Below are 72,089 nucleotides of genomic sequence, written 5' to 3'. Positions count from 1 at the left end.
AAACACTATTAAAATATTTACTAAAGAATCAAAATAGATGTGGATCTTGGAATTCAAACCTTGAGTGCAATCCTCTGTTTCCAAGTCCTCCATATGATGAGAAATATCAAAGGACTTTTGGCTTTCAACATCAATCCTTTGTTTCTCAACATGCTTCTCTTTTTGTTTATCTACACAAAATTAGAATAAAGAACAAAACATTATTGAATACCAACAAACCATATTTACATTTAAAAAAAACAAGGCAAATTACAAGACATAATACATGATTCAATACATCACTTATACAAAATTTCAAATTATCATACTCTTTCTTTGGTCCACTTCTTTTGGAACCATGGTTAATATTTGTGAATAGAGCTCCTTCTCTCTATTCAATATATGACCTCCTTCAAGATCTATCCACCATGGACAATTGTCAAGCTCCCATCGTGTACATTGATGCATAGCACGTGGGTACATACAAGTCTCTTCATTTAGGGTCAAAAGCCATTGCTTTTCCCTTACTGGAATACTTGGCACATGACCTTTTTCTTGCAAGCAAACAAAGTACCTACCATGGACAATGAAACAATTATCAAAAACATGATTTTATCTTTGTTATGAAATTAAAGTAACTATCAAGTAAATTCATTCACACATCTTCACCTAAAAAGTAGCCTCATGGAGGCTTTCAATATCATATCCTCTTTCTTGACAGGTTTATCATTGCTCTTTTTCTCCTTTGGCTCTCCTCGAACCTCAAGAGGAAACAAATGTGTCCTCATCTCTATCTTCACCTCTTCATAGTAGTCAAATAGAGAGAGATCAAGAGGCACAATCACCCCTCCCGGTACATCCATAAAATCGACCAGCACCTCCTTAGCTTTATGGTATATCTTCTCAAGCACAGCTTCTCTTCTAAGCCAACTTTAAGAAGAAAACATAATTTCATGTATTTTTTTTGTCAGCCTATAAACCATGCAATGTATACGATCATAAAAAATTGTTAGGAACTCACTGTCTATAAAGATGATCCCCTCGTGCAAGACCATACATAGATCTTGTGGCTTTGTTTTCCTCCAACAAAGTCAACCAAAAGATTTTTGACTCCATTTGAACATCACATAAAGCCAATAAATTCAATTTCTCAAGCGTTGCAAAGCTTTCGGGCCCCCATTTGAGAGACCATACCTTTGACCGCCAAGTATCTCCATGCTTGGGATCGACAATATTAAGGATCTAAAATTAACTTATTGAATTCAATAATTTATCTAAACAAAGTAAATGCACACACAGTCGTTCATTGAGAAAGACTCACCTTTCCAATCCTATCACCATATCTTGAAGCCAACTCCTCATTCTCCTTCTCTTCAAACAATCGAAGCTCTTCATCTGACATTTTCAGTCTTGCATCTTCAACCTTCTTGTTTAATGCTTTACTTATTTGCACCTAGAAAAATAAGGGAAGGATTCAAATCCATTGTGACAAGCTTACATTAAGGAATACTAAATTCATGTTAGAAATATATACTACATAAAACTTACATTAAAAACTAGCTTCCCGAGATATCTACGTGTGAGAGGATACCACGGCTCAGCACCTTTGGTACTCTTCTTTCTGATACGTGCAATCAACATTCTATCTCTCTCAGGTAGTTCTTTGAGGTACTCCCCATGATCAGCAGAACAAATATTTGCACAATTTACTAGTTCATCCCTCAAGGTTGTGGTCACCAAGGCATGTGTATTTAGACTACATGTTCATAAGCAAGATAAATTCACATAAACATAAATAAACTTGAGAACTATAATAACTAAAAAGAGGAAGAAGGGGACTCACTAGTTCATCCTCTGTAAACTGGTAAGAAGGGCAATCTCACTAACCCTGGTAGGGTCAATAATAGTACAAAGCACACGACAATGCTTCACTTTTGTTTCTTTGAAGCATTCTTTAATAGCAGTTGTCCATGCCACTGTACGGTGGTTGCCTTCCCAAACATAGAACATGTGACCCATTAGTTCCTGAAGTTCCGGTTTAAGAATGAGGTCATCTTCAAACTCTTTGTTAACCTCATGCCAAATAGGATCCCAATCTCTCTGTATTGCTTCCTCCACAATTGAAACTTCTTTGTCCCTTGTCCAAATTGACACAATAAATGCTCCTTTCTCTGCCACATAACCCTCTCTAGCAAATGCTATTTTCAAGCCCGAAAGATCATCACGAAGACCCCTAACCCTTGCATAAGGAATGAGTCTACAAAGAGGAATGGGTGGACAACGGTGACAGCTGAACATCCTTGTTTTTTGAAGAATGTCCTCTCCCATGTCCATGTAAATCTTGTTCTCTTCATTGGATTGCTCTACAGATTTTACCTCTGGCCTAACAACATAAGGGACAATCATCATACTTGCCTCTTGTTGAGCAATCCCTTCATCAAGTGGAACAACCCCTGAAGCATCCAAATTTTGGCTCTCAATCTCTTCCTCAACATCATTTTGCAATGAAGTGTCATCTTGACTCTCCTGTTGCATTGAGTCTACATTAAGTTGAGATGAACCTCTCGTTTTCCTCAATCGCTTACGACCCCCAGCAACAGCCGAAGGACTGCAAAGAGACACAAGTAAAAAAGTCTTTGTTAAAAAAAGCATCTCAAATTGAAAAAAACACCCTAAAAGTAGGCCGTGCCGACGCGCCCTGCTTTTGGGGTGTTTTTTTGCAATTTGCAGGCCATTTATACTGGCATTTATACATGCAGTTAACAAGCTATTGCATTTCAAACAGACAGAAATTATATGACATGATCACCAATATAATCTAATATATTATAGATTTTATTATACTTTTATTATTATAGAAATGAACATCTGCATGCAACACTTGGCTTTCAATTGAATGCCGCTGAGATGCTAAAACTTTAGGATGCTAAATACACCAGCAGCTGGAAAGCATTTCATTGTCCATTAGATTCTGCATAATTAAGCAAAGGTAGATGAAAGTAACTCTGCTATGTGAAATAATTCAAGATATCATGAGCAAGCAACCGGAAGCCAACTTAAATCTTGAAGCCAGTCAACTAAAATCTTGAGGCCAGTCAACTAAAATCTGAGCCATCAATAAAAACATGGACGAGAAGCCACTAAAATCTTGCAGTCAGCTAAAATCTTGAGGCCAGTCAGCTAAAATCTGATACAGATGATACGGAAACCGCTAACTAGCAGCAATGTTTTGAACACTGCAATGTACATGACGAGGAGATCATGGACGAGAGGGAGAGTCAAAACGAGGTCGAACAAGGGAGCGGTTCTGAGTCAAAACGAGGTCGAACAGGGGAGCGGTTGGAGGATGATTCTGTAAAGGGTCCCTCCAATGCTAGGAGTGTATTTTCAAGATGAGCAAGTCATGGGAGCTGCAGGTGCCACATCTTTTGCAACCCATCGTTAGACAGGGCGATTGGCTCTTCTATCAGACAACATCCTTTATGAAGAGAGCGATTGGCTCCTTGATAAGACAGCCTCGATCTTTGGAGTGGGGCTCATAGCAAGCAGGTTTTCCAGTTGCAGAACACGGGCAGAACACGGGCATCACGAGGCTGGATCTATGGCCTCAACTTCGAGATCTGACGGTTATTGAACCCCACCTGGAAGCGTTCAATTTGGGTTGCCTTCCCAACTCGAACAATTCCTTTTCAGGGATGTTTCAGAGAAAGCATCGTTATCTCATAGGGGTGTATACAGGTCAAAAATATTTTTAGCCAGACACATCATGTGAAATATGGAGACGCAAGGAAAGGAATGGGAGGTATTTATTGGAAGGGAAAGACTTCATGGTTGGATGGAGTCCTCCTTTTTCAAGCAAGGACAATTGGGCTTTTTGTCTGCCAGCGTTGTAAGTTTGCGGCTACATTACTTGCACACTGCTACAGAGCTTCCAGATCTTTCCTCATTGGCGCGCACGCTACAACACCTTGATGTCCTATTGTGTGAGAGGCTAGAGAGAGTGAATCTGAAAACTAGGTTTGGAAGCCTGACAACCCTCAATCTGTGTCTCTGCCACAATATGGTGGAAATAATTGGGCCAGGGTCTCTTCCTACCCTCCGTGTCTTGCATGTTGTTGACTGCAGGAAGGTGCAGAGCTTGAAAGGCTTTGAGAATTCAGAAAGCTTGAAAGGCTTTGAGAATTCAGAGAGCTTGAAAGGCTTTGAGAATTCAGAAGGCTTTGAGAGCTTGAAAGGCTTTGAGGAACTCACACTTTCTGGGTTGAGAGAGTTGAGTGAATTTACTTTGGTAGGCTGTCGCAAATTGAGGACCTCAGTAGGCATGATGTGATATGGGGAAGCTCAGATAAGGATCTCTCAAAATGTAAGGATCTTGGCGAACTTGTCGTGTATTGTGAGAATGGGGTGAATGGCACAGATACCATCAAACTTGCTCAGCTTGAAAATTCTGCACCCACTCTTTGATAGTATTTTGGGGGCAGTCCTCCAAAATTCAAACCCAACACATGATGCTTTATGGAAAGGCCTTGGGAGGAGGAATTCAAGGCCGATTGTCCAGAATGCAATCGTGAGAGCAACAGTCTTTCCTAGCAAGTGCCTGACAATCTGTGCGGAGGAAATTCCACTAAGAAAATGCACCTGCTTTTGAGGTGTTTTTTTTGCATTTTGCAGGCTAATACACATTATGCAGGCCAAGACATTATGCAGGCCAAAACACTCATATGAGGCAACATTATGTAGGCCAAAACACTCACATGAGGCTAATACACATTATGCAGGCCAAAACACTCACATGAATGGAGCTACCATTTCAATTAGGCTGTCTTGTAGTAGACCCACCCTTATAGATTAATGTTTGTATTAACAATCTGTGCGGATGTGCTAAAGAGAGTACATGGAAATAAGTGCGTATTTGCTCCCCATCGAGTATCCCGAAAGATCACTCCACTGGTCGCCCACAATGAAATAGCCCAGGTCTTCAAGGGCCTTCCTCTTACCCGATTCCTCTTACACCTGCATCCTCACTTTGCCTAATAAAAGCAGAAACAACAACAATCTCAGGAATTACTCATATGCCTAATCTGGGTTTTCAACAATTGTTTACCTTTATCCAACATCAGGTCGCCTTACAATGCAAAGTTCGAACAGACAATCCAAAATCTAAAATTTGCCCCCCATTCTTGATCACACCAACTTCCCACCTAAAACCCTCCCAATCCAGAAAAACATCGTCAACAGACAATAAAAAACAATTATATTTTGTCCAGTTTGATATGACCTTCCCTGATTTTCCATTTTCAAAATCTTCTCACCCATACACCAAGTCCCTGCTTAGGTATTGAACAAAAAGGTCTTCTCATTCATGGAACTCATTGTCACTATGGAAGATGTCCTCTACCACGGCTTCTGCCTGTATTGCTTACCTAGGCTCCCCCCTCATCCGTAGCCCACATTCACTCTTAAATAAAAGCATAACGAGCCAAGTCTCACCATTCCTGAGCAAATAAGTGATCAACGTACAATAAACGATCTGCAAACGATCTACAAACAAACGATCTTCCAAGCCCGGGGTTACTAACCGTGCATCTCTCTCTCTCTCTCTCTCTCTCTCTCTCTCTCTCTCTCTCTCTCTCTCTCTCTCTCTCTCTCTCTCTCTCTCTCTCTCTCTCTCTCTCTCTCTCTCTTAGAGTATAGCTTCAGGCCAAATTTCTGCAATACAAATTTGAAAAATCTGAACCAAACGCTGTCTCTTGAATCAACTGAAAACTGAACTTGCATCGACTGAAAATTTCTGCAATACAAACTGAAAATCTGAAGCTTGAATCGACTGAAAACTGAACTTGCAGATGCGCAACCCAAAAGGAAAACAAAATGTCAAAAAACACCCCAAAAGAAGGGCACGCCTGCGTAGCCTGCTTTTGAGGTGTTTTTTTGAGCATGGAGTGGAGAAGAGATATGTACCTCTGAGGCTTTGCCGTTTTTTTCGATTTGTTCATCTTCGCTCTGTTCTTGAGAGAGGGCCTCGCAATGAGAATGTTCTAAGCAGGCGTACCACATTTAGATTGTTATTTTTTGAGTGTTTTTCAAGGCTCTAATTTATATAAGGTATTCAAATTAATATTAGTCCCTCTATAATTTCATTATGTGAAGATTTCCCACTCTCTTTTCTCTCTCCTCCCTTTGTTGGGAATAGTCCACCTTTATGGGCAGGCCTTTTCTAGAGTGAGAGATGGAGAACTAGAGAGAGAGAGAGAGAGAGAGAGAGAGAGAGAGAGAGAGAGAGAGAGAGAGAGAGAGAGAGAGAGAGAGAGAGAGAGAGAGAGAGAGAGAGAGAGAGAGAGAGAGAGAGAGAGAGATCTAGTCCGTAGCCTTCTTTTGTTTAGCATTATTTTTATGATGACAAGATTTAGTGCATCAAAATTTTAAAATTATGTGATCATTCATAAAATAGAGGTGCATTCATGACTGTTTCACTAGAATTCCCCTTCAGTTGGTTCAACGCACTGTTTTTACTGTCGTCCCATTTTTGCAATCACCTACCTGTTTCTGCAATCACCAGCCTGTTTCTGCAATCACCTACCTGTTTCTGCAATCACCTACCTGTTTCTGCAATCACCTTCCTGTATCTGCAATAACCTATAACCTACCGGTTTTTGCCTGTTTCTGCCCATATCAACCAGGAGTAGATTCATCACCATCTATGGTCCTTCTCTAAGACAGAAATTAAGTGTTGATTTTCAGAGCAGGTTTGTGGAAATCAAGCTAAATCTTCTTGAGGAGTATTTTGACTTAGAAGGGGTGCCTTTGTCACTTAGCCATGAACAATTAAAGTTTGAGACTCTTCTACTCTCCACTGGTGAAGAAGGATTTCTTCTTGATGCAGAAATACATCAATTCTATAAGATTTTTATTGATATTGAGACTCCTACTTCTGTTGAGTTCATTCCTACTGAAACACCAAAAACTCACAGTGTCATTGATATGATTAAACAACTGCCCTTAAATAGTAGCTTGCATGTCGCTATGAAAAGTGCTACAAAGATTGTTAAAGTTGAAGAACTGCCCAAAGTTTACGATGGGTACATTGCATTTGAGCTCCCGCCTTGTGAAGAGAAGTCAACAATGCATGGAATGGAGCAGAAGTATGACGGTCACTCTTGGATGGAGTACGTCACATGCAGCTCAGATTGTTTTGATGGTGTTGTGCGCTTGAGTCGTTGTCCTGGACACCTTCGGTGCATCAATATTGATTGTCCTCACTACTTGAGACTACATTATCAAAATGAAACACACTGGAAAGGAAGAATGAAAAAAAGTTGTCCTGTTGGTCTTGTAGGGCTTCAACATGGTAATATAGTTTGCAAGCACTGCTCACAAATGCCTAAGTGTGTGGATTTGTGTCATGCAATAATTTACTATTGTGTGCCTAGAGATCATTTCAACACTACAAGATGTGCGATTCATCTGGGTAATCATAAGCACCCTTATGAAGAGGGTGTGAGCAGAGCCATTGAAAAACAAATAGAGGAGAAGGTTGCAGCACGTGCAAAGCTAAATCCTTTCACTACTCCAAAACAACTGGAGGGTGCAGTTACTCAAGATCTTATTTTGGACATGCTAATGAAAGACAACCAAGAGGGGAACTCAGAGATTGGAGAGGATGAACTTGCAGACATTCTTGAGTATGCCACTCCTCTCTCAAATAAAAGGAGGATAGGAAGATGTTTAGAGTATGCCAAAAGAGAGAAGAATATCACTTCAACGGGACTTGAAGCTGTGTTAAACTTGAAGAATCGTTGCCGCTACCCTTTCATACACAATGTGTTGTTCCCAGGGCAGTTAAGTGACAAACATCAACCACATGTTTTTAAAATGTCAATTAGGGGACCTGGTAGTGGACTTGATTTGATTAATAGAATGAGACTTGGTGGAAACTTGCAAGAAATGTGGGTTCATTTTGATCACATACATAGAGTTTCTGGCTGGCCCACAATGTCTGCACATGTATATGACCCTTATGTGCGTTCTCTTTTGACTATTGCCACATCTGAGTTCAAGGTCGAGGATCGCTTTGCTCAGACTGAGTTTTGGAAAATGTTGAATTCTGTGGTTCATGAAAATGGTTTTGAAAAACCAGAGTTTCGTGGATTCATGGCAGATGAGGCAAATGCAAATTGGCTTGCAGTGCGTGCAGTTTACTTTGGTGGGGCAAAAAAAAAGGTACCTGAAAAAGAGAGGAGTTGTACTTTCCATTGGGAGCAGAGCATGGTTCACCACACACGTAAGTGTATCCGTCCTTCATTTCAGGAGGAGCATAAATCCTTGTGTCGAAATTGGCAAATGCACCATCTGATGTGGCTGCAGATAACTGTAAGAATGAAATTAGAAAATTTTGGCATGTAGGTCATGCAATCAAGGATGAGATACCATCATTGGAAACTTGGCTTGCTTGGTGGGATGTGAGAGCATTCCACTGGGGATCTTGGTTTGTGAGTCAAGATGAGTCAGGTGTTTTTGTGCCCACTACTAATCTAGCAGAGGTTAAACATGCAAGTATGCGTGCTGGAGTTGGTTTTAAAAGCCAGATATCCCTTTATGAGGCCACAGGATTTGACATGTCGATGGGTATTTTGCAAAGTGTGAAGTGTAATGCATACTTGAAAGGTATTCATGCTGGAACATGCCTTGGAATACAAGATATGGCAGAGAGATTCAGTAGTCAAAATGCAAGCCGGACATTGAATAGAAAACTAGCAGACCTTGCTCATTCATCTATGGTTGAAATGGGGATTCAGTCTCCAGAGATGCAACATTCTGCAATGGGTAAGCGGAGTGTGCGTGCAAAGCGACCGCTTCAGGTTGATCCAAGAGAGATCCTTGAAGAGGATAGTCATAGGCCAGAATTTGTAACTGTTATTGAGGGTCATAGTTACAAAAATAAACCAGAAGGTGAGAGAAAAGGACAATATGTGGAGAGGAGGATTCCAAAGACAGTGTGGGCTATTAGAAGAACCGAACCAGGAAAAAAAATGACTTGTTTTGAACGATTACCAGGGCAAAGTGGAAGATGCGGAGCATACATTAATGTAGGGATTGATAATAGCAAAGATGGAGTACCTGCACCTTGCCTTTGGGGTCGAAGGAAGTGTACTGGAGGTCTTGTGGGTGGGTTTATTTGGTTTTGTAACTCATCCCCAACACTTGGGAGGTTGATGAGGACCATGTTGTTGGCTTGATTGGACCTGCTCCAGGAGTGTGGCCAGTGGATGAGGGAACTTTGTTGCAACCACAAGAGATACAAATCCTTGAGGAAAATGGATTTTCACTTGAATCGGGTAAAAGCGCAATCAGATCAACTACAGCAAATGCAACATCGAGCTCTTTGCAAGCGCTTAGTTCTTTTCGGCCAAAATTTAGAGACGGTAAGCTTGTTAAGTGGAGAGCAAATTTGACCAAAGAGTTCCAGGTCAGCATTCAGAAAGGAAGAACCTTGTCTGCGCAATTGGTTCGTGAGGCCATTGTTTTATGCAATGAGTCTCATATTTTCTACATAAGTACTGAAGGCTCGCGAGCATTAGGTGTCAACTACTTAGTGACTCTGAGTGAGTTTCCTCGTTGCACGTGTGAGGGATTTTTGAAAAGAGAAAGCAAACACTTGACATACATGCCATGTAAACACTTGTACTACGTGTATTTGCAAATATTGGGATTGGATTCATCATCTCACGAGTTCATTCACCAGGCAGCTCTCACAAAAGTCGAATTATTTCAGGCTCTTAGTGGCAGACGCAACAATGTCAAAAATTGACAATCACGTGTGAGCATTAAAGTCAGATGAGTCTTTTTTACTACACTTAGGTCCTTTTGAGATGAAAATCACGACCAAGCAACAGTTAGAAACTTTTTGGTGTATATTGTACATCTTGTACGGAGATGCCTATTTCGCTACTATCTAATGGATCGAAACTATAGCAATATGAAATCAAACAACATACATTTTGCTATGAAGTTTGGAGTATATTGCCAACAATGTTTTTACTTTTTGTTTTGACACTGTGAAGGAAACAAATTTATTGTAATATTGTTCTAGCAGCTCATAAAGTAGAATTACTGTGATAGATATATATATAGTAGTTATTGGAGGTTGTATATATGTATGTATGCCTATACGTATGTATGTATTGTATGTAGTTTTTTAACCCATTGTCTATTATGTTCATGGATCTTGGCAGATCACATAGAAGGAATGGTACTTTTGTAGTTGTGAGTGATATTAGTAAGTGAATAGGTTTGCCTTGTCTCATGTTTCTGTCTCCTTGATATTTTGCAAATAGTGTATCCTCAAAGAGTGAGATATGGTCTTCTACCGTGACTAGGTGCCTGTTCATGGGAGCCTCGTAAACCTTCACACTATAGATTTTATCCCCATAATAGACATTTTGGTCTTTGAATCTCATTCCAGTACTATGAATGTATAGACAAGAAGAGTCAAAAACCATATTGGTGTCTAAGGATATTTCCCAGTTTTAGTTCGTCCACCAAGTATCCACTGCCAAGACCTTCTCGGAAACTAGGATCGCTCAGGAAACCTCGCTCGGAGATCGGTGTTGACCAGTATAGGTAATTGCCTAAGGACGGAGTTTGCATGGGTCCACAAACATCACTATGCACAAGCTGCAACCTGCATGTGGCCCAAACTGAACCATCCTTTGGAAACTTAGAACAGTGTATCTTACCCAAAATACAGCCTTCACAAACATGTTTGACAGGTGCTTCAAGAGGCGGCAAAGAAGCAACCATATCAAATTTCTGCAAACACAGCAAACTGGTAAAATTCAGATGACCAAAACGTGCATGCCAAAGTTTTGCATTTGAAATAGGCCTTGAATCTGCAATAGAATTTGCAAAATTCTGTCCACACTTGTCATACAAAGTAAGCTTATACAGCCCAAGACACAAAAGTCCAGATGCAACAATTTCATCACCAAAATTGAGATCATGAAATGTACATCTGTCATCCACAAAGTTGACTACAAGTCCAAGTCTAGCAAGTGCGGATACAGACAAGAGATTCTTCTTGATCCCAGGTACATAAAGTGCAGCAACATGTGTAAAAGAACTGCCATTTGCAGCAGTAAGCACAATCTTTCCAACTCCTTGAACTGGATAAGAGGCATTGTTGGCACAAGTGATAGAATTCCCATGAGGGACAGACTCGAGAGAGGTAAACAATTCATGATGTGAGGTAATGTGCTTTGTAACACCACTGTCAAAATACCACACATGTGAATCTGCAGCAACTCACAGGCATGCATCATGGATAGCAGAATTGTAAGTGCACTCTGCGCTAAAAGCCCATTCTGCATCAACATGAGCATCATAGTCTCCTTTCACAGAAGACTCAACAATGGCTACATTGTAGTGGAACCAGCATTTGCAGTGGAACCACCCTCTTTCTTCTTAGCCTCTTTGTCCTTCAACTTAGGACACGACTTGATCAAGTGATCATTAGATTTACAATAATGGCAACGCATCTTCTTTTTGCCCTTATCACCAGAATTTCTAGACAAATTGCTGCCAACAGAAGCATTAGGAACAGAATTTTTGCCACTCGCAGCAGAACCATAAGAAGTGGCTGCATTGCTGTTACCACCCTTTCTTTGAGAAGTAATAAAAGCCTGTTCAACTGCACGCTGCCTAGTGCTGTTTTTTTTGGAAAGTGACTCTTGCAACAGCAGTGTGCATAATGCATCAAACTTGCCAACTTCAGGATTTCCTTGGGTCATAAGTCTCCAACTACTAGCAAACGTCTGGTAAGAATCTGGTAAGGCATCAAGAACATGAATTGTCTGAAATGACTTCACCTATAGAAATAAGTTGCTCATTGATATCCTTGACACTAGCAAGGAAAGTGTCCATATCATCTTCCTCATGCATAATCTTTGACTCCAGCTCTTTACGCAGCAAAGCAATTTTAGCCTCATTGCGACTTGCATAAAGACCAGCCAAAATATCCCAAGCCTGTTTTGCAGATTTTGCTGAACGGATGTGGGGAACAATGGTGCGCTTCACAGATAAACTCAATCAATGCATGAGCCTATGCATCCTTAACATCCCAACGAGCTTGTTCTACCGTAGGCAAAACAACTCTAACAGCTGCAATCCTTGCAGCAAGACCTGCAACATCCTCAACATCGTCTACATCCTCAGAAACAGGACGTACATCAATGCCCTGCACAATATTCCAGACGCCCTTTGACACAAGAACGTGTTGCATCATATAAGCCCACATAGGGTAATTTTCCCCATCCAACCTATCCTCAGCAGCAAACATCTTGAGTACATCTGTGTTGTTGTTGTCAGCCATGGTAAATGCTGCACCTGATGTGAAAACTGCTCAAAAATAGGAGAAACGGAGCGGGAACAACACGTGCTATATAGCACAAACCGTAGAAGACTATAAGACACCTGTTATGCAGAAAACGACACTAACGGAAACTCTGCACAAAATGACAAAATAGCTTGTGCAGCACTGCCTGTAGTGGAAACGGAGGCTGAAATGAGCCCGAATCAGAAATCTCAGTAGACTAAGCTCTACGAGCTTATCCGAAATATTTGTCGACCTGCAAAAGCTCGCCAAAACTCACTGAAATCGGAGAAAGTGAGCAGGCGTGTGCTGGAGCAGTTGGCGACTAAGCCCGGGAGGACGCAACCTGCTCTGATACCAATTGTTGGAATTAGGGTTGCAGAGAAACGTACACAGCTTGGAGAAGACGAAGGAAGCTCAAGGCACACAATAGAGAGTGTATTACTTAGTGTGCAATGGAAAGATAGATAGCCCTAGAGTGATGGGTGTATACAATGCTCGGGGTAAAAAACCTCCTAAAGAGGGAAAAAATGCCCCGGCGGTCCTAGTGTGTTCACACACATCACTACCACATGTATATGGTAACAATTTTCACTCTATTTTGGACATTTTTTGTTGATGTTTTAGCTATGTCCTTGGGTTTTCCTTTACTTCTTTTCTTTGGATTTGTGCTTACAGAAGCTGGTTTCAATGGTTTCTGTGTGATCTTATACCTAACACAGTCATCTGCTTCCACGAGTATAAGATACAAATTTTTCTCAATAATCAAGGCATTGGTTTCTCTTGTCTATTTTGTTGTTTTCTCGCTTGTTTTGTTTGATATCTTCGTTGTCTTCGTGATTTTTCATTTGGAAAATCATAGAAGAGCTCCCCGTGTTGTTTTGGTTTATCTTAATTTTTTGAGCTACTCGATAGATCATCCTCAAATTCATTTTCTAACTTGTAATCCCTCGAATCGTGGAATTCCTCATCGCTTTTGTCACTAATATCTTGAATGAAAATCTCGTCCAGTATTTGTTTGTATTTGTCTTTGGAGTGTTCGTTGTCTCCGTTTCTACTTTTGGTTCCATGATAGAATTTACAGTTTGGAAGGGAATTATTTTAAAATCTTCCTTGTAGCAAAATTTAGTGGGTATTAGCTCATTCACATACACATCTAGAGTTGCCAATATTTGATCCCACCTAAAGGGGTCAAACTAGTCTTCAACGAATGGCTCTAAAATGTAGCTTTTATCCCCTATTGCCCTCTCTCAGGATCCCATATTTAGATGCTCTGTACATCCAAACATCTATTTGGTTTGATAGCCATGCATGTAGTTGTGTTTGTTAAAAATTTTAGTTCCATCAAAATCTTCCATTGGGAGTCGATTCATATCTTTGTAACTATGGTCCTTCGTGCTGACCCTTGTTGTTACATGCTTATGCCTCAAGAAGAGGTATTCGTAGCCCCAATCTTGCACCATCTTGAGTTGATGCATAAATGGTCGTCCCAAAATAACGTCAAAGTTGTTGCTCTTACCAAAGTCTACTAGTGAAAAATTATGCTCATGTTTGATCCCATCAGAGGATACAATTTTTTGTTCAAGCATACCCAAAGGTCTTTCTACAAATCGTCTGCTAGTTGCAATTTCATTCATGTCTTCCTGAGAGCTGCTCCACTCCACCATTTTCCCAGATCTCTTTGCTGGCTATGGATACTCCAGCTCTGTTGTCAAGTATGGCTATCGTTTTTACTGCCTCGTGCTCTAGTGGTAAGGTAGTGTTCCCTTCACAATAATCACCCGCCTTGTTCATTGACATTGGTTTTGTTTTGGTTTCTTTGGTTGAGTTTTATCCATGTTTTCATTTACATGAACATCTTGAGCAGGGATTTTCAACCCCATCCTTTTCAACTTTTTGCTCCTTTGACTCCATAAATGTGGTCTAATCTTCAAAAGTTCTGAGAGAGTAATGGTGCATCTTATATGAGATGACATCAATTTATGGAGGCTTTTTGTATCCATCATCTCTGGAACTGGATTTCATTGAGATGATACGACATTAACTTTGATTTTGTTTTGTGTTCCCCTATAAATGAAGGTAAATTCTTCCATGTCCCATGTTTATTCTCTGCAGACACTTCAGTCCATGCATCTTTGTATAATGATCATATTTCCCCAGGATAAATCTCATGGTCCATGTTGACTTCTAGGATTGGTGCTGACTATAAAGTAGCACTAAAACATTTTTGGTTCTTGATTGTTTCCCACAAGAATTGTGGCACTAGCTCGTCCACTTCTGGAATAGGCTATATCTCTTGAGCCTTGGCCTCATTTGTTGTGTTGGCTACTACCCTTGTATCCAATGGTGTTTTGTTTTTAGGTTTCATTGGTTCACTCATTTTGTTTTCATTATGGGCTCTTTTGTCCTCCTTTTTCAGGTATTGGCACTACTTTCTTAGGAATATTCAATTTTTCTGGTTTCCTATGAATCGTTTGCACATTTCCAATCTCTTTATCTCAACTTCGGGATGCAGATATGTCAACCATGTTTCTTTTGATGTCTGGTTGTTTTTCGATCTTGCCATGGAGCTAGATAAACAATCATTATATAGAGATTGGGGATCTAACCAGTCAGGCTTTTTGAAAGCTGGAACTCTGCGGATGCTACATCATACTTAGAAAGGCCAAGACAAAACTTGGATGTGGCTAATATAAAATCCATTATGGCAACACCAGTTTAGTGCACAATCACTTTGGGAGAACTATTGAGATTAAAACCACATTTGTGGGGAGATGTACAAACCACCATGGAGAAGATGGGGCTAAAAGAAGCATCTCAAATGGACTTGGAAAAACTGCAAAGCAAAGACATACAAACTAAACTTGTCAGGTCATTACATATAAACAAAGTAGGGGACTACTGCGAAGGGAATGAGGGAAACACTACCCTTCCAGTATAGTACATTGATATAATTACCATGGCTATTTTAGACAGTGGCGCAACCATTGCCATAGCAACCAAAGCTATCTAGAAAGCTTGAGAAAAATTGGCAATCAAAAACACCAAAATGAAATTGTGATTGGCAGATGGACACATAGAGAAACCAATGGGCTTACTTGAGAATGTGATAGCCACTTCATGTGGAATTGACTACCAACACACTTTTGCTATTGTAGATTTTGGAAAGAAACTCAACTAGGAAATCATCTTGGGAAGACCATTTATAAGACAAATACAACTATTTCAAGACTGGGGCAACAATTATCTCTACATGAAACAAGTAGGGGCAATCACCTGAGTAAACTTGAAAGATCATTACTACAGTGATGTCTTGAGGACACCAATACAAGAATTAGACTCTGAGACCTCTGCAGAGACTAAACTACCATCAAGGATTCATAAAGACACTCCAATTTGGATGTGTGGGGCTTCTCAATCAGGGAGTTTGCAAAGAGAAGACTACGATTTAGACAAAGAAGTGAATAACACAGAATATGCCTACACAATTTTGTGATGCAGAAGGCTATGACATAGTCCCTATCCAAATGGTATTCATCAAGATGATTGAGGAGCAATAGGTCTTTTCGGATCACTACTATGATGCCACGGACAAGTTCGAAGAAGAGACAATTACAACAGAAGAGTAAGACTAAAAAAAAGAGCATGTTAGGGCCAAATTTCTAATTTGAGGAGGGGAAGAAATATTTCTTGAGTTTCCAAATCAACATCGGAGACGTCAACAAAGATACCGCAGAAAGCGAGAACAAAACTTGAGAAAGAAACTCACAAAAGAGCCGTCAAATATAAAAACTCAACTCTTAATGAAAGTAAACGTTGTGGATTGCATTAAAGACGAAATAACTGGAAGGTATCCCGAATCAGCACTTAAAGAGCAACAAACCCAGAAGAAACCAAAAATTTACAAGCCTGAAACAACCAAGGGGAAAGAGCCTCCAATGACAAAAATAGAGTGTAAGGCTAAATACAAAGAGTTGAAAAGGACCTTGATGGAGATCTAGACGATGGAAATGGAATTAAATAGTGACAAACATGGAGAAATCAATGTTCCATCCCACTATAAAAATACACTTTGCAATATCGCAAGACTGTTGTCGAGTAACCGTTATGACAGTCAATAGAACCAGGGAAATGTCCAAAAAATGTGAAACAAATCGACCTAGGAGAGCCTCGAGAAGAGCGGAGACCTCCATACATAGCTATGGATTTGTTGCAAGAAGAAGAAGAGATTCTCATAAGGACATTGAAGGAATATAGATATTTTTTCGCATGGTCATATAGAGATCTCAAAGGAGTGGATCCTACAATATGCCATCATACCATCCCTATGAGAGATCATGCCAAGCCAAGTCAACAAGGACCATATACGTATAATGAGACCTTTGCCAAAAAAAATCAAAGAAGAGATAGAAAAACTCAAGGAAGCAAAGTTTATGTATGAGATAGAACTCACAGATTGGGTATCACCAATTGTTGTGGTGCCTAAGAAAAATGGCAAACTCAGAGTGTGTGTAAATCTCAAAAAGAGTGAACTCTGCCGCTATACAAGATAGCTATCCTCTTCCCATCACTGATCACATGCTAGAATGAGTAGTGGGCAAGGAATCTTATAGCGTTTTAGACGGCTTCTCTGGGTACAACCAGTTGACAATAGATCCCAAGGACCAACATAAAATAGCCTTTGCTATAGAATGGGAAATTTTTGCCTATAGACTCATGCCCTTTGGCTTGACCAATGCGCCGACAACATTTCAAAGGCTGATGAGCCATGCCTTCAAGGAATTTTTGCAAAATTTCTTAGAATTTTACATGGATGACCTCTGTGGACACTCCACCAAACAAGAAAGTCATTTTGAGCATTTACGACGTGTCTTTAAGAAATGTCTCTTATATAGGATTTGGCTAAATCCTAAAAAATGCGTTTTTATGGTTAGACAATGCAAAATTCTAGGACATATTGTGTCTAAAAATGGCATAGCCACAGACATGGAAAAAGTAGCAGTTATTGTTGAGATGTCTAGACCAACAACAGTCAGAGGGGTTCAGGCATTTATGGGACATTGTGGTTACTATCGTAGATTTATCTACATGTATGCCGTGATTTCCAAGCCCATTTATAGCCTTATCACTCATTTCAAATGGACCAATGAGTGTGAAGAGTCATTTCAAAAGCTTAAGCAAGCTTTGACCTCAACACCGATACTGAAAGCTCCTGACTGGGGCAAGGTATTTCATGTACATGTTGATGCTTCAAATTTTGCTATAGGCTATATTCTAGCTCAGTCAGAGGGGTCCATGGATTTTCCTATCTCCTATGCTAACCGACAAGTAGACCTGACAAAAAATAATTATATAGCCACCGAGAGAGAAAGCCTTGGTATGGTGTATTTGGGCAAGAAATTCCGACACTACTTGTTAGCCAGCAAGTTTGACTTTTTTGTAGACCATCAAGCCTTACTCTATCTGTGGTAAAGAAACCCTGCAATACTAGAAGGATAGTAAGATGGTTCATCATCTTACTTGAAATTGAATTCAAAGTGGTGGTTAAAAAAGGCACCATGCACCAAAGAGCGGATCATCTGCCGAGATTCACAACAAGTGAAGTACCTAAAGGGGTAGACGATGATTTTCCAGATGCATATCTGTTCTCTAGAGAAATGGTTCCTAGATGGTCAAAAGACCTTGTGACCCTAATGACCATCATGCAAGTAGATTCTCAAATACCAATTCCCATTACACCACAACTGATTGAGCAAGCCGCATTGTATCAGTTGATGACGGGACATTTGTATCGAGAAAACAAAGATAGAATTTTGCTCTGTGCATCAATCCTGAGGAGCAAGAAGCCTACTTGAGTCAAGCACATACCACAATAGTAGGACTACAATTTGCACAAGACCAAACCTCACAACCATTAGCTTGGTTGGGGGTTTATTGGCCTACTATGAAGAAGGACGTTCATCAATATGTGAATGAGTGCTCTCACTCTAGAAAGTAAAAACCGCCATAACCCATGCCATGTTATTCCATATTGTAGCCACACCATAGTGGAGCGGATACTTGCTAGAATATCTAACCAAAAGAATCTTTCTAAAAAACATGAGTAAAAGACGAAGGAGGGCAATATAAATAAGAGCCGCCAACTATATTGTGATTGGAAACAAGCTCTTCGATGAGGGAAAGACCACCATCTTAGACTATGTGCAAATGAGGAGGAATATCTTCCTATTTAAGAACAAGCACATGCAGGTTTAGCAGGAGTTCACTTCTCTCATAAAATCACAGCCAAAGCTATATTGATGGGTGGCAGGCATCTGGTGGCCAAATTTATCTGCTGACGCAAAAGAGTTTGTTCAACAGTGGGATGCATGCCAAAGAGAAAAAATGCCGAGAAGGGTCGACAATATGCCATTGCGACCTATGATGGGAGCATGAGACTTTGCTAAGTGGGGTGTAGAATTTGTGATCCAGCCACCAACTTATAAGACCCAAGCACTATATATTATTGTGGCCACAAATTACCTAATCAAGTGGGCTGAGGCAGGGGCCACCAGGAAGAACGATGCTAGAAACATTGCTGCATTCTTGTATGAATGTGTATTCACTAGGTATGGACTTCCTACTGATCTTGTGAGTGATCGTAGATTGCATTTCCTTAATGAGATGATAGAATATCTATTAGAAAATTTCATGGTAATCCATAACAAATCTGCTCCCTATCATCCTCAAGAAAATGGTCAAGCAGAACATACGAACAAAATTCTGAGCTCTGTACTAGATAAAATTGTTAGTTTAGGCAAAACAGATTGGAAAATGCATGCTCATTCTGCCTTATGGGCTTATTGAGCTTCCTTCAAAACAGCTTTGTACACGACTCATTTTTATCTGGTCTATGAACTGGATGCGATCTTGCCAATGGAATCCTTATTACCCGCCCTTAGAGTGTTGGGGTATAAAGCCCAATGTGGTCGCCCAAGTAAGTGGAAGGGCCACCAGGTATGTACACATATTCTTTTGTAAAACCTAATAAGAACTCACTATGCTCTACACATTATAGTAGAGTGAGTTCACCATATCGTCGTGCTCTTCTTCTCGCACTCTCTCTCGCGTCGCACTTTCGCTCGTACTCCTTCAACTGGTATGAGAGCTCAGATCGAGGCTCGGGGCAGCACTGCAGGAAGCTAGAGTCACCAGCTCAGATTGGAGTGAAATTCGACACGCAAAGACACGGCCCCAAATCTTGTGGGAGAGCCCGTAGGGCTGGGTGTGCTCAGAATATCATTGTGAGGTCATCTCGGTCACCGTTCGGCTTCGACAAAGTTCTGCGCAGGCCATTTTCGACTACGTGGTCTCAGCGGGTGCAGATCTGACTCTGCAAATTTGGGGTTTTTGGCCTACGACTGCAGGTGCTGAGGATATCGACACTCCCAGAGTGTTGATTTGTGGCTATCTACACATCGAAGGACGGCTCACAGTTCTTGGAGGCGTCACATACGACACGGGCGCATCTACACACAGACTGTAGGCGACATCCACTAGTTCATCAGATAGCTTATGTTTGCTGCTTGATATTCCAGATTTCATCCTGACATTGCAGGTACTTCCACATGGGATGTATTGTCAGAGATGATGTATGTCTGTTGGGGGTTTGCTGGCTGTGAGTCACGCAGCAAACAACCGCCGCAGCGGTTACAGCATACAGTGGGAAATTTGTGGATGTATGACTTTGTGGGAAGTATATGTACTGTCAAATTTACTGAAACCTTTGTTGCGGGTCGAGTGAGGTTTTATTGAGCTGGGGGATTCTCGAATGTTGAGATCCTTTCGGTGATACAGGTCTTGGAGTGATCCCTCGAGCACCCTTAGATAGGCAGCTAGGATGTATTGACTGTGAGTTAGACAGTTGGGATTGCATCTTTGCTTTACTTCCGTTGAGGCATTGTCACAGTCTATGCTTACAGGACAGTCAGAGACAGTACATGTGCAGGACATGTTTACCCACAGCTTACAGTGTCAGAGAGACAATGGTTTTTTGAGCTATTTTTGGGTCTGTTTTTAGTACACCATAGCCATTTTACAAAGGAGACTCTGCCAAAATTTCAGCAGAATCTGAAGCTTTCTTGGTTCATTTGACAGGTTGATATTGGTTCAGAGGTCAGTTTACAGGGGAAACTCTGCCGAATTTTTCCCAGGAAAGTAAACTACTGTGAAGCGTAGCTATGGCTGGATCATAGGACACTGCTCTTTACAATATCAAGAAGCTGGATGGAACCAATTTCCCATTGTGGAAGAAGCAGATTTGGCACGTGTTGGTACAAAAGAAGCAGATAAAACCTATAAAGCTCAAGGGGATAAAACCAGAAGATATGGACGAAGATGAATGGAGCGAAATGGATGAATTGACACTTTCTACCATTATGCTGACTTTGGCAGAAAGCGTTTACTTCAATGTAGCAGACGAGATGTCGGCTTATCAAGCATGGTTAAAGCTGAGTGATCTTTATGAGAAGCAGAGTGCAGCTTCACAGGTATACTGGCTTAAGAAGCTTGTTGACTTGAAGATGAAAGAAGGGACACCTTTGTCCAATCATCTGAATGAATTCAACACAATCTATAGTCAGTTGTCAGCTCAAGGTGTCAAGTTTGATGAACCTGTAGAGCTATGTTCCTATTGATCACATTGCCGGAAAGTTGGGACACTTTTCGCACAGCTTTGAGTAATTCTGCACCTCCAGATGGTTTGAACATAGCAGGTGTAGAAGGAAGTCTTCTTACTGAAGAAACCAATAGAAAGACAATGGACAAAGGCAAAGGAACAGCTTTAGTTGTCAAGGGAAGGACCAAAGAAAAGTACAAAGGTGGAAAGAGGAATCAGTCTCGTAGCAAGTCCCGCAGTGCTAAAGGCAAGAGTGACATAGAATGCTACCATTGTGGCAAGAAGGGTCACATGAAAAGAGACTGCAGAGAATGGAAAGCAGAAAAAGGCAAAGAGAAAGCTGAAGACCATGGTGAGAAGAACAAGTCCTCAGTGAAGATTCAAGAAATAAATGTGACAAACACTGTTGCAGAGGATGACAGTCTAGTGTCAGGAGACATCTACTTCTTGAAGAATACAATGGACTCAGCTCTTCTTACAGCATCTGATGGAAATGCACTGAGTGACTGGATTATAGACTCAGGGGCATCACTTCATGTGTCTCCAAACAAGGAGTGGTTTACCTCTTATGTGACCACTAAAGATCATGTTCGGCTAGGCAATGGGCAGACATGTGAGATCTTAGGTGTTGGAGATGTTCAATTGAAGTTTCAGAATGGCTCTTCTTTCACGCTGAAGAATGTGAAACATGTTCCCGCAATTACAAAGATCTTGATCAGCACAGGTTTACTTGATGATGCTGGCTACGTCACCATTTTTGGACAGAACATGTGGAAGATATCCAAGGGTTCTATGACAGTAGCACATGGAGTAAAGTCTGGAGGACTTTACATGATTTATGTATCAAATGTCTCTAAAAATGTAATCAATGTAACCGAGCAGCCGAACGTTTCTTTGTGGCATAACCGGTTAGGACATATGTCCAAGAAGGGAATGGAAATCTTGTCTCGTTCTGGTTATTTGCCTGGCTTTTCATTTAATGATTTTGAATTCTGTGAACATTGTCTGTATGGTAAGCAAACACAACAGCCACATAAGCATAGAAGCAGTAGAAGAGATACACAGTTGGCACTTGTTCATAGTGATTTGTGTGGACCTATGCCTAACCTATCTCTAGGGGGAGCTTCTTACTTTATGACATTTATAGATGATTACTCGAGAAAAGTATGGGTTTACTTTCTCAAGCACAAGGATGAAGTGTTTAGTGTTTTCAAAACGTTTGTGACACTTGTGGAGAATCAGAGTGGCAAAAAGATTAAATGCTTACGCACTGACAATGGTGGAGAGTATGTTTCAAAGGCCTTTCAGGACTTTTGTGAGTCAAAAGGTATAAAACGTGAACTTAGTGCTCCTTACAATCCTCCTCAAAATGGTGTTGCTGAGAGGATGAATAGGACCATACAAGAGAAGGTCAGAAGTATGTTGTCTAATACACAGCTGCCAAATGGGTTTTGGGCTGAAGCTGTATCAACAGCTGTTCATCTTGTAAATAGATCTCCTAGCAAGGTTTTGCAGAAGGATTCAGTGCCAGAGATGGTATGGTCAGGCAAAATACCCTCATACAAGCATCTCATAGTCTTTGTCTGTGAGGCATATACTCACGTTCCAAAGGAATTTAGGAACAAACTTGAGCCAAAAAGTAGAAAGTGCATCTTTCTAGGCTATGGTAATTCTGGTGAGATGGGGTACAGACTTTGGGATCCCAAATCCAGAAAGGTTGTCCGCAGCAATGATGTTCACTTTAATGAATCCAAATATCATTCTAAACCAGAGAGGGTTGAGGAGATTAGAAGAGTTGTCTTCCAAGAAGATGGACCTGCACGTGCAAGACAAAATGTCAGGGCTCAAGAGGAGCAAGGACAGGATAGAGTGGAACCACAGGTTGTGGCTGAGCCTGAGCCACCTATTGTGCGTAGATTTGGATGTGTCACGCGACCTCCTGATAGGTTTGTTCCATCTATGAACTATGTCATGTTGACTGATTGCAATGAGTCTTCATGTTACAAGGAAGCAGTGCAAATGAAGGACTCCGGGAATTGGCAATTGGCCATGCAGTCAGAGATGACAGCTATGCATAAAAACAAGACATGGAAGCTAGTTAAATTACCACAGGGCAAAAAGGCTCTACCTTGTAAATGGGTTTACAAGTATAAGATCACCGCTCATGATAGTCAGCCAAAGTACAAAGCAAGGCTTGTTGCCAAGGGCTTTAAGCAAGAACAAGGCATTGACTTTGATGAAGTCTTCTCTCCGGTGGTCAAGATGACTACATTGAGATGCTTTCTTGCATTGGTTGCCATATTATATTTGGGGTTGCACCAAATGGATGTCAAGACAGCGTTCTTGCATGGTGATTTAGATGTGGAAATTTACATGCAGCAGCCAGAAGGGTTTGTTGAGAAAGGAAAGGAACATTGGGTATGCCAGTTGTTAAAGAGTCTTTATGGCTTAAAACAATCACCGAGGGCATGGTACCATAAATTCCACAAGTTTATGCTTTCTCAAGGCTACAAACGTAGTGAGTTCGATCACTGTCTATATACAAAGAAGGCTAAGGATGGTAGTTGGCTGATCCTTATTTTGTATGTGGATGACATGTTGATTGCTGGCAAGCACTTGGAAGAAATTTCAGCTTTGAAGTCAAAGATGGCAAAATCGTTTGACATGAAAGACATGGGTGAGGCAAGTCATATACTTGGTATGCGCATTGAGAGAGACAGATCAAAGAAGTTGATTTGGTTATCTCAAACAGAGTATATTGACAAGGTTTTGCGACGTTTCAATATGGAGAAGGGAAAGGCACTGAGTGTTCCATTGCCACCATATGTGAAACTTAGCAAACAAGATTGTCCTGTGTCTAGGGAAGAACATGCTGAAATGGATAAGATTCCATATGCGTCTGCAGTGGGTAGTTTGATGTATGCAATGATTGCTACTCGCCCAGACATTGCATTTGCAGTGGGAGTAGTAAGTAGATACATGTCAAACCCAGGCAAGAAACATTGGGAGGCAGTGAAAGGAATATTGAGATACCTAAAAGCTACAAAGAGTATGCGTATATGCTATGGGATTCAGGAGCTAAGTGTAAAGGGTTTTACAGACTCAGATTATGCAGGTGACTTAGACAACCGAAGGTCTACGTCAGGGTATGTCTTTACATTGGCTGGTGGAGCAGTATCATGGCGTTCTAGATTACAAGATTGTGTTACTCAGTCTACTACAGAGGCTGAATATGTTGCAGCATCAGAGGCATGCAAAGAATCAATTTGGCTTAATCGACTAGTAACAGATTTGGGAATCAAAGAAGAGATGCCTGTGTTATATTGTGATAGTCAAAGTGCTATACAATTGGCTCGCAATCCAGTTTATCACTCAAAGACAAAGCATGTGGATGTGAAGTATCATTTCATCAGGGAAATGCTCGAGGATAAGCAACTTCAGCTTGTCAAAGTTCACACCACAGAAAATCCTGCTGATCTACTTACAAAAGGACTTCCCTCAGAGAGCTTTGCGCATTTTCGCAAGCAGTTAGGTGTAGGGTAGTACATCACTTCTCTACATCTCTTGTATATTAGCTTGTATAGTAGCTTCTCTCACACTTAAAGTACCACATTGGACTTTAAGTGGGAGGTTGTTGGGGTATAAAGCCCAATGTGGTCGCCCAGGTAAGTGGGCGGGCCACCAGGTATGTACACATATTCTTTTGTAAAAACCTAATAAGAACTCACTATGCTCTACACATTAGAGTAGAGTGAGTTCACCATATCGTCGTGCTCTTCTTCTCGCACTCTCTCTCGCGTCGCACTTCCGCTCGTACTCCTTCATAGAGTTTCTAAAGAGTTAGAATGGACGGGACACAAATTGTCTAAACGGCTTGAATATTTGGAATGATTGAATGAGTAACAATTAGCAGCCATTGCTCACATCTACGCACAAAAACAAAAACAGTTCTTTGACTCACAATTGCTGACCAAAGTTTTCAAACCAGAGGATTTGGTCTTAGTATATTCGTTGAAACAACATGTACCTAAATTCAAGAAAAAAGGACATGATCCTTTTGTCAGTGAAGATGTTTCACCAAGAGGTGCAGTTAAGTTAGCTACATTAAATGGAAAAATTATGGCAAATTGGATTAGTGGATGTCGACTCCGTAAATACAGTCTTCCCTTGACTAATGAGCTTTTGCAGAGAATGCACATAGCCAAGGAAAGAAAGCTTAAACAACAACAGGTGATAGACGCGGCTCAAGAGGAGGCCTGCATTCAGATTTTAAAACAAAAAGCTACAAGGCAACCTATTCTACAAGCGGTACCACTCAATACTCTCCAAATTTAGTTCATCGCTAATAAGGACAAGGTAGAGACTGATGATGAGTGGATGGATGGTATTGATATGCGGATCAACGTGATTCTAAAGGAGGGATACAAAGTGAAAGCTTTAGCAGACACATGAGCTCAAGTCAATGTTGTCGGTTACTCAACTTATCTCAAGGAAACAACTCAACCACTTGAGTACTATTGAACCAACCTCAATAAGTATGGGTGCCAAAAAGACTGCTACACATCGTCGACAACTTTAAAGAAAAAACATTACATCCACCTGCTCAATAGAAGTCACCGCTACTCAAGAGGACATGGATATGGCAACCAAAGAAGCAAAGTACATCCACAGAAAAACCAAATATCCATGCCAAACAAGTTCAACAATGGGTACTGACGACCCCACAACAAGTCGAGCCGGCTACACTCAAATATAAGCGGGTACCTAAAGTCAAGGCACTCACAATTACAGAGACCACTGCATCCAAGCAAAACATAGAGGACAATGCATATTGCACTATCAAAGGACGAGCTCAATCGCTACAAAATTTTATCTTCAAAAGATTCAAGCAATAGGATACCTCAACATCAAAAACCTTTTAGTGCCATACTCAAGACCCATTTCTTGCACAACATAATGGGTTTATTTGCATTAACCTCCATAGCATAATAGGGCCACTCAGGGCCATGCATAGACACAACTTTTTACCCTCTACATTGCACAACCAAGACTAAATTGAAGTTAGAAGGGGGGGGGGGGGGGGGGGGGGGGGGGGGGGGGGAGGCAAGGAAACAATTAGAAAGGAGCAGAAGCATATGAATCTAGAAGGCAAAGATTTGAAGTAATTGTTTGTTAATGTCTGATTTTTGTTGAACCAATTAAGTGATTTCCCTAATAATGAGATGAATGGGGATTTCCATTTGATAACACCTAAGTGTATGCATATATTGTACATATCTTCGAATAAGTATAATATAATACAATTTCATTTGTTCGCGTGTAATTTGGCAGAAATCATGATATTTGGATGAATAATAAGAGTGGAAGTGTTTTCTGAATAGAAATTTTTGAGTGATTAGGCTATTTTCTTTAATATTTTGCTAATAAAGCTAATAAAATCCAAAATAAATAAAATAAATAAGCAAGAATGTCAAAATTGGATTCTGACTTCAAACGCCAATTCTTGAAGTTCAAGGAAAGAGTCAGAATTTTTTTGAAGCGAATCGGATCAAAAAGTTCACTGGCCTTTTTCACCAACTAGTCGTCTGGGCAAATCACGACAATCAATTTTTAGAAATTTTCAATCCGAGAGTATGCAATTAGACCTGATGAGCTCATTGGGTAGGTAATTGAGAGGCGCTGTCGGGAAAGTCAAGGTATGTATAGCCCCATAGGCCAATAATTCTCTCATTTGCATTCCAGACCTTAGAGAAGGAGCTTTGAGTGGTGGATTTTGATGACCTTCTACGCTCTCCTATGCACTGCCTGCTGACTCTTACTCACTCTAGCCATGAGGGGTAAGTTCCTAATACATCTAGAAGTGTTTTGATTACCACATTGTCAACCATGGGAGCTACAAGGGGCACGATAATTCATGGCAATCTGGGAACGGTTAGGGCAAAAATGCTAACACTAGCTACACCTGACACCCAAATTTCACCAAAACTAAACCAGAGGCTCATCACTAGGGGGCCAACACATTGCTAAGCTCCAAAGTGCAAAAAGCTTTTGAAAATCTGACCTAGCATCTTCAGCACGCTAAAGATAAAGGAGTTAGCTGGGGACCGAATTTTATAAATATTTTGAGGCCATATGTTAAGGAATTGTGGAGATTTAGGAGTGCAACTGAGGCTCAATCATTAGTATAGAACAAAAAGACCATATTCACACTGCAAAGGGACCATTTAGACCACAATACAAAATCTTGATCCAACTCATCTCAAAAAATCAAGGGGGGCACTCTCTACACCATATTGGACCTCCACCAACATCCACGAAGCAAGTAACTAGTAATTAGTGACTCCAAGTCAAGAGCGACGATCAACTTCATTGGGAACTAAATCAGCTACCAAGAAACAAACCAAAGGTTCCAACAACCATCAATGACCTAGTAGAAGCTAGATAGGGCAAAAGCAAGGCCTAAAATGCAATAAAGGGTAACTTCTCTTTGGCGTGACAAAGATGAATCACTAGCATGGCACCATTTTTTGGCACCCACTTCTACATTTGCATATTTTCCTTCCCCATCACAAGCACTACATCACACTGTAACATATTTTTCATGCAAAATACTCATAAAACGCACTATGCCACACCCCATATCCATTTGTGCCCAAATTTTCCTTTTAGCTTTCCAAATCACGCCAACTTCACCCATCATCAAAATGATATTTTCTAGAAGACCCATCAAGGCACCAAAAATAAGAAATGGCCCTAAGACACCCTCTTTTCATCTTAGGCGCGCCTAAGATAGAAATGGCAATGGAAGAGCCTAACTTGCATCTGTGATACATAGATATGTTCACAATGGTCACATTGAACACTTGCCCAAGTTTCATCAAATGCTCACTTGGTCAATTACCAAAAGTACAAAATGCGGTCTAGCGGATATATAATTGTTCACAGCTCCCATCATAAAAGTCCAAAAGCTCTCAAGATTCTTTTAGATTTCCTATACAATCTACTTGATACCATTTTGCATGCACCTACACCCATCTGCATATTAGGCGCGCCGAAGATAGACTTTGCCAAAATTGTAAATTCTAGGGCTCATTTTTGCTTATTTAGTTGTTCTACTTGGTTGTAACTTTCCATAATGGTCTAATCTTTGATTGTGCTCATACACTATCAGGTTCTCTCTCATCTACCTTTGGATCTCTATGAAAAAGACCATGAAGCAAAAATTTATTGAACTCCCACCATATCAACTAGAAGAACGCTCCTTAAGAGAGGCAAATGTCACCTAGTTGGCAAGAGAACGATTGGATAGCCAATATGTCACTATCTACCATGGATCATTCAAGAGTGCTCATGGAAAGAAAGTAGAAGTACATATGCTACCAAGGGAAGCTCAGGACCTCATCAAAGAACAAGCCACCATATCTGATCTCAATGGCTCTCCTATCAAAGTTTACATAACAGAGGACCAAGTGGCAGAAGCAGTCAAGCTTCAGAAAGGAGGAAAACCTATGAGGGATAGACAGTTACCAATTAGTGGTATTTTCACCAGCCGATCATCCTCCTTTTTTGAGTTGAGCAAAGGGAAATAGAGCGGGCACTGCGGCTCTATCGCTAACATTTTCACTTCACTGCCAAGGTATACAATTCCCAAGCATGCCGTGGCTTCCACTTTCACTCAAGCATCAAAGAAAGAGGGGATGACAGAAGTGAACAACACACAATACATCTACACTACCCTCACTCACGTGAAGAAGTTAGAGAGCATCACATTTTTAGGAGCTCCAAAAGTGCCACCAAAATTTCCTATTATGTTATGGGCCAAGTAGAGCATTTATCGCCTGTCCCATAGCAAAATTTATGGTTGCTCAACAAGACAAATGAGGAGACAAAAGTGCAAACACGAGCTCCACTAGTGGCAACAAGACTGCAGACTCAATTAGTCAATGTACAAGCTAAAGTGGATGAAGTAAATCAAACCGAGAAACATAGGCTGACATAAGTTATTGCAGAACCAACACAAAGGGCGATAAGACTCGAAAGAGAGAAGGCAGCTTTTGAGCTAGAAAGAGGACTCAAAGGAGATTTTGAGGAAAATGGAAACCATCTCCAAGAAGAATCAAAATTCAAACTAAACACCCAATGTTCAACGAAAATGGAAACCATCTCCAAGAAGAATCAAAATTCAAACTAAACTAAACACCCAATGTTCAACGAAAAGGATGACCCTCGGGTCTGGCCTAGAGAATCTCTACCATAAAGAGGAATGACAAAGAGAACATGCCCAGGCACAAGAAGAGGAGAGTACATATACTCAGGCTGGTTCACCCAAATAACCAAAAAACCCTACTGCAAAAGTTCCACACTTCTCTCCCACAAATACACCACCACAACAAGAGACTACACCAGAGCAAGCCACTCCCATTGCTACCAATCTGAAACCTGATTTTGAACCACTCAAAGAAACTTTCAAGGAACAAGAGACTAAATGAACGAGTCCCACAACAACATCAACTACTCAAGCCAACCAACCAGATGAGCCAATGATTGAAACTCAGGATACACAAACAGATCAGCCAAAAGTGAGCAACACAAGAATTATAGGGAATCTAGACATAGATGAATATAAACAGTATGCCCATAAAGTAATAGACAAAATTAAGGATGAAATCTATGCTCGCCACCAAAATCTACATAGTGTATACATGCGACTGCGGCTCTGCGAGGAAAGGCTAGACTTGACCAATATATGTGTTGAGTCATAAAAAGAATCCACGGAATTCAAAGAACAAGAATTGGCTAAACTAACTGCAAAGACAACAATGGATCTGGAATCTCTCCAAAAAACAAATAAGCAACACGAGCAACATGTCACAAAGGCCACTTTAGCTCTCCTTTAGCTCTCCAAGAATCAGAGTCTATGGTGCAACGCCTACAGGTCCAGCTTAACATTGAAAATACACAGTTAGCCCAGACAGAAGCATGATGCCAATAACAAAATGCACTTTTGAATCGGCTAAAGGGTAATCCAATAGTAGCCACAGTTACAAGGCACAAATGCTACATATCCAACAATGGGGTAGAAGGTTAAGGACTTAGAGATGGATCTAAAGATTGAGCAGATGCAAAGAAGAGAATTGTCAATTAGCTTCATGCAGCGAGAAGACAACTACCAAAAGCAAATTGATCAGCTTAATGAAGAGTTAAGAAAGATCAAGTCATTGATGCAATGCAAGATAAGGATATTCTTCAGTTCATGGATATGGAAGTGCCTACTGTAGAAGAGGCTAGTCTTCCCGAGCTTGAAATTTCTCAAGCATAAGTGGATTCTTCCACTACTCCAAAAAGCCCGACTGCTGAGGAGGAAGCCATTTTGAAAAAGAAAATAGAAGAAGAAACAGAGACCATTTGGAAGAGGCAATGGAATGGGAAGAACGCATTATACACTCAACTTCAATGTCAATCTACTCACGCCCTCCACAATCAATGAAATCTGGCATCAGCAAGCTCTCCCTTACCCTCTCATTAAATTCAAAGTCCTCCAAATCAAAGAAAGACTCCTCAAGGATCTCCAAACCAATCCTACACTACAACACCTGAAATGGCGAGAGATGTGGCTTAATCGACATCCCAAGTATCTCATTTTGTTCACAAATGCACCGTTACTAATCAAACAAGATCCTGTTTAGTGCCCACGGTACCGAGGGTCAAAAAATGGCAACAACACCTTCTCCTACAATAGAAAAGACCAACCTGGCTTAGCTACCCTTGATTTCCACCACCTCCAAATAACCAACCGACGGAGTCATACATGGTGGAGACACTATCATCAACCATACAACTATTTTGGGGTATCCCAGATTTGTCATGTATTATGCTAGTAAAGATTGCAAAGATGCTCCTCACTTATTTGCAAACCTTTCATAGGGCAGAACAAACAGATGCAACACGGACGTCCTTCCTCGAGGGTACACAAGGTCTATGCTATGATCTCTCTGGTCAACCATTTGAAGAATTCCCTCATGGATTCTACACAAGGGCCATGTTTCTCCCATCCTATTACATGTAGATATTTGAAGAAGCATTCTACACAGGCTTTTTCACTTATAGATCAAAGATCTTTGGCCCTATCATCACAAACCTCCGAGATCGGTTTGTCAGCTATTCAACAAAGGAGCTGAAGAATTCCATCAACATGCAATTCATGTCCATTGAAGACAAAGAGCTGCATATCAAGTACCAACAAGGTCTTGAGCATCAAGCAAAGAGAACAACAACGTGCAGGCCCGACCACTACTTAACACTCTAAGTAGTTGTGTCGCAGACAACATAGACAAGGAGGGAGGGAATGTTAGCTGCCGAGCTAACAAGAGCAACAAGTAGGACTCCACACATTTTTTCAAGCCTAATCATTGTAATCAAACCCATTTTATTATTGAAAAATCCCGATGTTATTGAGTACCAATGAGTCTAAAGGGGCCAATGACTTCCATGTTTGTAATTTTGTGCAGTCTCTTAATCTTATACTGAGCCCCAATTAGCAAGGAATTCATTTTTATACCTTGGCTAAGGTATAAAAGTAAATTTTTGTAACTTTAAGACCTAAGTTTTGGATAATAAAGAGTAAGCGTTGTTGCAATAGCTCAACGATTGTCTGTTGTTTCTTCAATCTCTCGTTTCTCTTACGTACGGTATTGCATTGCTGTTATGAGCATAGCAATGCGTTCGCAGGTGAAAGATATCTCTTTTTATGTAAGTTTATCACGGATGAAGTTGTACTTTTAGTCATGCCCATCTATGAGTTGTTTTTGTTCCCTATGCACAATACACATACTCAAATTGGATTTTGACCTTAGGGATAGATAGAGCATGTCTAGAGGAAGCTATAGAGCCCTTCTAGGACCAAAATCAACAACCCTAAAATGTGTTGTTTATCTTATGTGCAATTTTTTCCAGGTATCAAAAATGACATATGAGCACATGAGAGTGTAGAGGACACTCTACCCTTGCTAGGCATTAAGTTTCATTTCAATCGAAGACTTGTAGCTACACAAATTTGTTTGGATAAGGTTGCGGTAGAGAAAGTGTCTTTTGGTGTCTGCCACACACGTGAGACTTAGATAAATAGGAGCGACATAGAGTTGGAGTTTTTGAGAGATTAGCTATCTCTTGTAGCCTCCATGCACTAGTCGGGTCAACTACATCCCACGGATTGACATTTTATGTCTGTGGTTCTCGCTTTGCTAGCATCCATATGGTGAGGCTTGGCAATCGACCGACACTATTGCGAGGTAACTGAAGATATAGATACCAAGACAAGCAGTGCCTCTTCTACCAACAGTGAGTCTATTCCAAAACGTAGTGCCCCTACTTCAATCACACAAAATATGGACCAGTTAGTCGAAGAAGTGGTCCGTGGGATGAATCAGTCCTACATGCCAAATCCTAATATATATGAGACTGCAATAACCACAAGCAATTAATGCTCCATGAATGTTGAAGTGGTGTGCCATAGAGCAAAAATACACGAACCATAATAGATTGGACTTAACAACACGATACATGGAGGGGATAGACCACAATCAGTATTGGGGCAACAATTGCCTTTACCTCATGATAATTGGGCCATTGTGCATTATGTGCAATCTGCAAAGTCTCTCATAACTCAGCCTGACGATGCCACCAACTGTGTATTATGAGGAACTAGTCGAGAGTCACATAAGAGAGATAGATGGTGTAACATATTTCCCTGATGAGAGTTCATTTTGGGCTAGTGCTGATAAAACTATTGAACCTTCATATGTGGCTCAAACATCTAGAAATGTTCACGATGGACAATGGACAGCCAATAAACTAGAACTAGAAGCCTAGAGGTTACCCGTTGCCGAGGGAAGGCCAGCCAATGGAGACACCATCAGTAGTCCAATCTGAAGGCCCATGTTATGAATTTGGAGGTGACCATTGGGCAAGGGATTGTCCTACTCTACTCGATCGAAAATCACGTAAACCCATTAATTAGCAACGAAGATTCCAAACGAATCTCCAATTCTGTGATGATGCGAGCCCTTTGCAACAGTTCCCACGTCCCTGTCCCCCCTGTGTATTGACCTGCTCATTCCCGTTCAATAGAACTTCTCTCCCTCATGCGTAGTTACTGCTTTGCTCGTAGAGCTACTCATCTCCAGCAGTGTTCGCATCCCTTCCCTCCTGCTCTGTGTCCGATTTTTGACAGAATCTCTGTGGACCTTTCCCGACCTGCGCCCAATGCCACCCTCCATCCTCTAGTCTTGTGATGGGCACGGAAGTGCGCAAGAGGGCCAGGTTGCCCTACACAAGGAAAAGAGGAGCACGTTCGCCTTTGCATTAGCTTCACCAGCACGAACAAGGAAACATATCGACTTTGAGGAAGCCAGTGTTTCGTCTCTCTCCTCGCCCCTTTTCCCCCGACACGCACCTCTAGTACTTACTCCTACTGCATCATTCGACTGCACAACCACTCATCCTGCTGTCCCTCATCCTCATCACCAGGGCCTATGCTCCACTTCTTTGCCTCTGTGTCCGTCTCTCTCGGCAAAAAAATCTCCCTGCATTACTCGCTTGCCCACATGGCCTTGCCTCCAGTAACATCTGCACACAGCTCCAAGTTAGGGTCACCTCTTCACTGCCTTTGCATTACGAATCTGCAATAGTTTGGGGAAGGAAGATAGAGAGAGGAGGAGAGAGAGAGAGAGAGAGAGAGAGAGATTGTGCGCCTCCCCTACGCACGTCCGTGCAAGTGTGTAGCTCCCTTGTAGTCCTACTCGAACGACGCAATGCACCTTGCACCCCTCATCTAGACCTGCAACCCAACCGACAAGGAAAAAATCTCAGGCTCTCTCTCTCTCCTCCTCTCTCTCTCTCCGCCACGTGCCACTTGCTTTTCCTCTTCCACTCACTTTTAGACTTTACACAAAATGGATCTTTCAAGATACCCATTAAACACCCTTTCACAAAATTGGTCGGGACTACTAGGTTTTTAGCCTTCTGTCAATCACTTTCAAAGAAATCTTCATTCAAAATGAATTGGAGGCACCTACTAATCCTTTCTTTCAATGACAAATGAGAGAGAGTCTGACTTGCGTATGGAAAACGAGAGGGAGAGAAACAACCACGACACTCCCCTTTGGAGCAGAGGATGCCCATGTTGTAGAAGAGGGTGGCTTCTTTCCCGGGTTTTTCTCTCCCCCTTTTTCATTTGTTGTGCCTACAGACCAACGAGAGGTGTAGAGAAAGCATCCCCTGTGCCTACATCTAGGAGTGCAAAGATTCTTTTGATGATAGGGTCAATAGACGTAAGCGCTAAGGTCGTGGTAAGTCGTCGATGACGTAGGCCATGGCAAGTTTCGACAGAGGCACCACCATAAGGCCATGGGAAGTCATGGAGGAGACATCACAGCAGAATGGCATTGTGACTACATGGACGGGAAGGCAACAGTGTGGATGGGAAGGCACTGAGTGCGACACGCAGTGAGGGATCTCCTATCCTCCCTCACCTTCGCTTTTCCTACCCTTCCTCACCTTCGCCTTGTAGAAGAGAGTGTGTAGACGGAAAAAGAGCTCGTTGGTTTGCGCGCGCGCGCACACACACAGAGAGAGAGAGAGAGAGAGAGAGAGAGATCGATCGATCTCTCTCTTCCTACCACCTCCTCAATGATTAATCTGCTGCGCTTTTTCGCCTAGCTTTCCTTACCTCTTTAATTAAGCTTATGAGGGCAAGCCTGCTGATTTTATCACTTGTTCTAAGCTCTTCTTTTCCTAAAAGTTCAAACTTCTAAAACTTCAAGTGTCAGACTCTACACGTCTCTCTCTCTCTCTCTCTCTCTCTCTCACTCAATTTATATAAATATATATATACACACACATATATATATATATATATTATATATATATATAGCTTGTCAGTGTTTCTCCATTTATTTCATTACGATATGACTCTCTGCCCTAGCCTATGCGGGACCGTCATTCCATCAGGATATCGTAGATTATCAGGTCATGATCACCTTCGGTGAGTGGAAGAGTGGAATAAAGAGTGCGTGCGCTTTGTTCGGGAACGGATGGCTCCCCCCCCCCCGGCGGCTCTCTCCCCCTCTCTCTCTCTTTGCCTGCCTGCCTGCCTGAGAGAGAGAGAGCGAGAGAGCCATCCGTTCTCAAGAAGCTTGCCTTGGTTGTTATCAGGCACACAGAGAGAGAGAGAGAGAGAGAGAGAGAGAGATGGGTTCTGCTCCATCAGCGCTCCAGCTGCCAGTGTTGAAGGCGAAAGGGGAGGTTCACAACACAGTGCCTAGAACTGCTGCAAGCCAAGAAGATGAGGTGCTGATGAAGCGGATGATGGTGCAGAGCGTGAGCTACGTGACGCACCCAAACTCGCAAACGGGCTGGATAGTGGAGGCAGAGCGGCTGGAGCACCACATGCTGCTAGTGCAGCTGCAAGACCCACAGGGGCAGCATGTTCGTTTCATACTGGCGGACAAAGTGGCGGCCCCTCCCGAGCAGGCGGGCATCCGCATTCTCTGGTACACATCACTAGAGCATCTTCTGCTGGCCAATGGTCTGGCTCACACGCCCCTTACACTTTGCAAACAGATCCACGGTTGCCTCCCTCGCGCTCTTGGGCTGCGGCGCGTGGAAGCCATCCTAGCGGACTACAACCCTTATTTCCATGTGCTCTCGTCCAATTGCCAGCACTATGCTCAAGAAATGTGGTTCCGCTTGGCGTCGGAGCTCCAACTCTAAGCTTTCCTATCAGCCACAATTCAGCTTTCCTAACTACCTACCTATGTGCCTTTGAGAAGGAATATGCCCCACATTTGAGGCAATATCTATTTACCTTCTTTTTTTTTTTTTTTGTCTTTTTGTCAAACTCACTATTGTGAGTGGATGTTTGTATTAAAATCTCCGGAAAGAAATGTACACAGTAACCCGCATAGCCTTGAATTATCTCTTGGCATCTCCAGATGCTACAAAACGTTAGACATAGGTGAGCCAACCTTTCTTGATCACTTACCCACCGTCAACTATCAAGACAACGAGAATTGTCCAATTCTACTCCACAGGAAGATTTAGAGATTTTCTCATGTAGGAAAATGGAGTCTTTTCCAATGTTTTCCATGCAATGCATAACATCATGAGCTTCTACTTGAGAGGCACCGTATACCTAGCTATGTACGATTGGGGATAGGGAACCACCAGCCCCCCACCGGGCTAGCGATCCCTTGCTCCCAATCGTACCTAGCTAGGTATGAGGTGCCTCCCTCACAAAAGCTCATGATGTTGAGATAAGTGACAATGTGGGAATTATTGTGAAAACTTGTCCAAAACTTCTTGTGCTCGTCGAGTTCTTCTTTTTTCCAAGGGCAACAATCACTTCTTTAATGATTCTTTCACATACCTATTTTGGTACGTCGAGGTTCAATTAGCGGAATCTCGCGAGATACCTTCCTGTGTTGGGTGCTCTGCTGAAGCGCGCAAAGTTCAAGCTGTCCTGGAAGAATTTTCCAGCCATACCAAGCTGCAGTTCAAAACACGCGCAGCATTTGATGGACCTGCCTCTTTTAGACCGTTGTCTGCTCGCGTACTATTTCATGCAGCTGGCTGTTCCACGCCGACGTAGTCTGTGTTCATATGGGTGAAGACACCAACAACTCAGGTGAACGACCAGGCAATTCCTAACCTAGAGCAGCGAAGATTTTATGTCCAGCAGGAGTTATTCTAACCTAGACACGAGAGAGAGAGAGAGAGAGAGAGAGAGAAGCACTGAGAGGAAAGAAAGCATCTCTATGCTGGATTAGGGAGTTACACAGTATCAGAACAAAAATGTTTGTAATGATCGGTGTATATTTACAAGTGCCGGTACAAATCAAGTAGATAGCCAAAAACTTATCTCTCGCAGTAACTTATACATGGCAATCGTATTTACAGAAAGTTTCTATTGACTGCCATTCTTGCTGAGTATCACTGTAATTTTAATTTTCAGGGCATTCAGTTTATTTAGCTGTGTCTTCAAGAAGCATGACACTTCCTTGCGCAATGCGAAAATTTGTTCTTCAAGCCTAAACATCTGGACATCGGCAAGCTCTCCTTGGTAACTTTCGATTGCTACTTTGAGACCACGGTTTGTTGTTATTACTTCCATGCGAAAACTTTTGTCATCATTCAACTTATCTCCACATAGTTCGTGCAAAATTTGCGGTGTCAACTCCTCTATTTTGTCTAGCCGTGGCTCTTCGATCTGGTCCAATAAATCATCCGACTGTGATTCTCTTGCCGTCATCAAAAAGTCACTTTCTTGATTGTGTTCCATTGCTACCCTTCACACAGACAACAAAATTATCACGGCTGCTCTTCACATAGCTTTATTTAAACAAAATAAAGCAAAAGAAGGAAACCATAAACTCAATAGATGGCATCATGCAACGGTCGTGACTCCAATCTTGTGAACCAGCGGGATATAGTCAGCATTGCCAGTCTCGTCCTCGATTTCTTCATTGTCTTGCTGATCATTACCAGCAACAACTGCACTTGCCGGGCTGGGTGCAAGATGTTTGCAAGTCAACAAGCATATAGTTCAGATTGTTGTTACATGTATGCAATAACACACCTTTGGAAATCTTGCCACCGAGACAGACACCAATCAGCTCGTGGATGGGTACTGGTATACATTTGACTATTTATAAACATGCTGGCAAAATCTTGGTATGTTTTCGTTGATGGGTGCACCGTACACCTCCAAAGTGCCTTCGTCTTCCCTAGCTCCATCCCTTGGCCTTGATATGGCATCACCCAAGACGACGAGGGGTAGTATCTCCCCGTTTTCAACATCTTGTGCAATGTCGACAAAAAGTCGCTGCCCAGTGGGTGCATCAACTTATACTTCCATAACATAAAGGCTCTGTCAAAAATATTAACTGTTGTCAAACACGTTCTTTTTCAACTCATCACCGCCATACAAACTATAGAGCTCAACCCCCCTATTTATCCCATTTGCCTGGCTATTGTGCATAGCCATTTGAAAGTGCGCCTGGCCATGATCCTTTAGACGGTAGCCAACCATCCCCTCAAATGTATGCATATTCCGTTGTTTCAAACCACGACAGAGCACCATGGCTCCAGCTGGAGAATCTTTATCCCAACCTAGGTATTCCTTGATTTTTTTGTTTGCAGAAATCAATGAGCTCGTCCACAATCGGATGATCATTTGAAAGTGCAAATGCAACAAATCCCCCCCCCCCCCCCCCCCCCCTTAATTGCACATAGCCTAGCTAGGGTCTCCTTCTCGAGGAACGATTGCATAGCAAACAATAGCGATACATCTATGTCATCACCTCCAATCGAGATAGTCATGCTAATCTCCATTATTATAGCCCACCTCTCCTTCCTCTTTGAATGGTTTGGCTCAGCCGCATCTCCTTTCAAACGAGCATTTTCTTTCAATCTCGCCATGCGCCTGCAGGGAATCACTACAAGCCTAAGGTACTGGGACTGCATGTTTCCACACACCGATGCAAGAACAGATCAAATGGTAGCATGACAGTCAAGCAAAAAACCGGGCATGCAGCCTGTTAGAGCCTCGAAACAAAACAAGGACAATCAGGGAATCACTTCCACCACAAGGTACTGCATGTTTGGACGCAGCAGTGCAAGAAGGGATGGAATCGCAGCATGACTGTCAACTAAAAAAGGCATGCAGCCTGTTACACCCTCGCAGCACAACAAGGACAAACTCACGACCAGGCTTTTAAAGAAACACCAGGAAAAACTTGACAGTTCATACAACAAGAAATAGAAAGCTCTCAAAGGCAGCAGCCTCACCAGTAACAAGTTTGCTAGTTAGCTTCAGCCGTTCTCTGTGACGCGTCCACCTCGTTGCATACAACCTGCAACAATATTTAAAAATCATTCTCACACAACCTTTCGCGTGCCTCCTACTTGGTCCTTCTCATTCGAATTTGAAATGGTAATTTCTCTGGATGAACATTCTTTGAGTTAAGCTCACCTATCATTTTCCAAGCCTTGCTTCCAGCCCTGGAGCCAAGGTTAACGCCCATTTCACCCATTTTTGGCTATTTAGACACGGGTTAAAAACGTTGAGGTTACCCTTCAAACAAGACACTAAATTTTCCAAAAATATACAAAAGTCGTGGATTAGATTGGGATAAGATTGCTTGTCAATAATCAACCCTAGTATCGTAGGCTAGAGTTACCTCAAGTTTCGATATGGTGCTCTTAAAAGACACTCCTATTCTAACTAGTTGTCATCTTTTGTCTTTGTAGTGCATTTTTCATTGATCACCATTCTTTGAATAGTACCCTCTTACATTGCTTACACCCAAAGTTGGGTGTGAAGACGTGAAGTTGGTAGGCGTAAGATGATTCACTGCAAAAAAGGGCAGCGGACAAAGTTTCGGGCTACCACAACCCCCTGCTCAAGCTCGTGCAAGGGTTGAGCACATTGTTACCAAATAATGGGTATATACACACACATATTGTTACCATTGAAGGGAACAAGAACATGACTAATTTGGCAAGGTCGGCACTGTGTGAAAGGGATATACATTTGAAAAATGCTATAATGTTTATGGGAGGAGACAAAGTTAAGTGCATCAATTATAGGGATGGTTATAGTTGAGATTATATCCACGAGGTTGTCTATTGATGAATGTTTTTTCCAGTATACGTGCTACATGTAAATTCTTGCAAACGAAAAGTATTTCAAAAAGAAAATTTTCATCGAATGGTTGGTAGCACAAAACGTCTGCTTGCATTTTTGAAGGTGGATGTTGAGTGTGTTTTGCCTTTCCTTTCTTATTTTGTAGTCATTTGTGCTTTTCCTTTCTTCTTTTGTAGTTATTATCAGTACAATGAATGAGGACACTGATACATGTAACCTTACCTTCTGTGTTTTATATTATGGCATCGACAATGCATATATATATATATATATATATATATATATATATATATATATATATATATCTGTGTGTGTGTGTGTGGTGTTGTTTTTAAACTCATACTTATACACAAAAGAACATAACAATTCAAACTAGTCTTGCTTGGTGGGCCTTGCTATATAACATATATAGAATACAATAGGACATATACATTTAGTATCCACCACTGAAGGGAACAAAAGCATGACTAATTTGGCAAGGTCGGCACTGTGTGAAAGGGATATACATTTGAAAAATGCTATAATGTTTATGGGAGGAGACAAAGTTAAGATTATATCCACGAGGTTGTCTACTGATGAATGTTTTTTCCAGTGCATTTTTGAAGGTGGATGTCGAGTGTGTTTTGCCTTTCCTTTCTTATTTTGTGGTCATTTGTGCTTTGCCTTTCTTCTTTTGTAGTTATTATCAGTACAATGAATGAGGACAGTGATACATGTAACCTTACCTTATGTGTTTTATATTATGGCATCGACAATGCATGTTGCAGCGTTTGGGACACCGATTGTCAAGTCGGTGTTTTTAGTGATCACGCCACACACGCCAATTGCAATCAAATCTAGCTCGTTGAACTTAGGTTCTAGGATCTACTACTAAAGGACATTTATGTTACCCCCATTCGTCTTCATTTCAACTTTTGTAATGGCAGTTTGATTGCATAACTTACATACTTATTGAAGGCCAGTTTTTTATAGTATTGGATGTTTGATCTGTGAGAACATATTATCGGAGTAGAGTTGTTGAGTAGTCATGCATATGTGCTTCATCTATAATACATGCACCCAAGGTACAATTGATCTCATCTACAACTGGTTTTCTTTCACGAATAATGGTCAAAAACTGAAGAAATTCAGGGTCTGTTGCATGTCTTACAGAGCATGAAATCCTAGAGAAATTTGCATGTAGATAGTGGACCGAGCTTGTGATATGGCATGTGTTACAAAGCTCCCATGCGTGACTACAAACTAGGTAGTTGGGCAAGATCACCGAGAAAGAGAACACATTTGTCATTGAAGGGATCTGCCAATGTATTGCTTGTTACGTTGACATTTTGTCTTACGATAAGGTAAAAAGTTGTTTGCGTTAATATGGATATCTCCTCTATAATTATAATATCTGCCTCTTTTATGTCCAAATGTCACTCATCGGTCTCATGAATAGAAAGGGGTTACTGCTGATTTGTGGTTGGTATCTTGAATTGGTAATGGATTGTAGATGCAATGTTGCTAAGTCTTGTTTGTTCCCGCTCCAATGGCAAAGCGCCCATAAATAATACATAAGTGAGGACAGCAGGAGTGTCTATATCTTTTGTGTGTCGAGCTTGTTTATCGCTATATATGTGAGGTATGCCGCCGTGCAGGAGGGACATATTTCTAGATTATTGTGAGAAAAGATGTTACATTGCATGCTCCAATTTTTATACAATGCAGTAATTTTAAACCATGACTTAGCATATGGACGGTAAGCTAGTTTCAAGTTGGCTACAATTTTCTCCCTAGCTTATTGATACTTGGACTGTAATCTTCTAGGTCTTGAGAACTTCATATTGACACCTAGTACGAGAGAAACGAGGGCATATATAGTATGACATCAATTATTTTGACACCTAGTATGGTATCAATTACTTAGAGCTAAAGTAAAGATGCACAAGGTGAATTCACTATTGTGATGCACCACATGCATTCACTAATGTAAATATACATCACATGCATTGGCTACTAAAAACCACATGTAAAGAGTTGTGTGTGTAACTAACATGCGCAGATGTTGATCGACATCGTGCATAGTCTTGAAAATGAGATCCAAATAAATCGAAGCAAAGGAATTAATGCAAAAATTTATAAAACAAGAAAATACAAAAACATGAATGAGTTGCAACAATAAATGAGGTGCTTTACTGACTTGCAATGTTGCACTACTTCTTTTTCATTGTCCAATCTACACGCCGATATTCGTGTCGAGATACAAAAAAGAAATGTGAATAGTTAAACATATCATCTTGCAATAAAACATCACAAATTGAAAGTGCAAAGTATATAGTGCAAGTCATACAGAGGTGCCATACAAAAGTATGGTGGAGAGTTGGCACTGTGGTTTCTCCAAAACGTTATAAGAAACGGAAGCCGTGCCATGCCAAGTTGGAGACGTGCTTGTGCAAATGGAATGTGTAGTGTTGTGAATATATATCCTCCCTGCCATACACAAAAAACACATATGTAACTTTATCTTCTATGTCATTCTGATCAGTATTACCATCTCTCTCTCTCTCCCCCCCTCTCTCTCTCTCTCTATATATATATATATATATATATATATATGTGTGTGTGTGTGTGTGTGTGTGTGTGTGTGTATGTGTGTGTGTGTGTGTATGTGTGTGTGTTGTAAGATGCTTCGATCAGCAATTATGTCTTCTTGCCATAGAGATGGCATACTCAAGCTCGCCACCAACAACTATAATTAAAGATCTATTGATGCCTTTGACAACGATCTCACTTTCAAGAGCAATAGATTTGTTTTCTGCATTGAAGGTCTGCTTTTGAACTTCCTTCACTCTCGTGCTTTGAGCAGTATGAGAAAAAAACAACTCTAAAGATTCATTGATTTTGGGCCTCTAATAACCACTTTTCGCATGCAATGGGTGCAACAACCATCCATTAGAATCTAATATATCTAGTCAAAACATGCAACTTGAAGGCTCTCAAGGTGCAATCCCCACAAAAGATGGAGAAGTCAATGATTACGACAGAGGCATTAGTAGTTCTCTTAATGATGCAGTTGAGGTGGCGGCATGAAGATTATGAGAAATCTAGTCCTTTTTTGCATACGACCAGATTCCATATGTTTAGTCCAATCGATGTCGTCGCCACCACCCCATGCGATCAACTCTCCTTGTCAAGCCCTATTGGCGACCCTCCAATTCGCAGCACCCAAGCCAACCCCTCTGTTAAGACAACCCTCCTTGAATTTTTGCCGATGTAATGGATCTTATATGCTAAGCCAATAAGAGATGCAAAGAAAGTTGACTCATCTCTACAAGAAAACCGAGATAAGATGCAACATCATGAGAAATGTATTTGCAAACGAGGGCGCTTGGCACCCAACATATATGATGTATTGAGTGTATAACTAAATAAAATAATTTTGAATCTTGAGGTTGCAAATTGCATTCGACAGTAGGCAAACTCTATACAATCCTCTTGATGTTGAAATTGGTTCCGCACTTAGACAATATATTAGCAACAGTATGCCTTGCACTATAAGATGTTAAGTCGTTGTTGGCAATAATTGCACTCGACCTGTTTGGCATACTATAGCTGCTATATGGAGTTTCTACCTCAATTGCCTATTTCACAAAAGACCTTTGAGAAGACGTGAATAGATTTTCACTACCCAACCTAGAGTAGCTTTCCTCCCAGGGAAAATGAGGGTTTGTGTTGGCTACAATACCAAACTGATGTCTGTCATTTGTAGCCATTTGAACTTGAGATCATAGTTGCTGCGTACATGGACCTTTGCTCATAGGATCTTCCATTGAATCATGGTTATTAGCAAGAGAAGCTCTTTACAGGCCGCAATATTGGCCATATTGTCTATAGAGTTTCTGCTATCCCACCTAGTTGTTGTTACCATATACATGTGGTAGTGATGTGTGTGAACACACTAGGACCGCCGGGGCATTTTTTCCCTCTTTAGGAGGTTTTTCCCCCCCGTGCATTGTATATACGCCCATCACTCTAGGGCTATCTATCTTTCCATTGCACACTAAGTAACACACTCTCTATTGTGTGCCTTGAGCTTCCTTCGTCTTCTCCAAGCTGTGTGTGTTTCTCTGCAACCCTAATTCCAACAATTGGTATCAGAGCAGGTCACGTCCGCCCGGGCTTAGTCGCCAGCTGCTCCAGCACACGCCTACTCACTTTCTCCGATTTCAGTGAGCTTTGGCGAGTGTTCGCAGGTCGACAAAAATTTTGGGAGATCTTGAAGAGCTTGGTCTACTCAGAATTTTGATTTGGGCTCATTTCGGCCTCTGTTTCCACTACAGGCAGTACTGCATATGCTATTTCGTCATTTTGTGCAGAATTTCTGTCAGTGCCATTTTTTGCATAACAGGTGCCTTATAGTCTTCTACGGTTTGTGCTATATAGCACAAGTTGTTCCCGCTCCATTTCTCCTATTTTCGGGCAGTTTTCACATCAGGTACAACATTTACCATGGCTGACAACAACAACACATATGTGTTCAAGATGTTTGCTGCTGAGGACAGGTTGGATGGGGACAACTACCCTATGTGGGCTTATATGATGCAGAACATTGTGCAGGACATTGATGTACGTCCTGGTTCTGAGGATGTAGGCGATGTTGAGGATGTTGCAGGTCTTGCTGCAAGGATTGCAGCTGTTGGAGTTGTTTTTCCTACGACATAACAAGCTCGTTGGGATGTTAAGGATGCGTAGGCTCATGCACTGATTGCGTTGTCTGTGAAGCACACCATTGTTCCTCACATCCGTTCAGCAAAATCTGCAAAACAGGCTTGGGATATTTTAGCAGGTCTTTATGCAAGCCGCAATGAGGCTAAAATTGCTTTGCTGCGTAAAGAGCTGGAGTCGAAGATTATGCATGAGGAAGATGATATGGACACTTTCCTTGCTAGTGTCAAGGATATCAATGAGCATCTTATTTCTGCAGGTGAAGTAATTTCAGATAGTTCCCTTGTGCAGACTGTTCTTGATGCCTTACCAGATTCCTACCAGACTTTTGCTAGTACTTGGAGACTTATGACCCAAGGAAATTCTGAAGTTGTCAAGTTTGATGCATTATGCACATTGCTGTTGCAAGAGTCACTTTCCAGAAAAAACAGGACTAGGCAGCGTGCAGTTGAACAGGCTTTTATTGCTTCTCAAAGAAAGGGTGGTAACAGTAATGCAGCCACTTCTTATGGTTCTGCTGCGAGTGGCAAAAATTTTGTTCCTAATGCTTCTGCTGGCAGCACTTCGTCTGGCAATTCTGGTGATAAGGGCAAAAAGAAGATGCGTTGCCATTATTGTAAAGACAATGATCACTTGATCAAGTCGTGTCCTAAGTTGAAGGCCAAAGAGGCTAAGAAGAAAGAGGGTGGTTCCACTGCAAATGCTGGTTCCACTACAAATGCAGCCATTGTTGAGTATTCTGTGAAAGGAGACTGTGTTACTGATGTTGATGCAGAATGGGCTTTTAGCGTAGTGTGCACTTACAATCCTGCTGTCCATGATGCATGCTTGTCAGTTGCTGCAGATTCACATGTGTGGTATTTCGACAGTGGTGCTACAAAGCACATTACCTCACATCGTGAATTGTTTACCTCTCTTGAGTCTGTCCCTCATGGGAATTCAGTCACTTGTGCCAACAACGCCTCTTATCCAGTTCAAGGAGTTGGAAATATTGTGCTCACTGCTGCTAATGGCAGTTCCTTCACACTTGTTGATGCACTTTATGTACCTGGGATCAAGAAGAATCTCTTGTCTGTATCCGCACTTGCTAGGCTTGGACTTGTAGTCAAATTTGTGGATGACAGATGTACAGTTCATGATCTCAGTTTTGGTGATGAAATTGTTGCATCTGGGCTTTTGTGCCGTGGGCTGTATAAGCTCACTTTGTATGACAAGTGTGGAAAAATTTTTGCAAATGCTGTTGCAGATTCAAGGGCTTTTTCAGATGCAAAACTTTGGCATGCACGTTTTGGTCATCTGAATTTTGCCAGTTTGCTGCGTTTGCAGAAATCTGATATGGTTGCTTCTTTGCCGCCTCTTGAAGCACCTGTCAAACATGTTTGTGAAGGCTATATTTTGGGTAAGATGCAGCGTTCTAAATTTCCAAAGGATGGTTCAGTTTGGGCCACATGCAGGTTGAAGTTTGTGCATAGTGATGTTTGTGGGCCCATGCAAATTCCGTCCTTGGGCAATTACCTGTACTTCGTGACTTTCATTGATGATTACTCCAGGCATGGATGGGTATTTCCCCTGAAAGCGAAGTCCGAAGTTTTTATGTGCTTCAAACAATTTCTGGCTATGGCTGAAAATGTCTCAAAATGTACTATGGGCACCCTCCGTTCCGATCGAGGGGGGGGAGTATATGTCTCATGAATTTAATGCATTTCTGGCTAGTCGTGGGATAAAACACCAATGTACAGGGCCTTATACACCTCAACAAAATGGTGTTGCTGAGAGGAAAAACAGGTCACTGACGGAAATGGCACGATGTATGGTCAAAAGTCAAGCTTTTCCGCATTCTTTTTGGCTTGAGGCCATCATGTGTGCCACTTATGTACTTAACAGGTGTCCTACGAAAGCTTTGCAGTCTATTACTCCATATGAAGCATGGCATGATAGAAAGCCTTCTATTGAGCACATGCGTGTTTTTGGCTGTTTGGCATATGCTTTGGTGCCACAAGTGCAGCGCAGAAAATTGGATGATAAGGTTGTCAAATGTATTTTTGTTGGTTATAGTGCTGAAAGCAAAGGTTACAGGTTGTATCATCCGCAAACAAAACGTATTCTGGTTTCTCGGGATGTAGTGTTTGTGGAAGATTCTGTTCAGCCCTTGCTGTCATGTACTAGAGACAGTAATGTAAGCTCACAGGACATTTATGACACTTTGTTGCCTCTTTTCAGTGGTGGAAATACGAATGTAAGTTCCAATGAGGCAAATGTACAGCCTATGGGGGTTTCTGAAAATGTTTTAGATCAGCCTATTACTGATGCAGATGTACATGATGTACTTGATGAGGAAAGGGCTGAAAATGAGCAGGCTAGAGGTATGCCAAAATGGCTGATGCACACTTTGCATGACAGTAAATTGGATGCATCTTTGTCTAGTCGTACTCGTTCAGGCTCTCGCCATGCATCTTATGCATCAGATTGTTATGCTTTGGCTATGTCTAGCTTACATGATGTTGAGGAGCCTCTGACTTTTGATGAAGCACAGAATTCAGAAAATTGGATGGCTGCCATGCAATCAGAATATGATGCACTTATAGAAAATGACACATGGACTTTTTGTGATTTGTCTCCTGGCAAAAAGGCCATTGGTACGAAGTTGGTTTACAAGTTGAAACGCAAACCGGATGGTGATATCGATCGCCATAAGGCTCGACTTGTTGCAAAGGGTTATGCACATAAAAAAGGCATAGATTATGAAGAAACTTTTGCTCCCACTTTTCGTATGACTACTGTGCGTTTTCTATGTGCATTGGCAGCTCATTTTGGTTGGGATGTACATCAATCAGACGTTGTTACTGCTTTCTTGAATGGTGATATATTTGAGGAAGTTTATGTAACGCAGCCTCACGGTTTTGTCATAAAAGGACAAGAGGACAAAGTGTGCAAATGTAACAAGGCTTTGTATGGGTTGAAGCAATCTCCTCGTGCTTGGTATGAGAAAGCTGACACTCATTTGGTCAAACAAGGCTTTCGTAACAGTCCAACAGAAAGCACATTGTATGTAAAGCGTGAGGGTGATGTACTTCTCATTGTGGTTCTTTATGTTGATGATTTGCTGATCACTGGACCAAATGAGAGACATATTGCTGAATTTAAGGCTGATTTGAATGCTACTTTCAAGATGAGAGATTTGGGGCTGTTGCATCATTATTTGGGTATACAGTTTAAGCAGTGTGATGGTGGTATTGCCTTGTGTCAGAAAAGTTACATAGAGACATTGCTATGTAGGTTTGGACTTGAGGATTGCAAACCTATTGCCACTCCCATGGAAACCGGTTTGATGTTGAGTCTTCATGATGCTAGTGATCCTGCTGATGTCACTCTTTACCAAAATGCTGTTGGCTACCTCATTTATGTATGCAACACGAGGCCGGATATTCAGTTTGCAGTCTCACAGGTCAGCAGATTTATGCATAGCCCAGGGTCTAAGCATTGGCAGGCCTGTCAACAGGATTTTCCGCTACCTTAGTGGCACTTTACATCTTGGCTTGTTTTATCCCAAGGGGGGATCATTGCCGCCAGACTTACATGCTTTTTCGGACTCAGATTGGGCTGGTTGTTTTGACACGCAAATGTCCACAAGTGGTTTTTGTTTCATGCTTGACAGTTCATGTATATCATGGTTGAGCAAGAAGCAACCTACTGTGGCCACTTCGAGTTGTGAGGCTGAGTACAGGGCAGTCTTCAGAGCTACAGTTGAGTGTGTATGGCTCAGATGCCTTATGGCTGATTTGGGTGTTGGACAGGACACTGCCAACACTATCTACACTCACAGTCAGAGCGCATTGGCAGTTGCGAGGAACCCAATTTTTCATGCTCGCACAAAGCACATTGAGGTGCATTACCACTATGTCAGGGAGAGGCTCTCAGCAGGAGAGATCAACTTGGCTTATGTGCCAACACAGGACAACCTTGCAGATCTTTTCACAAAGGCATTGTCTTGTGAGAAGCTTGAAGCTTTCCACAAAGCTTTGGGCTTACTCCCCTTTGTGGACTGATCCTGTCCTCAGGGCATGGCACTTCCCTTTACTCATGTGCCAGCTCTCGTTCACCGCATCACTCCAGGGGGGATTTGTTACCGTATACATGTGGTATTGATGTGTGTGAACACACTAGGACCGTCGGGGCATTTTTTCCCTCTTTAGGAGGTTTTTTTCCCCCGTGCATTGTATATACGCCCATCACTCTAGGGCTATCTATCTTTCCATTGCACACTAAGTAACACACTCTCTATTGTGTGCCTTGAGCTTCCTTCATCTTGTCCAAGCTGTGTGTGTTTCTTTGCAACCCTAATTCCAACAGTTGTTGAATGGGAAACCGTGAAACTACTCTTGGAGGCTAATAGGTGTTGGCATATTTGTATGCTTGTCTCCAAAATTTCCATTACTTCGCAGTCCGTGTTCGTTAGCTTCTCCAACATCTGCAAATCACTTTGTGTGGAAAAAAGAATTAGCTAATTTTTCTTCTTCTCTTTGACTATTCTTTTTCACCTGGTCGGCAGCGTAGGCACCTGCATGGTTTACTACTTGACTTTTGTTGCAATGCTGTTGCATCTCCTTGGAGCTACACATTAACCAACTCCCGTGGACACTAGATTCTGCATTGAACTGGTCATGAGAGATGTTTTTGATTGTTCCAAAATGCTTGTCTCATCAAATTTACAGATAGTCTATCAATAGAGCTGGATGAGGAGTGCGACTGAAGCCAAAGACTCATTAAACCATGACTTGCACTAGTGGAAATATTCCCCAATGCCTTTCCCTTGACATTAAGCTGTCTGCCACTAATCCAGTCACACACTTTGCTAAAAGCACAAGTAGCTAGCAATGAAGCCACTGGCTTAATTATCTGAGGATAACCATCATAAGCTTTGGTTTGATCAATCCTGCTAAGCTTTTCTGCCCTCATGTCCACTTTGATGTACTCGTTCCCTTTCTTCGGTCTCTGTCGCCTGCATCGCTATTAGCCTGATAGCATTAGTAAAAAAAATGTGTTGAGCATTGAGTGTTGGTGATTCCACTCCAGATTAGGCCAACTAATCATTGATTCAAACCTAATATCTTCTGTTTCAATAGCACTAGAATAGACCTCTGCCATGGGTTGATCGCACAAAATATATGAGTGCTCATCACGTTTGCTCGGGGGGTTCACTGTGTGTAAAACTACCATATCACGTGCGTTCAAGACATGTTTGTAAAACCCCTTATCTGTGAATTTTGTTAAGAATATAATGTACCCTTTTCTTTTAAAATATGTAACTTTTCTTCAAATTTGAAAAAATAATGCCCTTCTGTATATATATTTCTGTAAGTTTCAAGAACTTTAAATACCCTTCTGTTGAACTCACGTGATAGGTCACATTTTTATTAGGTGACCTCCCCGGGCACGTTTGCAAGCATTCAAAGTACCATCAACTTGATGATCTGTGAATAGAAGATCGAATTGCAATGCAAAGTGATTTTTTATCTCATTCACTTGGTAGTTTTTCACGATGGAGTTTTTTTTAGAGCTTTTCATGGAAGCAAGGTTTAAAAAAATTAAATAAATCTAATGCACATGGTGGCTTCTGCATTTATATACTGCAAAAAGACCCTTTGGCTCACCAAGTAAAGACAACTACTTTAGACAAAGGACAAGGATTATCACAAAAACGACTCAGTCTTTGATTCATTTTTGTACACCATAATGAGAATGAGGTATCATTCTAGTAATTTGTACATAAGATAGTTAAGAACAACTGATACTAAAGTGACAAAGGCCAATTTCAACGATGATGGACAACAACAAAGCTAAAAAGATCCTAATTAAAGATAGAGTCCTCACCTCCATCCATATAAACAAGACAACAGATTTTTTAGCCTTTGTTAGCCTTGAATATGTATTACAAGTGTCAATGAACCTATTTGTTGTTATCCATGTACTACTTACAACCTTTTTAAACTTATACCTACCATTCATAAAGAGTTTGAATCAGCAAGTATCCATTCCCAAAAAGATATAATGATAATGCCACAATGAGACTTGGAGGACATTGCTCCTCTCTTAGCGAGTCGTTGCGCAACGGATGTTTGTAGCATAGCTATTTGGCACTAACATAATGCCAATACTCAGGGAAGTGACACAGCTGGGGCACGAAGACTCTTTGAGGTTGTCAATCTTAAGAAATGAACCTAACAAGATAACGCAACAACTCAACAAGCAAACCACCACTCAACGATCAGTTGCCTGGAAAAATAATAGAGTACAAAATGTGGTGTTTGGCTACGTGTCCTCAGGGAATTGACCTGCTACTCTGGAATCAGGATTTACATAGAGTATCACTAAACTTGCAAAATAATAGAGTACAAAATGTGGTGTTCGGCTACGTGTCTAGCTAGGTGGATGCCCGTTTAGTCAATCCGCTAAGACCCTCCTCATCAGGTTTAAAATGCGTGTTTCAAAAATATTCTATAAAATACTTCTTAGGCTTGTGATTAGAAGGCCATCACCCATTCTAATCCAAGTGGTATTTTAATAATAGGATGTAAAAATAGCTAGTTAACCCAATTTTTAAAGGAAATTATACATAATAATTAGATTAAATTCTGATCAAAAGGCCGTCACCCCTTCTGATCCAAGTGTCTTACCCATCTTGTATCCCATGAAGCCCCATTTTTTTGTTTTAAGATGTTCTTGTTTTGTGATGAAATCTAAAAATAAACCATCTTAGGCCAAACCATCTATGGTTTACTCAAAAAAATTAAAACCATGCAACTGATTGGTTAGTTTGAGGAATTTACAAAATGCTAAATCCTTCCTAGTTAAACAGCATCAGCACATGCTAGTTAGTAGAAGGTACTAATAACCAGTCATTAGGTAAATTATGAATCAACATACATCAAAGTTTATGCCATTGATAATCTAGGTTTGCGATGAAACACCCCCTTTCCAACAAAAAAGGCTAAAGTGTGCTAAAGCTACAAACAGTCTAAAGTGGCTTTAAAAAAATCAAGAAGTAGACATAAAATGCTACTTGTGATATAAGCAGGGTTCACAACTATCTGATATCCAACCTATAAGTGAGGTCCAATCATTGTGTTCAAAAGGATAAGCTAACCATTAACTAGTAAATTAGGTAATAGTTTATGTCAAGCGGGTATGCCAACTAGCATATTGGGTATGTTAACTAACATATTGGGTATGCTAACTAGAATACATGGAATTATAATTACAACCTGAGAATAGTAGAATTATGCTACATAGCTTACAGGGTATGCTAGTTAGCATATTGAACATACCAACTATAATATTTGGTGTGCCAACTAAGCATGCTTGGAGGTATACATGGCATGCTAACTAGCATACTAACTAACATACTGGGTATGCTAACTAACACATTTAACAATTCTAGAAAAAATGCCTTGCCAACAGTGTTGCCAATCTACAAGCAGGGTCAAAGGATATTGTCTTTGCTTGCACATCTGGCAACACCTAGAATATCACCAACATATGCCAAATCTTATATAATCAACACCCCCTATTCCCAAGGCTCTATCACCACCACCGTCGATGTAGTCATCACTATCTACACTCCTATCTACTATCATCAAAATTGGCTCCTTACTGCTAGTTGTACGGGATCCACCTCCATCCAATGACAAAGTTGTATCTGATCCCTCCTCCTCAAAGTAGAGGATTCACCATTCCATGCATCCTTACCTGAACTTTTTCCATCCATATCCCCTTCTTGGGGTTTGGATGTAATCTTTCCTCCTAGTAAAAGAAACATATCCAACAAGGTAGTAAAAACTTTGGACACTCTTTAAATTGACATCTATACAAAATTCTCAACATCAATTTTGACACTCTTTCAATTGACTACTCCAATTCTACCCAATTTTTGGAAGTACGATTGAATTTCAAGTGTTGAGTCTTGTGGGGTAGCCCTATAGATAACATAGCTATTGAATTCCATGGAAAAAATTTCTAGTGAGTGTGTTGTTGGATGGGGGGGAGAGAGAGAGAGAGAGAGAGAGAGAGAGAGAGAGAGAGAGAGAGAGAGAGAGAGAGAGAGATCAACGTGCATCCCTTTTTGGACATCGCAATCAAGCTCTAGGGCAGGACCAAACTTTTCAACCTTCATTTGGTTGAGAATCTACAACATGATTGGTTTAAGCATAGATAATAAGTAACATTTCAAACTAGATATAATCCCTTTTGAGTGTGTTCAAGACAATGCATCAAGACCTTAGACTAATCCACAAGATGTGAATACCTACATGTATGCCGATTTTCAATTCAATGTCCTAGTCATTAAGAAAGAAGGGCATTACTAGGTAATATTTACTTCATTGAAAAACTATTTCATGACATGCCTCTATGGGTATTAGGGAGCAATCCCGACGTATAGCCTCTACCACTAACTCCCTCTTTGAGTTTTTTCAGATGTTGATTGCAACAAGTCTAGTAGAATTCTCCTCCTTGCATCCTGCATATTCTACCCTGGGTGCTCTTCTCCCTTGCCATCATTGATTCTGCTTGTGCCCTTAATTGTTCATGGGGGAGAAAAGTCCTCATGTGCTTTATATCACTCATATGCGTGGACTTAATACGCATCATTTATCAATAGAATTCCTTTGTTTCTAGGACATTGAGTTGCAATGCGGACTAGAAAGAGATAAATGGTTGTTGGAGAGTCATGTTGTGCATGGCAGTGCTTTAATCGATATGTATCGTCAAATGTAATGCTTTAATCAATATGTATGTCAAATGTTATGCCCCTAAGCACATAAAGTTCCTGATGACCTTTATGTAAAAATGGATGTCTCTTGGAACAAGTTGATTTATGCACGATATGTATGCCAAATGTAATGCTTTAATTGATATGTATGTCAAATGTTATGCCCCTAAGCACATAAAGTTCTTGATGACCTTTATGTAAAAATGGTTGTCTCTTGGAACACATTGATTACAATGTATGCATGGCTTTCGTTTATTATAAATCTAAAAAGACATTATGTTGAATCTCCACCATAGTTTACATATTGCACTCAATTAGGTTGTGAGATTTTTGTTGTACAAACTATAGTGAAGTAGTATTCAAGTATGAATCAAAATTGACAGGACTGCAAGGTTCGTAATCTACGTCCAAACCTCCATGTGTCTGTGTTTTCTTGGATGGTACAACAAGACTATAGGGAAAGGCACATATTTTGTTGTCGGGGGATATGTGTTCGAAATGTGAGTGGGGAAGGAGAGGGGCCCATGGCTGTGGGAGGTGTGTGAGAGAGAGAACAACAGAAACTAAAAGCTTTGGCAATAATTGTAATCATCGTTAACTTGAGTAGAGTCTTAAGTACAGCTTAATCATTAGCCAAGGCGGGTCATTAAAGACACTGTCACTTGGGTTAATTGATAACTAGGAGTTTAAGCTCCCTTTATAAGATTAAGCAAGCCGTTAACAGCTTGGTACCTTAACAAGATGATTAATCAAGTTTAAATTGATGATGGTGATGGAAATCTCCTCCATGCCACTCTGATTGCTTCAATTTCCCCTTGAATTCTGCAAACTTCATTCATGTTCTCTGTGTCATTCTTCATGATTCAATTATCATCAAAAGCTTTGCAAACTATCTCTATGTGGCATTTTTTGATTGCCTAATCTTATCCTGATAGCTCTCCTTGAGCTCCTTACTTCTTGTCTTGTGTTGCCAAAAATTCAAGCTCCAATTGCTCCTCCCTGAGCTCCTTGTACCCTTTCTCAAAAGCTTACCTCCCCTTGTGCCAAAAAAACAAGCAACTGCTCTTTGATTGCCTTCAAGAAGATCCCCAAAATTTCTCTTCTAATTGCTTTCCCCACTGCCTTAATTGCCTCTCTCAGGAACTCTCCTCCTCTTGCTCTCTTTTCTTTCTTCAAATTCCGTCAAGTTCTCCTTTGCCCTTCACTACCTATGGGCTTCACCTCCTCTTGCTTAGTCAAGAGAAAGAGAGAGGATAGTCGAGAAGGAAAGAGACAGAGCGAGGGAGATACCTTTGTGCTCAACCCCCTTCTTCCCTTACCACCAAGCCTCGCTTCCCCCTTCTCTTTGATGTTATTATTCTCCCTTATTGCATGCCCAAAATTCCTTTTTATATATATAGTGTCCCCTCCCTAAGAAAAAACAATGTCATCATTGCTTGGGCTGTGGGAAACAACGTTGATGATGTGGCATAGCAACGATCGAGGTGGACCAAAATTTGCAAATATGACACTAAACAAGAGCACCCGAGGGATGTTGATCAACTTTCATTTCATGATCACCGTTGTTTGAGCCCCATCCAAGCCTCTACAAGCTCTTTTGTTCCTCGATGTGCCCTCATTCCCTACCTGTGCTTTTATTTTTCCTTTCCCACTCATGCATTTACCCTTGGGGCCCCCTTTGGCGGCCGTTTGGCGGGCAGTCATTCTTTGAAGCTGTTAACCAATGATGGAGACCTGTATGATGATGTTTTACGAGTCATACAGTGGAGTCAGCATTGGGCGAATATGAGGCTAGACGTCGGCCCAATTAACATCCAAGGATATCACATTGTTTTGAGTCAGGGACCGGGCTTGTCAGTCCTATAGGTGATTGGGAGATCGTCGATGAGAAGCGCAGCACATATCTCAATTGACAGTAACTTTTATGTTGATTTACCAGTATGGACACCAATGTGTGAATGGGCCAAACCCATGTAAAAGGGTCATTGTGACCTAAATCCCTCATTCTGAGAGGTGCATGCTAAAGAGAGTGCTCTTGCCTTATCTCTATCTCCTTCTCCATTGTGTGCTCATGAGTGTGTGTGTGTGTGTGTGTGTGTGTATGTATGCAATTGAGCCTTACGGTAGCATTGGACGCGGTCAAATGGTTGAGCAGCAATATCGGCAGGCTCCCTCTTCACAACAACGCCAGATTTGTGCGACGACAGAAAGACAGAGGTGAGTGACACACCGTTTTCATTCCCAAGCTTCCCCGCTCATGGGTTGCATATTTATAGCCTTAGTGGCTCACACGTAGCGCACAACAAGTCCCCAACGATACGACATTTTTGGCACCATTGCCGGGGAGGCACTGTGCGTTTAGCTTGTGACACAATTGTTTATTGTCCTTCCTACAAATTTTTATTTGATGCTTTCTGCAGATCTATTGTTTGGCTGAGGAAATGTTAGGGGTAGGGTTAGATCTGTTGTTATTTTGAAGTAATTCTTGCATTCTGGAAGTTTTGCATCAGAGTTTTGTGTTTTTTGTAATTTTGTATTTTACAAGAATTTGTTGCATTGTCTGTATTTCCAACAATTTTTAGAATTTAGATTTTTCTTTTTTTGTAATTTACTACGTTGGCTGCAATCCTCTGTATAAAATCTACAATTTCCTATGCTTTTTGTAATTTTTTGGATTTCTAGCTATTTAAAAAAAAGTGAAAATAAAAAAGCAATCCAAAAATGAAAATAAATTTAAAAAAACTGTACATTAACAGAATGATTGAGATCATTCCCCCAAGCCCAAGCCCAAGCCCAAGCCTCATCTTCGCTCTTATGATATAGAATAGACTCAATACTATATATATAGTCTACTCCCCCAAGAGGAATGAGGGCATGTGGGATAAGTCTTCCTCCCTCCCCTTCACACTTGCACCCTTGGACTTTTTTGAGCCTTGTGCCCAACTAGTAAAAGTCTATTTCAAGGATTCCGAGGACATAAAGTAACCAAATCTAGGACTGTAAAGCACGCCACGTCCCTCTGACCAAGACGCTCCGATTTGAGCTATCACACGCTATATTCCATAGCTTGGTCAGAAAAAAAGACCAAAAAAGTCAAAAATTTGAGAGTAAAACCGGGTTGCGAAACACCCAAAAAAATGTTAAGAATGAGACTGCAAGAGAGCTACACAAGACAAGCACAAAGCACACAGAGATGGAAAGCTTCTTCTTCTTCTTCTCAGAAAAGAGAGTACAAAAAATGACTAAGTGTTAAAGATGAAAAGTAGCACATATGTACATGCGGTCACTAAGTGTGAACTCACTAGAAGCGTACTAGGTTGGCACTATAAATGTAGTCCAGCTGTAGAATCACTGGCAGAGATCCTCCGTGTCGGTCACCTAACACGCCAGTGAGTAAATGCCGTAAGCGGCCAAGACCCGTAGTGGACGCCAGCTCAAGGTGTAGAGCTCGACATCTCAACACTCCCCCTCAAGCTCTGCATGTCGCAGAGTCCAAGCATAGTCCGAACATGTCGAAGCTTCTCAGCTCCGAGGGCCTTAGTAAAGATATCCGCTATCTGCTCCTCTGTGCTGACGTAGACCAAGTCGATGTCGCCCGCCAACACTCGCTCTCGAACGTAGTGGTAATGGACCTCTATGTGTTTGGTCCTGGCATGGAACACTGGGTTCCTAGCCAACTGCATGCTGCTGAGGTTGTCACAATGGATGAAAATCTGCTGGTCCACCTGCACTCCCAAGTCCTCAAGTAATGTGCTTAGCCAAGCTACCTCGCACGCCGCAACTGCTGCACCTCTGTACTCGGCCTCTGTGCTCGATAAAGCAACCGTAGGCTGCTTTTTGTTGCTCCAAGTAACAGCAGCACTCCCAAAAGAGAACATGAAGCCACTCGTAGATCTCCTATCAACAATTCTACCTGCCCAATCTGCATTTGTATACCTATACAATGCTAATGGTGCATCTGCTACATAGAACAATGCGTAGTCAAGAGTACCTTGCACATACCTAAGTGTGCGTCGTACTCCATCCAAATGTGGCTTCCTCGGAAGCTGCATGAACTGACTCTCCAAGCCTATTGTGTAGCTCAAGTCTGGCCTCGTGATAGTCAAGTAGATTAGACTACCCACAATCTTCCTATACATGTTGACATCCTCAACAACATCACCCTTCTCTACACTCAGCTTTGCATTCACATCCAAGGGAATAGAAATTGGCTTACAATCAGCCATACCATACTTTGACAACATGTCCAAAGCATACTGTCTCTGTGATAGCCATACACCCTCTGGAGTCCTGATCACCTCAATGCCAAGAAAGTAGCGCAACTCGCCCAAATCTTTCATTTCAAACTCCTGTTTGAGAAGACCCTTCACATGGTCAATCTCCATAGCATTGTCACCAACAATAATAGGGTCATCTACATATATGGTAATGACCACAATCCCCACATCACTCTACGTACATAGAGTGAATGATCAGCATGAGCTCTCCTAAAACCAATACTGACAAGATACTTGGCAATCCTGTCATACCATGCTCTAGAGCCCTGCTTCAAACCATACAAAGCTTTGAGAAGTCTGCATACATAATCTGGGTAACATGGATCGACATAACCAGGTGGCTGATCCATATACACTTCCTCTTGCAACTCACCATTCAAGAAGGCATTCTTTACATCCATTTGATACATAATCCATCCTCTAGATGCAGCCACTACTATGACAGCTCTCACAGTCGTCATCTTTGCCACGGAGCAAAGGTCTCCTCATAGTCTATGCCATACGTCTGTGCATAACCCTTTGCGACCAGCCTTGCCTTGTGACGCTCAATGTTACCATCAGCCTTATGCTTGGTTTTATACACCCATTTACAACCAATAGCTTTCTTGCCACTTGGCAATGGCACCAACTCCCATGTGTCATTTGCTTCCAATGCAGCCATCTCTTCATTCATTGCATCATCCCAATGCACATTTCCAACTGCATCCTCAAAACATGTGGGCTCCACATTCTGTATCACCTTAGCCATGTAGGCTTGGTGATGCGCTAGATACCCATCATAAGTCAATTTCTGAACTGGATTTTTGACTCTATTAGATCTGCGTGGTCCTGGGTCACTCCTTTGCCCTCTAGCATCTTCTTGTACTTTCCTTACACCAGGTGTCCTGACAGCTGGAATTCCAAATTCCTCATCAAGACTTTGTTCAGAACCATCTGAATCCATGTCTACATGTGAAAAACCTGATGATGCATCAGCCATAAAGGGAGGTTCATCAACCTTTTCCTTTCCTTTTCGTGATACATTCCCTGTACCTGTTGGTGGAGTAACCAGCGTACGTAGTCTACCATTCCATGGTTTCTCAACAGAGCCACGAGAAGAGGACTCTTGTGGTCCACTCAAAACCTGTGACTGTGGCCTCACATTTTGTACAACCACATCATCTTTTACATCAACCCCAATAGTGCCATGTGCATTACTGTACCAGCTGCTCATCTCATCAAAGACTACATCTCTGCTCACTCGTAATTCTCGTGTAGTAGGATTGTAGCACCTGTACCCCTTTTGTTCAAGGGAATATCCCACAAGAATACATTTCTCTGCTTCAGGATCCAATTTCCTACGCAACTCATCTGGTACATGCACGTAAGCTATACAGCCAAACACTTTCAAGTGTGCCAAATCAGACTTTGTACCTGTAAACTTTTCCTCAGGTGTTACATCATGCACCGTAGCTGTAGGTGTCCTGTTCATAATGTACACAGCTGTATTTACGGCTTCAAACCAAAAATGATGAGGCATATTCTTCTCATTCATCAATGCACGTGCAACCTCTGCAATGTGCCTGTTTTTCCTTTCTGCGACCCCATTCTGTTGTGGAGTATATCGGCATGTAAACTGCCTGCGTATACCATGCATTCGCAGAAAATCTAAAAAATCATTGGAGAAGTACTCTCCCCCTCCATCTGACCTCAATGTATTGATTTGCATATCTGTCTCCTTCTCAATCATGACTTTGAAGTCTTGAAAGTGACCAAACACTTCACTTTTGTTACGCATGAAGTAGACCCATACTTTCCTTGTATGGTCATCAATGAAAGAGACATAATACCTGCAACCATGTATACTTGCAGTATCGGTTGGACCCCAAACATCTGTGTGCACCACCTCAAGTGGCCTTTTACATACATTGCGCTCATGAGGAAATGAGCCCTTTGACTGTTTTCCAAACTGGCATGCTGCACACACTTTATGCATACCATCCACCTTGAATTTGGGCAAACCTTTTACAATCTATTTTGATTGCATGCTGCGCAATCTCTGCTCATTGACATGGCCAATGCGTTTGTGCCAAATGTCAACATCAGCCACAACACCTGTGCCCTGTGCAAATAATGCAGCTTTTACCTCAGGCATGTCTACATTCAGCGTAAACATTCTGCCCACACATTTGCCCTCTGTGATCAGCTTACAGCCATTCTGGAAATCTTCTACATAACAGCCATTTGGATTGAAGCGAACGTGCAAACCCTGCTCAACCATTTGTCCAACAGAAACAAGATTCTTTGCAATGTTTGGGACATGAAGTACATTTGCTAAGTACTTTGATTTCCCACTCTTCGTATTTAGAGGTATGTCCCCTACATGAGCAATGGGTGAGCTGTGTCATCTCCTGTCTGCACATAGCCTGACACATCTGGTTTGCGCATATCTCTAAACCACTCTCCACGAGACGTCATGTGATTAGAGGCACTTGAATCCCCATACTAAACATCATCTTGGGTGGAATTCTCTGCAGTCATTGTATTCATTACATGCTGCATAACAAACATGCGCTCGTTTTTGCTGTCATCTGCATCTTTGCTAGTAGATGCATAGTTGCCCTGTTCTCTCTTTCCACTTGCTTTTCCCTTTGGACAGTCACGTGACATGTGACCTCTTTCACCACAAGTCCAACATTCTCTGCTATCTGGAGTATGTTGCTACCTGCTTGATCTTGCACCACGACCTCTTTGACTCCCCCCGCCTTGAGACTGGTTTCCCCTGCCACCTGTATTGTTTTGATTTGATTGACCTTCCAGAAATTGGCCCCTGCAACCCCTTGGGCCTTGACCACGACCTCTACCTCTACCTCTGTTGGAGTTAGAATAGAAGGCCTATTCAGAATTATTTCTGCCATGAGAAGAAGATGTGTCAAGGTTCTTCTCCTCAAGAATAAGCATAGAAATCAAATCTTGGAACACGGGGATGTCGTCTCTTGTATTCATGGAAGACCTAAAATGTACATACTCATCTCCTAAACCATCCAAGCATGCACGGACAATGTCATCGTCTTCCACTGAGACTTTAATAGATCCAAGAGCCTCAATGATACTCTTGATCTTCAAGGCATAATCATTGATTGAGAGGTTGTTCCTCTTAACCTGATTTAGATCCGACTTTAGTTGAAGCTTCCTGGCCTTGGTGTTCACCTCGAACACTCTGCCTAAGTTTCTCCATGCAATGGCGGGGGTTTCAACATCCTGTAGATAGCCCATCATGCCATCTGTGATGCTCATAGAAAGCCAATACATCACTTTGCTCTGGCCTTGTTGCCAGTCCCTCAAATCTTTCCTTTGTTCTGCTGTAGCATTTGCCTCGGGAATCTCTGGTTCCTTTTCATTGTCTCCTTCTACATAGTCCCAATAACCTTTTCCTTTTAGGAAATTTGTTATTCTGAACTTCCATGCAGGGTAGTTATTTTTCTCAAGCTTCTCAGTAACAATCTGACTAAAACCGTCAGACATCTTGAAGCACTAAGACAAAATAGCTGCAATCTGCAAAAACCTGCAAATCTGCTGAACATACTATTGTGGTACCTGTAACGCTTTCTACACTCAACGAGTGTCCACAATCAAGCGTACATACAACCACTGTACTTGTGCGAAAAACCCCTAAACATGGCATCTGGTCGTGGATTGCGAACGAAGGGATTGTGATGCTCTTGCTCTCTTAGCCTCTCTTGCTTGCGCCAGGCTCTCATACCATGTTAAGAATGAGAATGCAAGAGAGCTACACAAGACAAGCACAAAGCACACAGAGATGGACAGCTTCTTCTTCTTCTTCTCAGAAAAGAGAGTACAAAAAATGACTAAGTGCTAAAGCTGAAAAGTAGCACATATGTACATGCGGTCACTAAGTGTGAACTCGCTAGAAGCGTACTAGACTGGCACTATAAGTGTAGTCCAGCTGTAGAATCACTGGCAGAGATCCTCCGTGTCGGTCACCTAACGCGCCAATGAGTAAATGCCGTAAGCGGCCAAGACCCGTAGTGGATGCCAGCTCAAGGTGTAGAGCTCGACATCTCAACAAAAAATAGGTGAGCGGCCTTCACGGGCACTCACCAACAGTTCTAGGGTGCCAAAGTCACATGCACCTACGCTCTTGTCATGTGCTAGACCATGAGAATATAGAGAGTGGATCTGCTTACGTGGGCACCCATTATTCCTTCACATTAGGCTCTAAGCCCTCAGCGGAAATCCAAGGCATTACTACTCAAGACCCCCACCTAGTAGCTAGTGACTCTTCCTCTGACTCAGACGCAATGGAAGGTTATCCAATACAAAACCTTGAGGAAGAAGGACATGCACCCATTGGGTTTCCTAGTGCTAGCATGTTTAGTCATTTTATGGAGACATAACAGGGTTACTCGCTCCGAAGCCAAGGCTAATGAAGCGTATGAAGGGGATGGGGAAGTAGATTCTCCATTCATATCTCATGGGGACCCCACACCCCCTAAGAGTGTCCATGTGGATATTTTACCTACCTCCTTCAATGGAGGTCCTACCGAGCTACCACTTGTGGAAGCTCCCTCTAAAGTACCGACCACGAAAGGAAAAACCACGGGGAGCAACATTGCTTCCACCTCACAAGGAACCTCTAACAAGTCAATTCTTGAAGGGGTATTCCTTAATGAGAATTGGAAATATGACCTCCACACTAAGATGTTGACGGATCTATACTCTGGCCACTCCTACCATGTAGTATTTTTGAACAAATATGAAATTCACTAGGAGAACACAACAAACTAGATTAGAGCAATGCTTTAAGCCTAACTTTGAGTGGGAAAGCTGAGGATTGGTGTAGGGCCTTAAAGATGGAAGAGAAAAAAATTTACCCTACTCTTCGAAGATTGTTCCTAAAGGAGTACATACAAGAGGGATTACTTTGGGGTGTAGCATCTCAGCTCCAAAAAGCCCAACAAGAGGAAGGGGAGTCAATGAGAAACTTTATTAGTTGCTTGAACCATTCAAATTCTTGTCGTAATCCAGGTGAGCACTTGAATAATAATCAATTTCTCAATAGATTCATTAGGGGACTACAACATGAGGATATCTATAATAGCCTACTCATTAAAGGTATCACCACTTGGGAAGCAATCACCACCAATGCAATCCAATTGGAGGACAATTTAATGATTTAAGGAGAAAGAGTGTCTATTGAGCCATTCAAGAAAGTCTTAGAGATAATTGTGCCTCACAAAACAATCACATGTATCCAAGAAGGAAACAACAATGGTGCTTAGTTTGCTTTGGTCCACCTAGCACTAGTGAATGCCCTACATTTAGAGTAAAATTCAATGGAATTTGCAATGCATGTAGTAGGTACAATCACCAAGATAAGGATTGTATAATGTTCAAGCATGTGATGGCAAATAAACCACCTTGGCCTAGATGGATTCACTCGAGTTCCTGCATTGATACCTGCCCCACCTATTGAACAACTATCCCAACACATGGTTCCTAGAGCCCAAAATGTTGCTCAAGCTACACAACTACCACCTCTAGTGCTAGGATCACAACCCCCACATCCAAGAGTCACCCCTGTGAATCATATTGGTTGCGAGCCATCTAGTGCTTGTTTGGAAGGCTCTGAGGAAGATATAGACCCTACTATTGCCTATGGGATGGATGCATTTGAAGAGTGTCCACAATACTACACGAAGGACTACTGGAGACAAGTCAAACCTGTCAAGTAGCTGCTCTTGCAACAAGAGGCCAAAATATCAATCTCACTACCAAGAGACCACCTCTTCAAAGGCTATGAGTGTGGAGGTCCACATCATGTAGCTGAGTGTCCTATTAGATTACCAAAGAATGCCACACTAATGCATACGAATCAAGGGAGACATCTCCAATGCCGATACTCATGTGTAATCAATGTGGCATAGATAATTTGATTGCCAAATGTCCTAATAATCTGAATGCACCAAGAATCACGCCATTGAACTTAATTGAGATTACTGAGGCGCCATCACAAAGTACACCAATGGTACCAGTAAATGTACTTACACGATCAATTCCCCAAAACCAAAATTATATTCTTGAAGAAAGAGGCAGGGTATCAATTGCCCAATCCAAGAACAAGAAGAAAACAAAAAAAATTAAGATATCACAAAAGGTAACAAAGTCAAATCCCAGTTCAAAGACTAATATAGGGACGTGACAACCCGTGTATATGAACGACGTTGAAAATTATTCTAATTTAGGTTAGACCATGGAGACTAAAATGACCATTAGAAAATAAAAAACAAGGAGGATCATGATGAGTCACAATAAACACAACCCATGGAACATAGGAAGAAGATTGAAACTTACCCAAATCCTATAGAGGAGATTGAGCGAGTCAAGAAATTAAGGAGTTTGGTAGATGAAACCCAAAGAGAGCTAGAACCAACACCTAGAAAGATCCAAATTACAGACGCAATTTTTCCTACACAAAATCAACCTCATGAATACCATAGACCACTAGCCATACCTAGTGTCATCCAAGAAGGAAGTGACTTTAAGTCATTAATAAGTGGGCATACTCCCTTCTTGTTTAAGAGAATGTTTACAGAGGGATTATCTGACCCTACTGAAGAAACGAAGATCCCATATTCCCTATGTCAAGGGAATCAAGCCCAAAAAGTTGCGTTAAATATTGCCAAGTTGATGGATTCATGGCTTCAAAAGTTAGAACCACCATCATGTCTAAACTATATGGAGACCCCGAGCTATTCCTAGCTTTTCGAGCTTTCCACAATGGAGAACTGAAGGTCGGGTTACCACAATTTGCACCAATAGATAGGTCTAATGAAGTGTCAGTAGAGGAGGGAACCTCAGATCCACAACCCAACCTGGATGAGAACTCTATTGTTGAAATACGTGCTAACAAGTTGGGATAGTACTTTGAAGGCGATAAAACCAATGCGAACCTACCAATCACTACCAAAGGATTAACTCTGAAGGGAATCCCTGATGGTGGCAATGGGGTTAGCATTGTAACTAAAAATTGATAGGAATCTATCGGGAGATCTCACCTTGGGACTACAAACATAGTGGTAAAGATGGCGAATGGGACCATCGTTAAACCTATTGGAATGCTAGAAGATCTCAAGATCAAGGTCCTTGGACACAAGGTAAGGCACACCTTCATTGTTATGGATTTTTCCAAGCACACTATGTCATATGAAATGATCTTAGGACGTCCTTTCCTGAGGGAAGAAAAAATGATGCATGATTGGTCTAAAAACCATGTCTACTTATTGTTCCAAGACTGTGTCATTCGTGTTGATCTTGTGACTGGTCAGGCACATCCTTTGAAACAAATTTATAATTGACCATTGATTTGACACCACAATTCACTTGGCCACGTTGCCGTATTGTTACACGTGTAAAAAGGACACAGATGTTGGGGAAGATTCCCCTTATATGGATGTTCTACATGGAATGGTTGAGTTTGACAAAGTGGACTAGGTCCACCTAGTGGCAACCATAGACAAGAGGCGTAACTAATATAAGAGGCAACAATATCGAGCAAATTTATGTGCTAGGATAAATGAAAATAAATCTATTGCAGAATGGATCAGTTATATGCGGGCATGTGATGCTCATCGGAAGTTGGTAGATGATTGGAGTGAATACCTTCAAAGTGTCATGTGGTGCAACCCACAAGCCATTGACGTTGCACAGTGAGAGGCCACAGAGAAGCCAAAATTGAGTCGTATTGTAAGGAGATGCCAAAACCGAGAGTTAGCTAAAAAACTAAGGGAAGTGGAAGCAAAATCACAGTCCACAGCACAACAAGATCCCATGGATTTACACCCTGCACTTGATCATTTCATATTCTACGCCATGGAGGAGCGTAAATTGTGTATACAAAGGCCCAAAGAACACCTACTAATGGAATTAATGGAGTCTATGATGGTCCGGTGATAGTTAAAGAAATAGAGTTAATGGACCGAGGTGAGGACTATAAACCTGTTTTCATTGCCCAAGGCTTGACAGAGGCCAGGAATATGTACTTAAGGATCTCCTCAAGGAATTCAAGGATATATTTTCTTGGACATATCATGACATGAAGGGCATTCCACCTTTCGTAGTGCAACATACAATTACAATGATTAGCACTGCTAAACCAGTCCAACAAAGACTCTACCCAATGAATCCTAAGTATTAGAAGATTATTCAGGAAGAACTCAAAAATCATATCAAATGTGGATTCATATACCCTATTAAGCACTCAGAATTGGTGTTCCAATAGTTATTGTGCCAAAAAAGAATGGGTAACTCAAAGTGTGTGTGGATCTCAAAAAGGTTAATGCTGCCACTAGGAGAGACCATTACCCCTTTCCATATTTGAAGCATGTGCTTGAGAGTTGCAGTAAAGGAAGCTTATAGCTTTTTAGATGGGTACTCTAGTTACAATCAAATCATGATTGCGCTAGAGGACCAAGCTACAATTTCTTTTATACATGATTTCAGAGAGTTCATATTTTGTGTTATGGATTTTGGCTTAACTAATGCCTCTGCTACATTTGAAAGATTAATAAACATTGCTTTTAGGGAATATTTAAGGGAGTTTTGTGAAGCTTTTTTAGATGACCTTTGTGTTTATTCTTTGTGGAAAAGATATGTATCATGTTTACGAAAAGTGTTTGAAAGGTGCAGATTGTATTGCATCTCATTGAACCCTTTCAATTGCCAATTTTGGGTTAAGCAAGGAGTCATTTTAGGGCATATTGTGTCCAAGAATTTGCTTTCCATAGATGAAAGCAAAATTAAAGCCATTGCTAATTTACCACCACCTACAAACTATAAGGGAGTCCAAAGATTCATTGGACATGTTGGTTATTATTGACAGTTTATTTTAAACTTTGCTGAGATAGCTCGTCCATTGTACAAACTTCTTATCGAGTTTCATTAGAACGAGGAGTGTGACCTTGCCTATGAATTAATAAAAAGGCCCTTGACAAGAGCTTCAATCCTGCGAGTGTGCGATTGGAACGTGATTTTCCATGTGCATATTTATGTGTCAAACTTTGTTATTGGGTGTGTTTTAGCTCAACCAGGGGAACATAAATTGGACTACCCCATTAGCGTTGCAAGTTGCCAACTGAATGATGCTGAGAGGAACTACAGATTTATGCAGTAAAGAAATTTTGTTATTACCTTCTTTCTAACAAGTTTGCTTTTCTGTGGATCATCAAGCGTTGTTGTATGTAGTAAACAAACCATGTTTCACGAGAAGAATTACACGATGGTTATTAATTCTTCTTGAGTTTGATTTTACTATCATGGTGAGACCTGGTAAAAGGCATGTCATGGTTGATCATTTGTCTCGCATACCCAATGGTGAAGCTCCTACTCAAATCGATGATGAATTGCCCGATACTTCCCTATTCCTAGTCGAGACCATGCCTGAATGGAGTGAGAAGATTGTAAACTTTTTAGTTAACAATTTTCCACCCAAGGAGATTTGTAAGGATATACTTGAAAGCTACTAAACGAATGTGAGCCTTATTCTCTAATGGCAGGTACTCTCTACAAGCTAGGGAAGGACGATATTCTTATCGATGTGCTCGTGAGGATGAGTATTTGTACTTATTGCAAGAAGCACACATGGGCATAGCCAAAGGACATGTTTTAGGACAACTAAATTCTAAGAAGGTGTTGCAATCAGGCTATTGGTGGCCCACTTTATTCAAGGATACATCACTTTTTGTAAAGGGATGTGATGAATGCCAACATTACAAGACCACACAACAGAAGGACCGGATGCCCTTACATCCTGTTAAAGTGACCCAACCATTTGAAAAATGGGATTTAGACTTTGTAGGCCCAATTAGTTCGGCAGCCCGTGACACCAATCCCGATATATTATTATCGTGATTGACTATGTGACAATGTGGGAAGAATCTAAGGAGACACGCAAGGGTAATGCAAGGTCAACTACTAAGTTTCTCTTTGAGAACATTATTACGCAATTTGGTTGTCCTTTTGAAATTGTGAGCAATAATGGCACTCATTTTATAAATGAAGTGATAAAGGAACTCACAACAAGATTCATGATATCCCATCATAAGGCTATACCTTATTATCCACAAGACAATTGCCAAGCTAAGAGTACTAGCAAGACTTTAATTTCTATCTTGACCAATACAATAGAGGCTCATCGCACAGATTGGGATTTGAAGCTAATATGAGCTCTATGGGCTTATCATACTGTGTATAAAGTGGCTATTAATTGTACACCATTCAAGATGGTATATGGCCAAGAACTAGTTATGCCCTAGGAGTTGTCATTCCTAGTCTTTGAGAAGTTTTACATAAAGGTTGGGATGGTAACCCTTTAGTTGAGCGTTTATATATCCTTGAGTGGTTAGATGAAGAGAGGCAACTAGTTGTGCAAAATGCACTTGTGGAGAAGGATAGGTGAAAGAAATGGTTTGATTATCGTTTAAAGAACAAGGATATCAAGGTTGGGGATAAATTTCTTATGTATGGAGTTCATAACGAGACAAAAAGACTGAAATATGCTGGAAAAGACTATATAGAGTATGCGTAATCACCCCACAAGGTACCATTCATGTGGAAACTCATGATGGGGTGGAAACCATTGCATTCCTGAATGGGAGTAAATTTAAAAGATATTATGATCCTTTAGCCAAGAGGAGCTACGTGCCATTCATTAAAAAAAGGCAGCAAAGGCACAAGCAGAATTGAAAAAGATAAAATCTCAAGCCAAGGCTCAAGAGCGACAACAACGTATTAGGCACCAACGAGAGGCCAAACTTGGAGTTACACATGCAATTCAAGTTGAATCAGAGGACGATTGGGAAAATTTTGACCCATCTCTAGGATACCCCATCGAGTTAAATAGCACATATAGGAAAGTTCTATATAACGCTTTATTGGACACAAGAGCTGAACATAATTTGTTATCCTATGGAGTGTGGTGTTAGTTAGGAAAACTGTCTTTATCTGAGAGTACCATCCAAGTCAAGGGTATTAACAAGAAGAAAACTACTGTCTTTGGAATCTTGCACTCTCCTATCAGTTATGACAACGGGACAGTGGCTCAAAGCTTTTTTGTCATGCGTGCGGGTGCTATGGAGGGCAACATAAACCTGGGACGTAAGTGGATGTCTGCAATCAAGTATACTATCGATTGGGGAATGGGAAGTATCACAACACAGAAACAAACTCTTAGTCTTGGCACTCAAGCAATAGTCTCTGAGTTATTGCCTCTTGGGGGAACACAAAATGGAACATTGCATATTCACGAGGTTGAAATATCTATCCCTATGGCACAACCCTTAGAGCTTCAACTTCCGTGGCTGAAACAAAGAATGAGTCACCAAGACTCAGCGTGACTTGTCAAGGGAAACATACAAATGGGTCCCTAAAGCTTCATTAAGAACCACTTTCGATGATCAATCTAGTTCAAAATAGAAGCCTCGTAAGAGACGCCCCACTTGCCCCAAGAAATGTAAGGAAACATTATGCTGGATTCCTAAGAGACTACTAGAAGCCCAAGGATACTATAACGGAAATGATCAAATCTGGCTACCTAAATGTGCCTTGTTTTCTCTCCTCTCACCTAATAAAGATCCATGTAGGCCAAATCCTATAACTCCAAAACAATTTGAAGACCATGGAAAGGAAAAAATCGCGGAATGCTACACACCCGTTCCAGAGCTAGTTTGGGTACCAAAGAAAGAACGATTTGTTACACCTAGCTCAGGAACGGGGAAGTCAAATGAAGCTTCCAGCTCTTCATGTAGTTCATCTACAAAAATATAAGCTTCGACACAACCTCCACCTACCATTGTAAATATCCATACAAACAAGAAAGAATTTGTACCTCCCGTAGTAAGTCCGCCACCTACAACAACATTGCAATTAAGATCATGGGAGAGTACATTACCACCCTTGCAAATTGATGAAGCACCTAGGGTGGTGGAAAACTATTGGTCAAAGACTTCACCCATTACAGCTTGGAATGTTTGGTTTCAAAAGCTGATGACAACCTTCCAAAAAGTATGATCTACCCAAGGAAGGGGGAGTGTTTACTACAACCATCTTTCGCTCGCTTCCCTCTTAACCTTCCTCCCTGACCTATCAACTCTTCAATTGAGGGACTACAAAAAAAAAAACTAGTAAATGAGAAAGAGCAACTAGCAACGAGAGTGCACCTATCGGACCCAACACATAGTCCAAATGCACCATGTCACATCAAGTAGCACAAGAAAAAACCCTCATGTTTTAGAGACCTAACCAAATATATCTATGTTCTCAAAGATGGCTAGTTTAGCAGAGGCATGCGCTTCTATTTTTTTATGAAATGTACCCTTTTTATTTTTCTCAAGTATTTCACATATGCTACCCTGTACTTTCTTGTGAATGGCATTTGGTAGAGAGACTCGTGTGTAAGAAAAGTTTTGAGGAGTTAGAATGACTAATACGTTGTTAGGAGTTTTTTGGAGCAAGGGATTGTGCAGATGTATATACACATGCGTGGTGCATTGAATAAAGGACTGCCCATTTTCCAAAGCCAGGTGGTTACGTGGGGCCCACATGTGTATAGGTAGGACATCATGTACATAGTGCATCGATTTTCACTATCACCAGTACCAGTGTGTTTTTTCTATAATAATGAGGAGTTGGTAGCGCATAAAACTTCTCGAGGAAGCTATCCGCGGGCCGACGACATGAGGTAAGCAGGTACGTCAAATGGCATCTAGTGGCGTTAGGACGTCGAATGGGGTCAATACTTGCATGTGGGTAAGCGAGGACACAACGTGGGTGTTTTCTTGTGATAATTGTCAGGAGGTGCGTCAGATGGCATCTAGTGGCGTCAGGAGGTCGAATGGGGTCAATACTTGCACGTGGGTAAGCGAGGACACAACATGGGTGTTTTCTTGTGATAATTGTGCAAAAAGGTCATCATGAGGACTATATTTGGGGGCCACTTCACGTGGTTGGGGGATGCATTATTGAAAAAAGTTGAGTGCCAGGTGTGCGGATGGATGCAGCAGGGTGACAACTATGTTCGAGGTCCGTTTGAGGTCAACTAAAAGGACAAAGGTGCCCAAGTAAAAAAGCCAAGTGTGGGAACTGAAAAACCTGAGAGAATACCAGAAAAAACATGGAGAGAAGAGGAGGAATAGTTGCAACTGTGTTTTTGCTGTTTTTGGAGCTTGTTTTAGCCATAAACTGCTCATCCGAGGTCGGATTTGAGCACTTTGATAGTGTAGACTTGGGTTTTGGGCCGTTCTAGACGCGATGGTGCTGTCCATTTTTTTCAAATTCCTCGCTATTTTCTATGTTTTGGCTGTGTAAGTTTCTCCTATGAGCGAAGCCTCTGCTTCAATTTGTGATTGTATCTGGCATATTTTACCCATATTGTGTGAGCTATTTGCCTCATTGGTGTTGGCCCAAGCTCAACTGTATCTAAACATCAGAAATTCTCCTTTTTTGAGCTAAGTTTTTTGGGTGTGTGTGTGTGTATCTCTGTGTGGAGTGGACAAATGGGTAGTCTCTCTCCTGTCACTGCATTGGTGTGTTCCCTGTCTCGGCCAGGTGGGTTGTGTAAGCTGAGTGGTGCCCCATAGTGTGTGTGTGTGTGTGTGTGTGTGTATCATCCCAAGAGTGTGCGTCAGGTCATTATAGAGGCGTTGTGTGTGTTTCCATCCCACTCACATTCTTTTGGCGCCCCCACGGAGGATCTTCTTCGAGTACCTTCAGCTTCAGGATTACAAATTATAGATTACATGTTACAGGTTACAGGGACAGGTACAGGTATAGGTGATTCACACAGGTACATGTAGCTGGAGTAGAGTGATACACTGGCAAGTGGGAGTCACTTGCAGTTATCGTGGGTATGCATCAATTGGTGCCTGTTTGAGCGCATTGTCTTGTACTGTACGTTACTTGTGGATACTACCATTGTACGCCTTTATGGAGCCATACTTGGTTTAATTTGGCAGTCCCAGCCATTTCTGAGACTTGGTATGGAAGATAGTCATTTCCAAGACTTGACTATACGAGATTTGCATAAGCTTTCGTAGGAGGTGAAGAAAGGCCCAAGAATGGTGTTGGAAAAAGCAATGGTAGAGTCTAGAGGCAGACACCCACATGTTATAATTGTGGAGAGTTGGGACACATCAACCCGCAATGCGATAAGCCACCAAGGATTGGGGGAGACATGTATCCATTGCCAAGACAGGTGCTAACTAGGTCAAATGATTATGGCATCAAAATTAAGGGAGAGGAAGGAACCAGTGGATTAACCCAAGAGGAAAAGGGAAAGACAAAAGTTATAAGTGTGGTTACCTTGGAGAAGGCATCAAAGCTAGAGGATACATTAGTGATGCCTATTGGGAAGAGGACCACAGAGGACAAGGAAGGAAGAAGTACCCTAGGTCCTAGTAAGAAGAAGGGAAAGAGCCATGAAGGCGAGGATGTCAAGGCCAAGAGAAAAAGAAGGGCTCGTCGCAAGTTTCATATTTCAGATTTTCCACTAGGAGATGGGAAATTAAGCTATCTTGAAGGAGGATCTGACAAGCAGGAAGGCAGATGTTACTTTTGGGCAGCTTATAGAGATGGTGCCTAAG

At 41.4% G+C, this 72,089-nt stretch overlaps 2 protein-coding genes and 2 pseudogenes across 3 annotated transcripts in view; 2 read left to right on the top strand and 2 right to left on the bottom strand.

Moving 5' to 3' along the window:
* The window catches only part of LOC147465312 (uncharacterized), a 4,671-nt gene extending 2,157 nt beyond the window's left edge, over positions 1–2,514 (bottom strand). The window contains exons 1-11 of the mRNA XM_086486834.1: positions 2,391–2,514; positions 1,823–1,833; positions 1,717–1,735; positions 1,528–1,535; positions 1,423–1,432; positions 1,301–1,350; positions 1,001–1,221; positions 858–909; positions 649–692; positions 528–553; positions 60–158 (exon numbers count right to left, since the gene is read on the bottom strand). Of these exons, the coding sequence (XP_086342960.1) occupies positions 60–158; positions 528–553; positions 649–692; positions 858–909; positions 1,001–1,221; positions 1,301–1,350; positions 1,423–1,432; positions 1,528–1,535; positions 1,717–1,735; positions 1,823–1,833; positions 2,391–2,514 (664 nt within the window). The remainder of the gene's footprint in view (positions 1–59; positions 159–527; positions 554–648; positions 693–857; positions 910–1,000; positions 1,222–1,300; positions 1,351–1,422; positions 1,433–1,527; positions 1,536–1,716; positions 1,736–1,822; positions 1,834–2,390) is intronic.
* A 1,240-nt stretch (positions 2,515–3,754) lies between these two features.
* LOC147465311 (uncharacterized) lies at positions 3,755–4,550 on the top strand (annotated as a pseudogene).
* A 30,544-nt stretch (positions 4,551–35,094) lies between these two features.
* On the top strand, positions 35,095–36,946 carry LOC147465310 (uncharacterized). The gene has a single exon (XM_086511523.1). It carries the CDS (start codon positions 35,250–35,252, stop codon positions 35,769–35,771), a length of 522 nt encoding a protein of 173 aa, XP_086367649.1. The 5' UTR covers positions 35,095–35,249; the 3' UTR covers positions 35,772–36,946.
* A 391-nt stretch (positions 36,947–37,337) lies between these two features.
* On the bottom strand, positions 37,338–39,014 carry LOC147465309 (uncharacterized; annotated as a pseudogene). The gene is made up of 2 exons (XR_015187985.1): positions 38,847–39,014; positions 37,338–38,481 (listed from the first exon to the last, which is right to left on the bottom strand). The product of XR_015187985.1 is annotated as an uncharacterized LOC147465309 (transcript).
* Between the last annotated feature and the right edge of the window lie 33,075 nt (positions 39,015–72,089).

The sequence above is a fragment of the Adiantum capillus-veneris genome, chromosome 1 (genome assembly GCF_014529385.1).
Source record: "Adiantum capillus-veneris isolate H3 chromosome 1, ASM1452938v2, whole genome shotgun sequence".
Classification (NCBI taxonomy): domain Eukaryota; kingdom Viridiplantae; phylum Streptophyta; class Polypodiopsida; order Polypodiales; family Pteridaceae; genus Adiantum; species Adiantum capillus-veneris.
The sequence above is the reverse complement of the archived record's forward strand: the minus strand, read 5'-3'. Positions and strand labels throughout refer to the sequence as shown.

What these genes read in the sequence shown, in the direction of transcription:
- LOC147465310 (XM_086511523.1), top strand. Translation starts at nt 35,250, where the DNA reads ATGGGTTCTGCTCCATCAGCGCTCCAGCTGCCAGTGTTGAAGGCGAAA.